The sequence below is a fragment of the Neoarius graeffei genome, chromosome 10 (assembly GCF_027579695.1).
Source record: "Neoarius graeffei isolate fNeoGra1 chromosome 10, fNeoGra1.pri, whole genome shotgun sequence".
Classification (NCBI taxonomy): Eukaryota; Metazoa; Chordata; class Actinopteri; order Siluriformes; family Ariidae; genus Neoarius; species Neoarius graeffei.
This window is the reverse complement of record NC_083578.1, coordinates 45,469,886-45,541,974: the sequence shown is the minus strand read 5'-3', so window position 1 is coordinate 45,541,974 and position 72,089 is coordinate 45,469,886. Positions and strand designations below refer to the sequence as shown.

General features: G+C 41.8%; 3 protein-coding genes across 3 annotated transcripts; 2 read left to right on the top strand and 1 right to left on the bottom strand.

The window, feature by feature from the left end:
- The first annotated feature begins 13,373 nt into the window (after nt 1-13,373).
- Nucleotides 13,374-64,000, top strand: gle1 (GLE1 RNA export mediator). Its single transcript, XM_060931813.1, has 16 exons — nt 13,374-13,593; nt 13,780-14,019; nt 14,150-14,296; nt 14,625-14,773; nt 14,893-14,953; nt 15,792-16,046; nt 32,588-32,810; nt 54,403-54,515; nt 57,088-57,157; nt 57,297-57,439; nt 57,573-57,763; nt 57,865-57,994; nt 58,087-58,191; nt 58,275-58,357; nt 60,878-60,941; nt 63,589-64,000. The coding sequence occupies exons 1-16, from the start codon at nt 13,495-13,497 to the stop codon at nt 63,655-63,657; spliced, it is 2,142 nt and encodes a 713-aa protein (XP_060787796.1). The 5' UTR covers nt 13,374-13,494; the 3' UTR covers nt 63,658-64,000.
- A 234-nt stretch (nt 64,001-64,234) lies between these two features.
- Nucleotides 64,235-65,574, top strand: si:ch211-51h9.7 (uncharacterized protein LOC558400 homolog). The gene is given in 4 exon segments (XM_060932714.1): nt 64,235-64,259; nt 64,452-64,695; nt 65,387-65,533; nt 65,535-65,574. Coding segments are annotated over 4 exon segments (456 nt in total).
- A 240-nt stretch (nt 65,575-65,814) lies between these two features.
- On the bottom strand, nt 65,815-69,082 carry seta (SET nuclear proto-oncogene a). The gene is made up of 8 exons (XM_060931814.1): nt 68,813-69,082; nt 67,744-67,801; nt 67,516-67,658; nt 67,285-67,388; nt 67,081-67,194; nt 66,815-66,985; nt 66,638-66,736; nt 65,815-66,516 (listed from the first exon to the last, which is right to left on the bottom strand). The coding sequence occupies exons 1-8, from the start codon at nt 68,883-68,885 to the stop codon at nt 66,496-66,498; spliced, it is 783 nt and encodes a 260-aa protein (XP_060787797.1). The 5' UTR covers nt 68,886-69,082; the 3' UTR covers nt 65,815-66,495.
- Between the last annotated feature and the right edge of the window lie 3,007 nt (nt 69,083-72,089).

Here is a 72,089-nt window from a genome sequence, read left to right as displayed (position 1 = left end):
ACGGTAGAACAAATCTGGTTGTTATGATTCTTACGTTGCAATCGTAGAATTCAACTGTATTAAGGTAGGATTATTTCAAAAAGCCTGAATTTAATATTAACCCTGTTTTAGACATATGTATCAATCCTAACTACTGGGGACTACTAGTTATTCTGGGTGTATGTGTGAAATGCTGACACAGCCACGCACACACAGACCTGTGATAAGGACAAAGGTCGTGCGGGCGGGGGTTTTACATGCACACTTACAAGTGCACTGTCTCTGCAATATCCTGCAATATGCAGTCAGTTTACGGGAGTAGTCTTTCCTACCGAATTAAACGAATTCAATCACAATATTGTGAATCCATTTTCTTTCTTTGTAGGCTAAGTTTATCTCCGTTTATGTTGGTGCATGTGTTCATATATGGTCCGCTTTGTGCGCAAATAGCGTAAGAATATGTGTCGTTGAATATGTGTCGGAGCTATTTGTATGAATTTTCACCCCCGCTGCATGGGGGGTGACGTCAACTTGACGTCACCCCCCATGCAGCGGGGGTGAAAATTCATCACTTCAGAGTGTTTTGTTCCCTACACGCCTAAACTGGGATCGCGGATTAAGTGGTTAGCGTTGACTCAGTGCGAGTCAGGAAGGCTATTACTGGTGCAGCCGCGGGGTCTGTTGATTTTTTTTTAAATTATGATTTTGGCCGCCGAGCCAAGTACCTTAGACTTGCATTGACATTTTGTTTTCATGCCGCGGAGCTATTTGTATGTATTTTAAATTTAAAGGACTTGCCTGTAGGTTTGTGTGTGTTGTTTTATGTTTGGCATCTTTCCGGTTGTAACGCGTGTCTGTGAGAAAATCGGAGGGGTGGGTTAACAGGTGGGCACGGGAGTTGATAAATCGCAACTGCCCTGGTAATATGCCACATGATTTTCCCGGACTAAAGCAACCTTCGGGGCCGTTTTGTGGTTGGCGCAGTTAATTGTTTGAAACACGTTGTCAGACCGCCATCACTACTACACGCTATATGAAAAAAATATTTGCCCCCTTGCGATTTCTAATTGCCCCCTTAGTAAACTGTTCCTGGCGCCGGGCCTGCTCCCCCATCACCCTGTTTGACTCCCCTGTAACCTCTGTGCAAGGGCATAGGTTTGATATGAACATTGGTGGCGACATAAACCCAATGCCAACCCCCAGTGGTGCCAACTTCAGGTCAGCATTAGAGGGTCACAATATTTTGCTCTGTTGTGTTCCACCAAAAGAGTATCCATCGTCTCTCCAAAGTCCAGACTTTTAAAATTTGAAGTTCAGAACTGTAGTAATTCATGAATAATAATAATAATAATAATAATAATATGCAATTAATTTGATTAATTGCAAATCTTGCATGTGATGAATAACTCATTCTACCAATTTGCAAATGTGTTTTACAAGCAAATAACGCATTGACTCGGGAGGGAGTTTGTTTCTTTCCCTCATAAATGGAAGTAAACCACATACAGAGCCTTAAACACTGCGTTACATTAGGCTGGCAGGGGGAGTAGGCTCTCTTCTGTGTGATCTTTAACTAGTTTTAGAATGCTAGTTTAAGCTGATATGTGATTGATCTAACGGTAAAACAGCATGAGGTCTCTAGAACTTTTTTGACACCTTGAAAGGTTACAATTTTACTTGGCAACAGAATGTATCTGAATTCTGATTGGTTGTTGTTATATTATTGACCTTTTGTTGTCTTCTTGAGCCCAGAGCGGAGAGGGGAGGGAGGAGAGGTAGTGACAGGGTTCTGCAGAAGTTCAGATAGTGTTCTGGTCGAGGAAAATTATATAAAATGTATTTCTTCAATTCAGAACACGCTTAATGACTTCTCTAATGTTAAATGAAACGAATGACAGACAAGGAGACTGGATAATAAAGACGCATGAATTTTACTTTAGTTATAGTGCATTATACTGCATTATACTTTCCTTTCCATTATACCTATACTTTTATACTACATTATTCATTCAAGCCTATATCTAAACTTCTGCTACATTCACAATATTCACACTTTCAACCCAAGCCCATCCAGACTTACACTTTGTTTTGAAAAATAGCTGTGAATGTCCAGCTTTCTTTTCTTTCCTGACATCTTGCTCGAAGATCTCTTCGCTGTTCACACCGTTCATTTTACAACATTCGCACGAGAAAAGTTTTTAGCCTACTGCTTTCAAATGAACCCCCTCGAAAACCAATCAGTTCAGCGTATGTATGTACTTGGTATGTGACGTTTTCAAAAGAGAGGCGGGAGTAACCAAAAATTTCTGATCAAGAAGGCGGAGGCTGTTATGCTTATTACGTGAAAATGTTTTATTTGATTAAAAGGTGTCTGGGCCATGAACAATGTCCACATCACCATCAGGTTGTTGTTTACATGTGTCATGTTACACGAACTTGGTCAGGGCACTCTGCAGGTCTTAATTGAAGCACTTCAAATTAAGGGTTAGCGGGCTGCTAAAGTTTGCAGGCACTTCACATGCAAGACTAGGTGCAATATTAGCCAACATTAGCACAATTTGATATGATTTAATAATGTCTTTGTGACCTTAATGAACACCAAGTGTTGTCAGTATCGAGTCGGATTGTTATTTACATGCCACACAAACTTAGAAAAGAGTCATATTCATATGCTGTCATTGTCATTTTTACACACTGAATATGAACTGTTGTTAACTGATTCATTTTACAAGCTAATCTAATGTTACATTCCTCAAGGACAGTTTGCTAGCTTGCTAGCTAGCAGCCGGTCACTGCACTGCAACCACACTTGCTAATTGACATGGTAGCCAAACTTGCTTGCTGTTTTCGTGACCATGCCCCCAGAGCAAATATTTATGAGCAAATTTTTCATGGTGTTTCGCCCAGTGGAAACCTACAGTAACCATTTGTGTACTGCGCATGGAGCGTGATTTTTTTTTCTTCAATCAGAAATATTGGTAGGGACATATCAGCTGTCATTTGATATTGGTAGGGACACGTCCATACCATCCATACCCAATTCTATGCCTATGCCTCTGTGGAGTATTTTCACTTCCTGGGCACTACAATCACCCAGGACCTTAAAGGAGATACGCAGAACCATGGCCTCACTTTCGTTTATAAATGCCTTGAGACCTCAAGAATGGCACAGGAATAGTTTTAAGCATTAACAATAAAGCTAATATAGTAATTTTTATAATTAAAGTGATTCATATAGGTTGCGGTCTGAGTGAATGACCTTGACATCCGTAATGTCACAGCAGGAAGTCTATCGGTCTCATCACCATTTCTGCTATACTAAAACACAGAGCTGACTGCAACTCCGATCCTCCATTTTGAGTTAATTTATTGTCATGCCACGTAGATGTGTTGCTGGCCGGCGTAGCAACAGGACAGAAGGTGGATTTACGTTGCATTCATGGCCCAAGAATGTTCAAACTGCAAAGATTTGGATGTGTTTTGCAAAGAGTTCACGGGCACATTGGGTGCCTACGAAGTGGTCTCTCCTCTGCTCTGCACATTTTACTGAAGACTTGTACGAAACCTCTGATCTGTTGAGGAGCGTTGGCTATAAGCCTGTATTGAAAGAGGGTGCAGTACCAACAATTAAATAAAACTACAAGAAAAGTTAAGTATTTATTTATTTATTTTTTTAAAAGGAAAGTAAGTTCAGTTGCACCAGTTCTCCCGGAGTGTGAGCCAAGGGTTTTTGGTAAAACCCAGGACAGAACGGGACATGAGATATCATTGCTCGGGCAGTGGCCTCCCCGTGGTTGTTGCTAAAACCGGTGACGTCCTGTCCCGGGATTTAGTAATTGCCTGAGCCGAGCAGTAATGATGGAGTACTCAGTATGGAGAAAATGGAGAATGAGTGGAACAGCCGTCTGATTTCTCTGCTGGATATGCTTGCCTGAGCAGCAATTGAGGTATTTCACCTGATGTCACAGGGTCACGTGACGCCCCGGTGTCCGCCATTTTGGATGGCAAGCTAGCTAATGTCAACAACAGTAGCTGGTATGTTACTGTAGCAATGTTTACGTTCAGTCATTTGGATGACTGTTAAATCTTTCAGTCTCAAGTTTTTCCTTTACTGGATTTACTAGTTTACTGAGCCAGCCAGCCCCGGAGCACTAGCTAGCCAGCCAGCCGGCCCCGGAGCGCTAGCCAGCCAGCCAGCCGGCCCCGGAGCGCTAGCCAGCCAGCCAGCCGGCCCCGGAGCGCTAGCCAGCCAGCCAGCCGGCCCCGGAGCGCTAGCCAGCCAGCCGGCCCCGGAGCGCTAGCCAGCCAGCCAGCCGGCCCCGGAGCGCTAGCCAGCCAGCCAGCCGGCCCCGGAGCGCTAGCCCCGGAGCGCTAGCCAGCCCCGGAGCGGTAGCTAGCCAGCCAGCCGGCCCCGGAGCGCTAGCCAGCCGGCCCCGGAGCGCTAGCCAGCCGGCCCCGGAGCGCTAGCCAGCCAGCCAGCCCCGGAGCACTAGCTAGCCAGCCCCGGAGCGCTAGCTAGCCAGCCAGCCCCGGAGCGCTAGCTAGCCAGCCAGCCAGCCCCGGAGCGCTAGCTAGCCAGCCAGCCAGCCCCGGAGCGCTAGCTAGCCAGCCAGCCAGCCCCGGAGCGCTAGCTAGCCAGCCAGCCAACCCCGGAGCGCTAGCTAGCCAGCCAGCCAGCCAGCCCTGGAGCGCTAGCTAGCCAGCCAGCCAGCCCGCCCTGGAGCGCTAGCTAGCCAGCCAGCCAGCCCGCCCCGGAGCGCTAGCTAGCCAGCCAGCCAGCCAGCCAGCCCCGGAGCACTAGCTAGCTAGCTAGCTAGCGCTAGCCAGCCGGCCCCGGAGCGCTAGCCAGCCGGCCAGCCCTGGAGCGCTAGCCAGCCGGCCAGCCCCGGAGCGCTAGCTAGCCAGCCAGCCAGCCAGCCCCGGAGCGCTAGCTAGCCAGCCAGCCAGCCAGCCAGCCCCAGAGCGCTAGCTAGCCAGCCAGCCAGCCAGCCCCGGAGCGCTAGCTAGCCAGCCAGCCAGCCAGCCCCGGAGCGCTAGCTAGCCAGCCAGCCAGCCAGCCAGCCCCGGAGCGCTAGCTAGCCAGCCAGCCAGCCAGCCCCGGAGCGCCAGCCAGCCAGCCAGCCAGCCAGCCCCGGAGCGCTAGCTAGCCAGCCAGCCAGCCAGCCCCGGAGCGCTAGCTAGCCAGCCAGCCAGCCCGCCCCGGAGCGCTAGCTAGCCAGCCAGCCAGCCAGCCCCGGAGCACTAGCTAGCTAGCTAGCGCCAGCCAGCCCGCCCCGGAGCACTAACTAGCTAGCTAGCGCCAGCCAGCCCGCCCCGGAGTGCTAGCTAACTAGCGCCAGCCAGCCCGCCCCGGAGCACGCTCAGTAAACTAGTAAATACAGTAAAGGAAAAACTTATAACGGGCCATGTCTCAACAGACTAAGAAGTTATTTCAATGACATTTAATAACATTTTGTTTATCCTGAGGACTGAAAGTAAATGAAAATGTGAACAAATCTTAGCTGTCAGTGAACAATCCTGGTGGAAGCAGGTAAACGTCGTTCTCTAAGCTTGCTAACCTCAATTTTTGCAAATACCTCTCCCTCTGCTCGCCCTGTAAATGCCCTACGTCGCTGGATAGTGAAGGTGTTTTCTGCATCTCGCTCCTTTTTCTTTTATGTTTTTCGTTTGTCGCCTTCCTCGCATTCAAACTGATTCGAGCCGTGCCGTCCAAAATGGCAGCGTCACATGACTTGGTCACGTGAGTGAAATACCTCAATATCTCGCCCTTACTTGGAAGAAGCAAATGAACGGATAACTGAACAAACAACTGAAAGTCAGATTGTTTCAAAACAATAAGCCACAAGAACCGAGAACACAGATGGGTAAGCTGTGACTCTCATTTGGACAGAAAACAACAAAATCAACATATTGTTTACCTGGATTTAGATTAATACAGTACATGTAACTTGTATTGTGTGTTTAAGTTACTGGTATAAGATTATTTAATTTGCTCCAGAATGTGATTGTCTCAGTTCATCTGATTATTTAATTAGCCTTTTACATTTTATCAGTGAAAATGCATGCATGTACATGTATGTTGCATCAGTTATAACACCTATCCTGTTTTAATGAGAGTCAAACCACAATCTCCTTTCATCTCATCATCTCTAGCCGCTTTATCCTGTTCTACAGGGTCGCAGGCAAGCTGGAGCCTATCCCAGCTGACTACGGGCGAAAGGCGGGGTACACCCTGGACAAGTCGCCAGGTCATCACAGGGCTGACACATAGACACAGACAACCATTCACACTCACATTCATACCTATGGTCAATTTAGAGTCACCAGTTAACCTAACCTGCATGTCTTTGGATTGTAGGGGAAACCGGAGCACCCGGAGGAAACCCACGCGGACACAGGGAGAACATGCAAACTCCGCACAGAAAGGCCCTCGCCGGCCACGGGGCTCGAACCCAGACCTTCTTGCTGTGAGGCGACAGCGCTAACCACTACACCACCATGCCGCCCCAACCCACAATCAGTGAAGTCAAATCAGTCTTAGTTGAGCAAGTCGGTAATGGTATTTCTTACTTTCACCATAAATTTTTATTTATATGACTTTGGTCTATAGCTGTCAGAGGCCTCAGCCTTAAAACCGGTTACCACTGTGACATCACACACTCAGGGCTGGCTGGCTCAGCGGGGCAGCTCGAATGCTAACTTTGCAGTCGATTTTAACTCTCAATAATATATTTTTTTATTCCTATTTATGTAGCATACAAGAATCAAGGATGGAGATACTATCCACTCAGAAATTTATTTAAAAATAAAGGTTCTGCATATATCCTTTAAGTGGGACCTGCTCTTTCACCAAGAAAGCAGAGCAAAAGATATACTTCCTGCGGCAGTTGAAGAAGTTTGATCTGCCAAAGACAATGATGGTGCACTTTTACACCCCCATCATTGAGTCCATCCTCACCTCCTGCATCACGTTCTGGTACACTGCTGCCACTGCCAGGGACAAGGGCAGACTGATTGCGCATCAATCGTTCAGCTGAGAGGACGATTGGCTACAACCTTCCGTCTCTTCAGGACCTGTATGTATCCAGGACCCTGAGGAGAGCAGAAAGGATTGTGGCTGACCCCTCTCACCCCAGACACAAACTTTTCGAAGCACTCCCCTCTAGTAGGAGGTTGTGGTCCATTAGAACCAAAACCTCACGCCATAAGGCCAGCTTTTTCTCCACTGCAGCTGGCCTGATCAATAAGGTCAGAGACCGCCACTGACTCTAACCTCACACTTCCATTCATAACATTAATGCACTTTGTCTCTGAACTGCAATTTTGCACATTTCAAGGTCATGTCATACATCTCCATTCTGTGAACCTTTATTGCACATTCCAACTCACACTGTACAGCTTGTTTATTGACTTAGCCCATTACACATTCTCTTCCTCTCATGCAGTTCTATCATGTCTCTGCTCCATCTTCATTATGTGACCTATTTTTGCCCATTCCGGACATACTGTACAGCTTGGACTTCAACAACTCATGCACATACCTCTTAAAGGGGAACTGAAGCCAATTTTTTTATTATCAAAATTCTATTTATCTCATTTTATTAAATATAAGAATAGATTTTTGATAGCTATTTTGTCACTGCTATATTTTGAAATATGCTACGTAATATATCAGTCCATATGTCAAAGCAATGGCCGTAAACGAGAATCGTTGAGACCTGTGCGAGACATCGTAGGATGGAAGTAAAACATACAGCGGAAATCAAAGTGACCAACATCTGCCAATGTTGTCAGAAGACGCACACGCCCTCTTCGAATGCTGATGTAATCAAGCCGGAAGTTTTATTTGTTTTGATAGCAATCAGGAAAGTTTGAAAAAAGTAGGCAGTAATCATCATTTAAACTCGTTTTTGTGCAATATTTTGTTTGGAAAACAGTTTTCAAAATGGCGGCACTGACACCTGGCTGACATTTCACGTTTTGAAGTCTCGCACAAGTCTCGTGAAGATCATGCGGATAAGCGATGCCTACCGTGGACCAAACAAATTAAATTCAACATGGCTAAAAACTGAATAGGCCAATAAGTATAATATTTAATTGCAATTAGTTGCCAATACGAGTCACGATATAAGGTTACTAAAACCGAAAGCATAACTGAATAACACACTAATTAAGAAATAAAGCAAGCTTAAAAATGACTTCAGTTCTCCTTTAAATATGACCACTTTTCAAATTTGTATATTTCAGATTCTTCTATTTTTTATTCTATGTATTTAGCTACTTTTTGTTTTTGCTAAATTCTTCCATTTCAGCTGTTCAAGCACCAATCACTAAAGCAAATTACTTGTATTTGAAAACATACTTGGCAATAAACTTGATTCTGATTCTGATTCTGATGTCAAGTCTTATCTGAAATTAAATGAATATTCAATGTAAAGTGACTTTTTTTTTACTTATTGGTAAAGGATTTATTAAACAACATTTTAAAATATACTTTTTTGGGGGGTATCTAAGTATTGATAGCATGGTTGCGCTAAGTATAGCGCACAACAAATAAAACATCCCATAAAAAATGTACCTTTGAAGCCTGAGCTGGAAGCATCATATTTTTTGATGGTTTATTATCTGTTTTTTTTAATACATAACAGAAAATGATTAAGTAAATGGTCAATTTTTCAGAAGTGTTGATGCCTAAATTGTCCTCAAATTCTGGAATGGCCCTTGTCACATATACTAGTGCATCTAAAAAAATTAGAATATTGTGAAAAAGTTCAATATTGGGCGGCACGGTGGTGTAGTGGTTAGCGCTGTCGCCTCACAGCAAGAAGGTCCTGGGTTCGAGCCCCGGGGCCGGCGAGGGCCTTTCTGTGTGGAGTTTGCATGTTCTCCCCGTGTCCGCGTGGGTTTCCTCCGGGTGCTCCGGTTTCCCCCACAGTCCAAAGACATGCAGGTTAGGTTAACTGGTGACTCTAAATTGACCGTAGGTGTGAGTGTGAATGGTTGTCTGTGTCTATGTGTCAGCCCTGTGATGACCTGGCGACTTGTCCAGGGTGTACCCCGCCTTTCGCCCGTAGTCAGCTGGGATAGGCTCCAGCTTGCCTGCGACCCTGTAGAAGGATAAAGCGGCTAGAGATAATGAGATGAGAAGTTCAATATTTTCCATCAGTTATTTAAGAAAGTGAAAATGTTATATATTATAGACTCATTACACATACACTAAAATGTTTCAAGCATTTTTCTATTTTAATCAGTATGGCATACAGTACAAAAACATAAAAAAACCCTATCTCAAAATATTAGAATATTTAATTTCGAGTTTGAGTAAAACAGTATGAACACAGTGCATCTCTCTGTCTAGTTCAGTATACACAACCACAATCATGGGGAAGACTGCTACCTTGACTGTTGTCCAGAAGATGGTCACTGATGCCCTCCACAAGGAGGGTAAGCCACAAAAGGTCATTGCTGAAAAGGGTGGCTGGAAAAGGTGCACAAGCAACAGGGATGGCTGCAGTCTTGAGAGGATTGTCAAGAAAAGTTGATTCAAGAACTTGGGAGAGCTTCACAAGGAGTGGACTGAGGCTGGTGTCAGTGTACACCCATCACGAACAGACATCTTCAAGAAAGGAGATACAACTTTCGCATTCCTAATATCAAGCTACTCCTGAGCCAGAGACAATGTCAGAAGTGTCTTATCTGGGCTAAGGAGAGAAAGAAATGGACTGTTGCTCAGTGGTCCAAAGTCCTCTTTTCAGATGAAAGTACATTTTGCATTTAATTTGGAAATCACGGTTCTGGAGTCTGGAGGAAGAGTGGAGAGGCACAGAATCCAAGGTGTTTGAAGCCCAGTGTGAAGTTTCCACAGTCTGTGATGATTTGGGGTGCCATGTCATCTGCTGGTGTTGGTCCACTGTATTTTATCAAGTCCAAAGTCAACACAGCCATCTACCAGGAGATTTTAGAACACTTCATGCTTCCATCTGCTAACAAGCTTTTTGGAGATGCTGATTTCCTTTTCCAGCAGGACTTAGCACCTACCCACAGTGCCAAAACTACTACCAAATGGTTTGCTGACCATGATATTACTGTGTTTGACTGGCCAGCCAACTTGCCTGACCTGAACCCCATAGAGAATCTATGGGGTATTGTCAAGAGGAAGATGAGAAACACCCGACCCAAAAATACAGATACGCTGAAGGCCACTATCAAAGCAACCTGGGCTTCAATAACACCTCAGCAGTGCCACAGACTGATCACCTCCATGCCACACCGCATTGATACAGTAATTCATGGTAAAGGAGCCCCAACTGATTTATATTGAGTGTATAAATCAGAGGCGATTTCTCAGAGACAACAAGGGAAGCCGAACTTCCCCTAAAATTCTCTCCCCAAACTGCGGCATCTACGACGTTGAATTCTCATTAAAACAATAACTTGCATAACATAATATATGCCCAAGATTGTATTTACGTTCATAACTATCCCTATGTCATCCTGTAACTTATTTGAGTGATGTCTGACGAACTTGCAGTTCGCTACGAGAATCACCTTTGCTGGCAGCCGGGTATCTGTTGCAGTCTACGAGACGGCTCTGAACAGCCAATTTCGGCTAGTTGTTATTGGTTAAAATCGACAAAATCGTCACTTCCAGGGAAGCTGGGTATCTCTGGGGGTAAACGGGACATGGGAGGGCCAAGAAGCCAGGCTGATAAAGGATTATTGGAGGTGGTGTTTGAAAGACATGAGGAGGGCGGTCGCTGTACTTCAGCGTTGGTGAGGAAGACGGTAAGCATGATCAGTCAGTCCCTAGAGGATGTTGAGAAAGTGTAGTCGTGTGCCAAAGTGCTGTCCGAATTTCTTTTCATATAATCATTTCTTCTCATTGATGTCTCTGTACATTACTCTGTAAATAAATGTAAATATTACTCGTTGTGCTCCGTTAACTTTCATCCATTCTATCAGTTTGATCATTCGTGAATTCACTCGTTTATTTCATTTGTAGTTCAATCAACGTGGTTGTAGGCTAGCTTGAGCCTTATTGGGATCTGCAGGGCTAGCTGCTAACAGCTGGTATCTATCTGCTATAATGGCAAACGTCGTGGACATGCTTTTGTCAAAACGTTTTGACACTCTGCCATATGAGGAGAAAGTGAGAATTAAAGAGCAAGGCAGACCAAAGCCCAAGCTTAATCTCATTCAAAAATCAGCAGGTCATAACAGGTCTTTTCAGGTGTCTTGGTATGAAAATGTGAACTGGTTGACTGGGTCTCCTGTGACTAATAAAATGTACTGTTGGCCATGTCTTTTGATGAAGCCCTCTCAGGGAAATTTAGTTTGGTCAAAAGATGGGTTTGGGGACCTGGTGAATTTCAAAAGGGCTTGCAAAAGGCATGAAACGAGCAATGAGCATGTCACTTCATGTGCAAGACTTAGCTGTCTGGGGAGGGTCAGGGTGGAACATGCCATCGATGAAGGTGCTCGTATACAGTGTGCACCAGCTGGTATGACAGGGTCACAGACCATTTTCTGGAAAAGGAGCGGAGGGCAGAATTTGTGTATAAATAGTGTGCATCATATAATGTTCATGAATCTGAAGTATGTGTATTGTTCAGTAATGTTAAGAGAATGGTGGGCTCTGTGTTATAGGTTATACCTGGGTATAATATTCAAGGTTCTGTGTGTTGCATAGCCTACCTGGTTATGAATTTCCAGACTGTGTTGCAGATGATGTTCAAGGATGTGTTGCACAGCTGGGTGTTGTGTTAAAGACTCTGTGTTGCATATCAGGGTATGATGTTCAAGAATCTTCATTGAATAGCCAGTGATTTTTGGATGTTTGATATTTTTGATTAAGGATATGAGGCACTAGCCTGGCAAGCCAGACTATAACATGAAATGTACAAGCAAAAATACTTTCTGCCACTAGGTGGGGTTGTCTAGTTCACTATGCTAATGGGTCACACCTTTCTATGCTTTGATATCCGGCCTACAGGTTTTATGATGAATGCGTAAAATGGGCTTCCCCTGTTTTAAAAACCAGCAGCCGCCACTGGTATAAATGAATATACTTTTCAGAAGTTGGACATTTCTGTATTGTAAATCCTTTTTTTGATTGATCTTAGGGAATATTCTAATAATTTGAGATACTGGATTTCTGATTTTCATGAGCTATGGACCCTTTTCACATGACATCACGACAAACGCGGCCGCCATTTTGGACATGTACTACCAGTAGTTTACCACAGCCAACATTGAGGAATGGCAGCAAAGAAAGTGTTTATTTTCAGCAAGACTTCCATCATGCCACTATATTGTTGTGCACCTGGATGTACAACAAACAAGGCAAGCGTTATCATTTTATCGGATCCCGGTAGATGCTGACCGACGGAGAAGATGGATAGCGGCATACCAACACTTGTGTAGTGACCACTTTGTTGGAGGTAAGACGAATAAAATTAGCCAGAAAAGGCATTACATTGCTGTTAACATTCCATTCTAGTTTACTGTAATTATGATCTGGCAGCTATTTACACCGGATCCAGTGTAAATAGCTGCCGGAGCCAACGTCCGAGGTTCCGGAGCGCGCTAGCTCGCGGCCGGCCGGAGAGCGCTCTGGCAAGCTCGGACGTTGGCTCCGGCAGCTATTTACACTGGATCGGTGTAAATAGCTGCCATATCATAATTACAGTAAACTAGTAAATACAGTTTTCTGCATCTCGCTCCTTTTTCTTTTATGTTTGTCGCCTTCCTCGCATTCAAACCGATTCGAGCCGAAGTCCACTACATGTCCAAAATGGCGGTCGCGTTTACGAAGGTCACGTGACTGAAAAGGCCATAATCATCAAAATTAAAACAAAAAAGGCTTTAAATATTTCACTTTACATGTAATGAATATAGAATATATGAAAGTTTACCTTTTTGAATTAAATTATGAAAAAAGGAACTTTTTCATGGTATTCTAATTTTTTGAGATGCACTAGTACATTAGAGCACAGTGAAATCTCTCTGTATTTAACCCAGCTGAAGCAGTGAACACACACAGAGCAAGCAGCGGCGCCCAGGTCTGTTTGTTAAGAAAGAATTAGAAGCCTACATTTGATTGCTCTGTGTTACTGTGGGTAACGTCACAGGCGTATATCCGATTTCACCGTAAATGGCTGCGCCCAAGTCAGCCTATTTTTAACAAAATCATCACTTTTAAAATGGACAGACTATTCTTATAAAATTTCATTTTTAATTTAAACGTGTGGTAGGGTCCGCCAGGACTCTTGTTGTGATCGGCAAACGAAGTTTATTTTATTTTTACTTTAAGAAAACGTTGAATCGCTGAAGTCATACTCCAATTCTATTGGTGGCGGTAATGCACCTTAAGCGGGTTTTCCACCCGAAGAAGAAGAAGAGCAGCTTTGGGGGAAGGCTGTGCGCTTCTGAGGTGTAAATTGGGTATTCCATTTCCTATACTGTAGTTCACCGGTGTTTTACCACTGTTTTTCCATCCCCTTCTCGCCAACCAAAATGCCGGCCGAAAGTTTGAGATGGGAGACGCTGGAAGCTTTGAAAAACTCACCGAAAGCAAAAATCAAATATAGCCCAGACTGGCTTGGAAAGGGGGAGGTAAACGAAAACTTGATTCAAAGCCTTTAAAAAAAATAATTATTAAATATACTTGGTTATGCTACTTATTTAAGTATTGTTGGTTAAATAAATCGGAAACTTAAATTCTTTCTGCTGTATTTTTTTAGATACATTATATCTCTACATATTGTTTTGTCTGTGTATTTTTTTCCCCCTGGCCTTCAGGACATTTTAGACCGCTGTAAAGAGGTAACTAGCCTGTCTCCTCTCTCTGAACAAGTTCTAAAGAGACTCAGCCCTCGGTCTGTGCTGAAAAGTGGTTTCTGCTTGGATTCCATGATCCCTGACGTGAGTACATTTGAAGATAGCCTCAATTCTGGTTCAGCTGCTGTTAAAATGTTCCATACAATCGCCACTACGTCATCCACATCACCACTGTTACTCACTATTGAAAATGAGATGAAGGTAAGTACTATCTACTGTTTTTAATTCTGGTTCCATTGTTGTCGGGTGTCTATTGTAATGGAAGACAAGCCTATATAATGATGAATATATTCATCATGTGTATTTTTTTTTTACTGCTATTATATGCTAGTTGACTGAAAAATCAGAGAGTTTAGGCTCCACTTGGGACATGTGCAGCCATTCACCACCACCACCCATCTCCCTCCTCTCACCTAAGGCCACTCAGATGGCTGGCTGCATCCGCATCTGTGAGAAGAAACATTGGGCTAAAGCCAAGGTGCTATGTGGTCCAATGAGTGTATTCAATTGTTTCACATGTGAATTGATATACATAAACTATTAGGTATTATGATATTCCAATGTTTTGAAAGCTTACAACTCTGATGAAAGTATTACATTGTACTCTTGGACAGTGCTGATATTTTCTGTTTCCTTAAGCTGGGTTACAAAGATTTATAAAATGTATCAATTATGAAGCCATAACAATAACTGCTTAATACACTTTACCTATTTGTTCATATTCAGCAACTGCTGCTGAGATTTTGTCTTAAAAATGGGACATCATTCTCATTATTATATACTGTTGCCTCTTTTTCCATTAATAGGCAGAGCTGAACCTGAGGCAGGAACTGCAAGAGTGTTTAGTGGCTAGTGTTGCCAGTCGGGAGTCAGAGCAGCTTAAACGCTTTGAGGAATTCATGGAGCTTAAGCAGAGACAAGAGTACCAGACCATGAGGGACATGATTGCAAAGGAGTATGTACCCACTGCACGATTTTCCATTTCAAATGGGAGTAATATAACCTGTGGTACTTTTTAGTATATGGACTTAGCCAATTAATATTTGTTGGTCATCATTTTCCAACTTTGAAAAGAACACAGGAAAGCCTTGGACGTCAGGAGAAGTTAAAGGAAGAACACAGACATAGAACGAAGGTAAGGGTGAAAGTGTCAAACTAACCTTTTACCATCAGAGAGAGACTGTGTGCCTGTGTATATTACACACGTGTACACCAATTAGCCATAAAATTAAAAACACTGACAGCTCAGGTGAATTACATTATGTTGTTACAGTGGCGCTTGTCAAGCGGTATATGAGGCAGCAAGAGAATGGTCAGTTCTCAAAATTGATTTGTTGGAAGCAGGAAAAATAGGCAAGCATAAAGATCTGAGTCACTTTGACAAGGACCAAATTTTGAGAGCTAGATAAGTGGGTCTATGCACCTCCAAAATAGCACTTGAAGATACAAGGAAATCTTAAATTTTTTTGGAGAGAGAAAAAAAAACACTGGAGTATTTATTTAACTCACTGGCTGTTATTGACAGGTCTACATAAATATGAAAAAATGATCTTAATTCTCGGCGGCACGGTGGTGTAGTGGTTAGCGCTGTCGCCTCACAGCAAGAAGGTCCTGGGTTCGAGCCCCGGGGCTGGCAAGGGCCTTTCTGTGTGGAGTTTGCATGTTCTCCCCGTGTCCGCGTGGGTTTTCTCCGGGTGCTCCGGTTTCCCCCACAGTCCAAAGACATGCAGGTTAGGTTAACTGGTGACTCTAAATTGGCCATAGGTGTGAATGTGAGTGTGAATGGTTGTCTGTGTCAGCCCTGTGATGACCTGGCGACTTGTCCAGGGTGTACCCCGCCTTTTGCCCATAGTCAGCTGGGATAGGCTCCAGCTTGCCTGCGACCCTGTAGAAGGATAAAGCGGCTAGAGATAATGAGATGAATGATCTTAATTCTCATGCTTAAGTTGTGACCCGCTTTATCTTTTTGTCAGATCCTAAACCTGCGGCTGCGAGAGGCAGAACAACAGAGGCTGAGGGAGGCAGAGCTTGAGCGGCAAAGGCAGCTGGAGGGCAGGGATAGGCTGAGAGCACTCAATGCGATTCAGGAAGAGGTGCTTCGGCTCAATCAGCTCCTAGAACCGACACCATACACACACACAAACCCCACCTTGGACTACACTTCTTACGTCACCCGTGGCAACCAGCTTTGCTCACAGGTTTCAGAGGTGGTACGCACTACGACTGAAGTGAGTTATTTTTTCAAAATTTTTAGTCTTTAGTAATTGTTTATGAAGAATGATTTGAACATTGAGCCTTAATGATGCATTCATAAGCATTCCATAAATCTTTGATAAGGCATATTGGATGATGTATATCAGACTTTTTTTTTTTAAAACACGTTTTTATGAAGAATGTTGCTTTGTCTTTAGTTGCAATAAGAGAGGACCCTCAGTTATCATTGACACCATTGCTTGAGCCTTTAGTACTTTATTTTCTTTAACTTATTTTTTTCTCTACTAAGTTATTTAGTTTCTACATAAAGCACATTTAATTATTATGAAATACTGAGATCGTTTGTTTACTTTGTAACTAATTATAAAGGTATGGAACTGAAATGATCTCCAGCTGTATTGCTGGTGGTCCATTTGAAACACCAGTCCATATGAATGAATATCAGTGCCTTAAAATAGTGGTAATCTGATTTGCATTAGTAGCCCTGTTTATGAATCATTGGTGTGATACCTTTTCAACAACTAAGGAGGATAATTATAGTAAATATAGCCGTTAGTGGCGATAAAGGGCCCTCGCACTTGAAGCCTATTATTTTCGGCATGTTTTTTCTTATTCTTATTTATCTTTTTTCTGTGTGGCAACTCATCTGCCATGTTGAGGACAATGTTCCCTCCAAAACTCATGAACATTTGGTTGCCACACAGCTCATTCAAACAATAAATGTTGAAATAGGGGGCACTATATAGCTCATGAGGCCAGCCTGTGCTAACTTACAATATCATCTCAAAAGATATCCCAGAACAAATGTCAGAGGAAGGTTCTATGCATTTGTAGCCATCATAAGCCCCTCAAAACAGTGCGGGAAAATTTCAATATCCACATTCCATCCAACATTAGCTGCCATTATGCATTTGTTTGAGCGATCCACTATTCCTTCGCACTTTACCATCCCATATGTCTGAAGTTTGTACCTACCAACTTTCAAGGAAAACCGATGAACTGCATAGAAGTCTGACCTGGAGTAGGCACTCCACCTGTTTCTGGCTGAGCGCCATGGACTTGGAGGTGCTGATCCTCATCCCAGCTGCTTCGTACATGGCTGCAAACCGTCCCAGCACATGCTGTAAGTCACAGACTGATGAAGCCAACAGGACCACATCATCCACAAAAAGCAGAGACATGATCCTGCTGCCACCAAACCGGACACCCTCCGCCCCTTGGCTGTGCCTAGAAATTCTATCCATTAAAGTTATGAACAGAACTGGTGACAAAGGGCAGCCCTGGCGGAGGCCCACTTGCACCGGGAACGAGTCCGACTTACTGCCGGCATGCGAAGCAAACTCCTGCTCCAGTCATACAGGGTCTGAATGGCCCGCGGTAGTGGGCCCTGAACCCCATACTCCCGAAGCACCCCCCCACAGGGCACCATGAGGGACACAGTCGTAAGCCTTCTCCAGGTCCACAAAACCCATGTTAGACCGGTTGGGCAAACTCCCACGCACCTTCCAATACCCTTGCAAGGGTAAAGAGCTGGTCCAGTGTTCTATGACCAGGATGAAAACTGCATTTTTCCTCCTGTATCCGAGGTTTGACTATCGACCGGACTCTCCTCTCCAGCACCCCAGCATAGGCTTTCCCAGGGAGGCTGAGAAGTGTGATTTCCCCCTATAGTTGGAAGGTCCCCCCTTTCCGGTCCCCCTTTTTAAAAAGGGGCACCACCACCCCAGTCTGCCAATCCAGAGGCACTGTCCCTGACCTCCACACAATGTTGAAGAGGCATGTTAGCCAAGACAGCCCAACAATATCCAGTGCTATCAGGAACTCCGGATGAATTTCATCCATCCCTGGAGCCCGGCCACCAAGGAGCTTTTTAACCACCTCGGCCCCCTCGGCCCCAGTGATGGGCGAGTCCTCCCAAGCACCCTCAGACTCTGGTGTCCTCGGACAAAATTAAGGTGGGATTGAGGGGATCCTCAAAGTATTCCTTCCATTGTCAGACGATGTCCCCAGTTGAGGTCAACAGCATGCCATCCTTGCTGTAAACAGTAGGGACAGGCCCCTGCTTCCTCTTCCTGAGCTGCTGGACGGTTTGCCAGAATCTCTTTGAGGTTGACCGAAAGTCACTTTCCATGGCTGCACCAAACTCCTCCCACACCAGAGTTTTTGCTTCAGTGACCGCCAGAGCCACATTCCGTTTGGCCCTTCGGTATCTGTTCGCTGCCTCTGGAGATCCACAGGTTAACCAAGCCTGATGGGACTCCTTCAGCTTTACGGCTCCCCTCACCACCAGGTTTGGGGATGACTGCCACGACAGGCACCAACAACCTTGCAGCTCTGCACGGCCACCTCAGCAATGGAGGTGTGGAACATGGTCTACTCGGACTCAATGTCCCCATCCTCCCCTGGTATGCAGTTGAAGATCCGACAGACGGGAGCCTCCGCCAGACATTCCAAACATACTCTCACTACACGTTTGGGCCAGCCAGGTCTGTCCGGCCTCTTCTCCTGCTACCTGATCCAGCTCGCCACCAGGTAGCGATCAGTTGACCACTCTGCTCCTCTTTTCACAGAGTGTCAAAGACATAGGGTCATAAATCAGATGAAATAACTACAAAGTCAATTATCGATCTATGGCCTAGGGTGTCCTTGTGTCACGTGCACTTAGACACCCTTATGCTTGAACATGGTATTCGTTATGGCACAGAAGTCCAACCATTGAACACCATTTGGGTTCAGATTGGGCAGGCCGTTCCTCCCAATCACACCCTTCCAGGTCTCTCTGTCATTGCCCACATGAGCGTTGAAGTCCCCCAGTAAAATAATGGAGTCCCCTCGTGGTGCACTGTCTAGCACCCCACTCAAGGACCCCAAGAAAGCCGGGTACTCTGAACTACCATTTGGCGCGTAAGCGCAAATGATAGAGACCGTTCTCCAACCCGAAGGTGCAGGGGAAACGACCCTTTCATTCACTGGGGAGAATGCCGACGTTAGCGTGCCGAACTGGGGGGGGGGCGCTACCAATAGCCCCTGCCTGGCGCCACTCACCCTTAGCAACTCCAGCATAGCAACCCCTCTCCAGGAAATTGGTCCCAGAGCCCAAGCTATGCGTTGAGGTAAGCCCAAGCTATATCTATCTAGTCTGTACCGCTCAACCTCATGCACAAGCTCTGGCTCCTTTCCCACCAGAGGGGTGACATTCCATGTCCCAAAAGCCAGTTTTGTCAGCCGGGGATCAGTATGCTAGGGCCTTTGGCTGCCACCCGATCCACAGTGCACCAGACTCTTACAGCACCTTCTGTAGGTGGTGCGTCATTTGGGCTGGGCCTGGCCGGGCCCCACAGGAAAAAAAAAAATAAGAAAAAAGTGCCGAAAATAATACGGCTCAATCCCTTCACAACTTTAAAATCCGTGGCATCTTGACACGACGTATACTAAACATGGCATGAATCCAACAAACCGCCTAGGAAGAGTACATCAAAATGTAACTGGTGTGTTTGACAATGGAATCATTACTGTCCATGTCCAAAAGGTGGTGCTATACCAGAGGGTGTCTTTTGGACATGTGGATATCATCAGAACCATCGTGTTCTACAACCCTGATTCCAAAAAAGTTGGGACAAAGTACAAATTGTAAATAAAAACGGAATGCAATTTACAAATCTCAAAAACTGATATTGTATTCACAATAGAACATAGACAACATATCAAATGTCAAAAGTGAGACATTTTGAAATTTCATGCCAAATATTGGCTCATTTGAAATTTCATGACTGCAACACATCTCAAAAAAGTTGGGACAGGGGAAATAAGAGGCTGGAAAAGTTAAAGGTACAAAAAAGGAACAGCTGGAGGACCAAATTGCAACTCATTAGGTCAATTGGCAATAGGTCATTAACATGACTGGGTATAAAAAGAGCATCTTGGAGTGGCAGCGGCTCTCAGAAGTAAAGATGGGAAGAGGATCACCAATCCCCCTAATTCTGCGCTGACAAATAGTGGAGCAATATCAGAAAGGAGTTCGACAGTGTAAAATTGCAGAGTTTGAACATATCATCTACAGTGCATAATATCATCAAAAGATTTAGAGAATCTGGAAGAATCTCTGTGCGTAAGGGTCAAGGCCGGAAAACCATACTGGGTACCCATGATCTTCAGGCCCTTAGACAGCACTGCATCACATACAGGAAATCACAAAATGGGCTCAGGAATATTTCCAGAGAACATTATCTGTGAACACAATTCACCGTGCCATCCGCCGTTGCCAGCTAAAACTCTATAGTTCAAAGAAGAAGCCGTATCTAAACATGATCCAGAAGCACAGACATCTTCTCTGGGCCAAGGCTCATTTAAAATGGACTGTGGCAAAGTGGAAAACTGTTCTGTGGTCAGACGAATCAAAATTTGAAGTTCTTTATGGAAATCAGGGACGCCGTGTCATTCGGACTAAAGAGGAGAAGGACGACCCAAGTTGTTATCAGCGCTCAGTTCAGAAGCCTGCATCTCTGATGGTATGGGGTTGCATTAGTGCGTGTGGCATGGGCAGCTTACACATCTGGAAAGACACAATCAATGCTGAAAGGTATATCCAGGTTTTAGAGCAACATATGCTCCCATCCAGACGACGTCTCTTTCAGGGAAGACCTTGCATTTTCCAACATGACAATGCCAAACCACATACTGCATCAATTACAGCATCATGGCTGCGTAGAAGAAGGGTCTGGGTACTGAACTGGCCAGCCTGCAGTCCAGATCTTTCACCCATAGAAAACATTTGGCACATCATAAAATGGAAGATACGACAAAAAAGACCTAAGACAGTTGAGCAACTAGAATCCTACGTTAGACAAGAATGGGTTAACATTCCTATCCCTTAACTTGAGCAACTTGTCTCCTCAGTCCCCAGACATTTACAGACTGTTGTAAAGAGAAAAGGGGATGTCTCACAGTGGTAAACATGGCCTTGTCCCAACTTTTTTGAGATGTATTGTTGTCATGAAATTTAAAATCACCTAATTTTTCTCTTTAAATGATACCTTTTCTCAGTTTAAACATTTGATATGTCATCTATGTTCTATTCTGAATAAAATATGGAATTTTGAAACTTCCACATCATTGCATTCCATTTTTATTTACAATTTGTACTTTGTCCCAACTTTTTTGGAATCGGGGTTGTATAACCTGTGAAGTTTGAGCTGTATCAGGCAATGCATGGTGAATTTATGACTCGTTTCCTGTTTGCGTGGCGCAGAGTATAAATTTTATTGGTTCGCCATTTCAGCATCTTGCGACATATCGCAAATGCCTTCGCCATTTAACATCAGCAACATGTCATGACAGATACCAAATATTGCATGGATCCAACAAACTGCCTAGGAGTTGTTCATTAAAATGTTGTCAAAACGCACAAAACCAAAAATATCTCAATTCCTGCTGAGTATGGCCGATGCAATGTATATTGTAATTTTGTTCGTCTAGGTGCTATGGAGTCACCCAGACACACCTGGGGTCAAGCAGCTATTGCCTCAAAAACGAGTTTTATCACAGAGAAAAATGGATAAATATAGCCTCTAACGGCAATAAAGGGCCCTCGCACTTGAGGGCTGGAGCTACACGAGAGGCTCACTTTGGGCATGGGGATATCATCAGAACTCTGTCTTATAACTTGTGAAGTTTTAGCTCTATCAGGCAATGCATGGTGAAATTAGTGACTGCCGCCTTGTTTGTGTGGCGTAGCATAACGTATAAATTTACCATGAACCATCTTGTGACAAATCCCTTTTGCAATTTAACATCAGCAACATCTTGAGACAACTTGCACCAAATATTGCATGGATTCAAAACTGCCTAGGAGGAGTTTGTTAAAACGTAATGCATGTCAAAACGCACAAAACTAAAAATATAACTTCCTGTTCAGTGTGGCTGATGCAATGTCTATTGCAATTTTGTTTGGCTCGGGGGACTCCGCACACCTACCATATTTTTCATGGATAGGTGAAACTACAGTGGTGCTTGAAAGTTTGTGAACCCTTTAGAATTTTCTATATTTCTGTATAAATAGGACCTAAAACATCATCAGATTTTCACACAAGTCCTAAAAGTAGATAAAGAGAACCCAATTAAATAAATGAGACAAAAATATTATACTTGGTCATTTATTTATTGAGGAAAATGAGCCAATATTACATATCTGTGAGGGGCAAAAGTATGTGAACCTTTGCTTTCAGTATCTGGTGTGACACCCATTCCTCTGTACAGAACAGCTTCAACTCTGGGATGTTGGTGGGTTTCCTCACATGAACTGCTCGCTTCAGGTCCTTCCACAACATTTCCATTGGATTAAGGTCAGGACTTTGACTTGGCCATTCCAAAACATTAACTTTATTCTTCTTTAACCATTCTTTGGTAGAACGACTTGTGTGCTTAAGGTCGTTGTCTTGCTGCATGACCACCTTCTCTTGAGATTCAGTTCATGGACAGATGTCCTGACATTTTCCTTTAGAATTCACTGGTATAATTCGGAATTCATTGTTCCATCAATGATGGCAAGCCGTCCTGGCTTAGCTGCAGCAAAACAGGCCCAAACCATGATACTACCACCACCATGTTTCACAGATGGGATAAGGTTCTTCTGCTGGAATGCAGTGTTTTCCTTTCTCCAAACATAACACTTCTCATTTAAACCAAAAAGTTCTGTTTTGGTCTCACCCATCTACAAAACATTTTTCCAATAGCCTTCTGGCTTGTCCACGTGATCTTTAGCAAACTGCAGACGAGCAGCAATGTTTTTTTGGGGGAGCAGTGGCTTTCTCCTTGCATCCCTGCCATGCACACCATTGTTGTTCAGTGTTCTCCTCATGGTGGACTCATGAACATTAACATTAGCCAATGTGAGAGAGGCCTTCAGTTGCTTAGAAGTTACCCTGGGGTCCTTTGTGACATCGCTGACTATTACACACCTTGCTATTGGAGTGATCTTTGTTGGTCGACCACTCCTGGGGAGGGTAACAATGGTCTTGAATTTCCTCCATTTGTACACAGTCTCTCTGACTATGGATTGGTGGAGTCCAAACTCTGTAGAGATGGTTTTATAACCTTTTTCAGCCTGATGAGCATCAACAATACTTTTTTCTGAGGTCCTCAGAAATCTCCTTTGTTCATGCCATGATACACTTCCACAAACATGTGTTGTGAAGATCAGACTTTGATAGATCCCTGTTCTTTAAATAAAACAGGGTGCCCACTCACACCTGATTGTCATCCCATTGATTGAAAACACCTGACTTTAATTTCACCTTCAAATTAACTGCTAATCCTAGAGGTTCACATACTTTTGCCACTCACAGATATGTAACACTGGATGATTTTCCTCAATAAATAAATGACCAAGTATTATATTTTTGTCTCGTTTGTTTAACTGGGTTCTCTTTATCTACTTTTAGGACTTGTGTGAAAATCTGATGATGTTTTAGGTCATATTTATGCAGAAATATAGAAAATTCTAAAGGGTTCACAAACTTTCAAGCACCACTGTACATACCAAGCAGGAGTCTGCATGTCATATGGGGGTTCTGTGGAGTCCCCCAGACACACCTGGGGTCAAGCCCCTCTCGTGGAATAGTGGTGTATGACTGACGTGTCTATCAAATTTCATGAATTTTCGAATATTTCCAAGGTGTCAAATCTTTTTTGACCTAGGTGGTACTATGGAGTTAATGAAGCCCACCTAGACTGATTTACAGTGGTGCTTGAAAGTTTGTGGACCCCTTAGAATTTTCTACACTTCTGCAGAAATATGAGTTAAAACATCAGATTTTCACATCTTAAAAGTAAAGAGAACCCAGTTAAACAAATGAGACAGAATTATTATACTTGGTCATTTTATTTATTGAGAGAAATGATCCAATATTACATGTCTGTGAGTGGCAAAAGTATGTGAACCTCTTGGATTAGCAGTTAATTTGAAGGTGAAATTAGTTAGGTGTTTTCAATCAACGGGATGACAATCAGGTGTGAGTGGGCACCCTGTTTTAAAGAACTATCAAAGTCTGATCTTCACAATACATGTTTGTGGAAGTGTATCATGGTACGAACGAAGGGGATTTCTGAGGACCTCGGAAAAAGCATTGTTGATGCTCATCAGGCTGGAAAAGGTTACAAAACCATCTCTAAAGAGTTTGGACTCCACCAGTCCACAGTCAGACAGATTGTGTACAAATGGAGGAAATTCAAGACCATTGTTATCCTTCCCAGGAGTGGTCGACCAACAAAGATCACTCCAAGAGCAAGGTGTGTAATAGTTGGCAAGGTCACAAAGGACCCCAGGGTAACTTCTAAGCAACTGAAGGCATCTCTCACATTGGCTAATGTTCATGAGTCCACCATCAGGAGAATACTGAACAATGGTGTGCATGGCAGGGTTGCAAGGAGAAAGCCACTGCTCTCCAAAAAGAACAATGCTGCTCGTCTGCAGTTTGCTAAAGATCATGTGGACAAGCCAGAAGGCTATTGGAAAAATGTTTTGTGGACGGATGAGACCAAAATAAAACTTTTTGGTTTAAATGAGAAGCATGATGTTTGGAGAAAGGAAACCACTGCATTCCAGCATAAGAACCTTATCCCATCTGTGAAACATGATGGTGGTGGTAGTATCATGGATTGGGCCTATTTTGCTGCATCTGGGCCAGCATGGCTTGCCATCATTGATGGAGCAATGAATTCTGAATTATCTCAGTGAATTCTAAAGGAAAATGTCAGGACATCTGTCCATGAACTCAATCTCAAGAGAAGGTGGGTCAAGCAGCAAGACAATGACCCTAAGCACACAAGTCATTCTACCAAAGAATGGTTAAAGAAGAATAAAGTTAATGTTTTGGAATGGCCAAGTCAAAGTCCTGACCTTAATCCAATCGAAATGTTGTGGAAGGACCTGAAGCGAGCAGTTCATGTGAGGAAACCCACCAACATCCCAGAGTTGAAGCTGTTCTGTACGGAGGAATGGGCTAAAATTCCTCCAAGCCAGTGTGCAGGACTGATTGACAGTTACCGGAAATGTTTAGTTGCAGTTATTGCTGCGGGGGGGGTCACACCGGATACTGAAAGCAAAGGTTCACATACTTTTGTCACCACTAATATGTAATATTGGATCATTTTCCACAATAAATAAATAAATAAATGATCAAGTATAATAGTTTTCTCATTTGTTTAACTGGGTTCTCTTTATCTACTTTTAGGACTTTGTGTAAAAATCTGTTTTAGGTCATTTATGCAGAAATATAGAAAATTCTAAGGGGTTTACAAACTTTCAAGCACCACTGTACCATATCAACTCAAATTACAGTTAGTTCCGTATATATTTGGGCACTGACAATTTTCTTTTTTTACCTGTTTACTGAAACATATTCAAGTTATAGTTCTATAATGGACATAAAGTCCAGACTTTCAGCTTTCATTTGAGGCTATCCACATTAAAATTGGATGAAGGGTTTAGGAGTTTCAGCTCCTTAACATGTGCCACCCTGTTTTTAAAGGGACCAAAAGTAATTGGACAATTGACTCCAAGGCTATTACATGGGCTGGTGTGGGCAATTCCTTCATTATGTCATTCTCAGTTAAGCAGATAAAAGGCCTGGAGTTGATTTGAGGTGTGGTGCTTGCATTTGGAAGATTTTTGTTGTGAAGAAAACATGTGGTCAAAGGAGCTCTCCATGCAGGTGAAACAAGCCATCCTTAAGCTGCAAAAACAGAAAAAACCCATCTGGGAAAACGTTACAATATTAGGAGTGGCAAAATCTACAGTTTGGTACATCCTGAGAAAGAAAGAAAAAGCACTGGTGAACTCCTCAATGCAAAAAGACCTGGATGCCCACAGAAGACAACAGTGGTGGATGATCGCAGAATAATTTCCATGGTGAAGAGAAACCCTTTCACAACAGCCAACCAAGTGAACAACACTCTCCAGGAAGTATGCGTATCAATATCCAAATCTACCATAAAGAGACGACTGCATGAAAGTAAATAGAGGGTTCACTGCACGGTGCAAGCTACTCATAAGCATCAAGAATAAAAAGGCTAGATTGGACTTTGCTAAAAAACATCTAAAAAAGCCAGCACAGTTCTGAAAGAACATTCTTTGGACAGATGAAACCAAGATCAACCTCTACCAGAATGATGGAAAGAAAAAAGTATGGGGAAGGCATGGTACAGCTCATGATCCAAAGCATACCACATCATCTGTAAAACACGGTGGAGGCAGTGTGATGGCTTGGGCATGCATGGCTGCCAGTGGCACTGGGTCACTAGTGCTTTATTGGTGATGTGACACAGGACAGAAGCAGCCGGATGAATTCTGAGGTATTCCGAGACATACTGTGTGCTCAAATCCAGCCAAATGCAGCCAAACTGATTGGCCAGCGTTTCATAATACAGATGGACAATGACCCAAAACATAAAGCCAAAGCAGCCCAGAAGTTTATTAAAGCAAAGAAGTGGAATATTCTTGAATGGCTAAGTCAGTCACCTGATCTCAACCCAATTGAGCATGCATTTCACTTGTTAAAGACTAAACTTCAGACAGAAAGGCCCACAAACAAACAGCAACTGAAAACTGCTGCAGTAAAGGCCTGGCAGAGCATTTAAAAGGAGGAACCACAGCGTCTGGTGATGTCCATGAGTTCAAGACTTCAGGCAGTCATTGCCAACAAAGGGTTTTCAACCAAGTATTAGAAATGAACATTTTATTTACAATTATTTAATTTGTCCAATTACTTTTGAGCCTCTGAAATGAAGGGAGTTTTAAAAAATGCTCTAGTTCCTCACATTTTTATGCAATCATTTTATTCAACCCACTGAATTAAAGCTGAAAGTCTGAACTTCAACTGCATCTGAATTGTTTTGTTCAAAATTCATTGTGGTAATGTACAGAACCAAAATTAGAAAAATGTTGTCTCTGTCCAAATATTTATGGACCTAATTGTATACCAGAAGACAAATAATTATGCAAAGTTTCATGAGTTTTTAGCCATCGTAAGCCCCTCAAAACCACGTGGGGAAAATTTCAGGATCTCATATTACATCCAGTATGGTTGAGGTCAATATGATGGGCGGAGTCAAATACAACCAAGTGAAATTTGTCCTATAGCAAGAGTATCGATCACACCAAATTTGGTGCCGATCTGAGCAACTTCATCTCAACCCTAGCCTGTTGTTGGGGGTGCTATACAGCTCCAGGACCACGCCCAGTCCCTTGTTCAATGGAACTTTGTTTTTTTTTTAAATGCACATTTGATCAGTGTGCCAAAATTCGTGAGCTTTTGAGCATCACAAGTGCCTCAAAAACGAGTTTTTGTGCGGAGAAAAAAAAATGAATTAATAAAAGAGAACAAGAAAGCAATAGGGCTTTGCACCTATGGTGCAAGCCATAGTCCTGCACCTTGGTGCTTGGGCCCTTAATCATATTTATTATTAATAATAATAATAATAATAATAATAGACTGCATTTCCGCAAAGAAAATGCAGTGTGCTTGTTGAGCTGTAGCAGAACAGAAGAAAAAAAACAAGGAAAAGGAAAAGACGAGTGCAGTTCAGACCCGATTTCATGAATGTGTCAGGGGAGTTGGTCTGAAGTATCACATGAAGTTTGGTGCATCTCCGATGGAGCGTGTCTGAGTAGGACTACTTGATTCGTGAGTCCTATTCATTTTCTATGGGAAAGAAGCAACAGGAAAACGACAAGGACGACAGAACGGGTGCATTGATCCAAAAGCTGTATACAAGCACACTACACCAGTGGATATTGTATGTGGTGAAATGTTACTGAACAAAACTCCATTCATTTGAATGGGGCTAAAAATCAATGGAAGCCTATGGAGGGGGAAAAAAAGGATGTGTGAAAACCAAGAAAAAGATGAGTGCAGGTCTCAGATGAGAGGATGGATATGTGTGGGGACTTGCCCTGAGGCATCGTTTGAAGTCTCTTGAAGTTTGGCCACTCAGTTAAAAAATTTGATGGAGAGTGAAAGCTTTTTTCCTGAAACGCCATTCATTTTCAATGGGGCTAAAAATGAATGGAAGTGAATGGATGAAAAAGTGGGGCATGAAAAGAAAGGGAAAAAATGAGTGCGGGTCAGAACCGAATGCATATATGTGTCTGGGGAGTTGGCCTGAGGTGTCACATGAGGTTTGGTGCGTCTGCGATGAAGTGTGTCTGAGCAGGATGATTTGATTCGTGAGCCCTATTCATTCTCTATGGGGGAAAAAAATGACAAGAATGAGAGAACAGGTGTGTCGAGCCAAAAGCTGAAAACAAGCACAATACACCACTTCAGGATGGACGTTTCTGAGTTGGAATGGTGTTGGTATCTCAAACTGTAGGAGGAGTAGCGGCTCCAAAAAAACGGGTGAAACAGAATAATAATAATTAGAATGCCTTTCTGGAGAAAATGCGAAAGTGTGCTTGCTCAGGTGCGCCGCCTGACACCAAATTTGATGAGGGTACATGAACTGGTGCCGAAAGGCATCTCAACAAATATGGACCTGATACGTCAAAATGTGTCTGAGATATGAGCCAAAATGTACGTTTTTGCTCATCGTGAAGACCCCTAGTGGCCAAATGACACCATATTTGATGAGGGTAGTTTGGATGGTGTCCAAAGTCATGCCACTAAATATGGTCTTGATGCGTCAAAGCGTTTCCGTGATATGAGCTCACTTCCTGTTTGGCGGCTCTGCCATCGATTTTTGATTGGCTGCCACGGGCAAACGCTTCGACGTATGAGAGCGAAACGAATATCATAAGGCATGGACTGGAGATCATGTGTGCCAAGTTTCGTGATGATCGGAAAAAACATGCGGTCAGGGTCACTTAACTCTCACTTTGGACAAAATTCAAAATGGCAGAAAATTTAATAAGGCGAAAATGACGTCATGGGGTGCGTTGGAATCGTCTCGCTCCAAGGATTCCAACGGCACCAGACTTATGAAAATCGGACAGACGGATCAAAAGTTGCATGCATGAAGGCTTGTAAGAATGTGATCAGTTGGTGGTGCTAGAGTGTGAAACGTACCAGCATGAAACTTGATGAAATCAATCAGGGTCCACTCCTCTATCAGTGTAACAGGTTTCATGACTTTACACCTTATGGTTTGGCCTCCTAAAGGAAAAATCTGTTTTTTGCATCGAGCACCCATTCCTTTCAATGGGGAAAATGTTTTCGTAAAACGCGAATTATGGGAGAACGACAAGGCGTATCAAAAAACTGTATATAAGCACACATCTGCACTACAGGCCGGACAAGTGAGAAGTGGAATGGCGTCTCTAATGGCCCGGGAGGAGTAGCGGCTCAAAAAAGTGGGTGAAAAATAATAATAACAAACGGATGGAGAACAATAGTGTGCTCGCTTTGCAAGCACACTAATAACTAGAATGCATGGCCGGAGGAAATGCGAAAGTGTGCTTCCTCAGGTGCGCCGCCATGGCGACCCGGCAAGAGAGGCGACTGCTGTAATTCTAAATCCGTAAAAAGAGAGAACCCAAAACACAGTTTTGCTCATTGTGGTGCCCCCTAGTGGCCAAATGACACCAAGTTTGAGGGTACATGAACTGGCGCCAAAAGTCATCTCAACAAATATGGTCTTGATGTGTCAAAGCGTTTGAGATATGAGCCAAAAAACGTTCTTGCTAATTGTGACGCCCCCTAGTGGCCAAATGACACCATATTTGATGAGGGTAGTTTGGATGGTCTCAAGTCATGCCACTAAATATGGTCTTGATACATTTAAGCGTTTCCGTGATATGAGCTCATGTCCTGTTTGGCAGCTCTGCCATCAATTTTGATTGGCTGCCATGGGCGAACGCTTCGACGTATGAGAGTGAAACAAATCATTTATAAGGCATGGACTGGAGATCATGTGTGCCAAGTTTCGTGATGATCGGACAAAACATGGCCAGGGTCACTTAACTCTCACTTTGGACAATATGGCGGAAAATCTAATGAGGCGGAAAATGACGTCATGGGGTGCGTTGGAATCGTCTAGCTCCAAGGATTCCAACGGTACCAGACTTGTCAAAATCGGACAGACAGATCAAAAGTTACGTGCATGAACGCATGTAAGACTTTGATCAGTTGGTGGTGCTAGAGCGTGAGACGTACCAGCATGAAACTTGATGAAATCAATCAGGGTCCACTCTTCTATCAGTGTACCACGTTTCATGACTACACACCTTACGGTCTGGCCTCCCGAAGGGAAAATCTGTGTTTTGCATCGAGTGCCCATTCATTTCAATGGGGAAAATTTTTTTCGAAAAACGTGAATAACGGGAGAACGACAAGGCATATCGAAAAGCTGTGTAGAAGCACACATCTGCGCTACAGGCCAGACAAGTGAGAAGTGGAACGGCGTCTCTAACTCGAATGGCCCGGGAGGAGTAGCGGCTCAAAAAGTGAGTGGAAAAGAATAAAAAGTAGTATAATAATAATAATAAAAGCGTTGGAGAACAATAGTGTGCTCGCACATTACTACTACTACTACTACTACTACTACTACTAATAATAATAATAACTAGAATGCATTTCCGGAGAAAATGAAAAAGTGTGCTTGCTCAGGTGCGCCGCCATGGCGACCCGGCAAGAGAGGCGACCGCACGCCCAGACGACAAGTTTTGTGTCAACACGCGAAAGTCTGGCAAAAACACAACGCGGATTCTCATATGGAGATGACAGGCTGGCAAGCTTCTTTACAGGGACATCCCAGAGCATCACTCACATGAAGATTTAGATGTAATTCTAAATCCGTAAAGAGACATGACCTGAAACACGTTTTTGCTCATTGTGGCGCCCCCTAGTGGCCAAATAACACCAACTCTGATGAGGGTACATGAACTGGTGCTGAAAGTCATGTCAACAAACATGGTCTTGATACGTCAAAGCGTTTGAGATGTAAGCCAAAATACGCTTTTGCTAATTTTGACGCCCCTTAGTGGCCAAATGACACCATATTTGATGAGGGTAGTTTGGATGGTGTCCAAAGTCATGCCACCAAATATGGTCCGGACACGTCAGAGCGTTTCCGAGATATGAGCTCACTTCCTGTCTGGTGGCTCTGCCATCGATTTTGATTGGCTGCCACGGTCGAACGCCGCGACATATGAGAGCCAAACGAATATCATTCATCAGGCATGGACTGGAGATCATGTGTGCCAAGTTTCGTGATGATCGGACGAAACATGTGGCCAGGGTCGCTCTACCTTCACTTTGGATAAATTTCAAAATGGCGGAAAATCTAATGAGGCAGAAAATGACGTCATGGGGTGCGTTGGAATCGTCTGGCTCCAAGGATTCCAACGGTACCAGACTTATGAAAATCGGAAATACAGATCAAAAGTTACATGCATAAACGCATGTAAGACTTGGATCAGTTGGTGGTGCTAGAGCGTTAGATGCACCAACACGAAACTTGATGAAATCAATCAGGGTTCACTCCTCTATCAGTGTACCACGTTTCATGACTTTACACCTTACGGTTTGGCCTCCCGAAGGAAAAATCTGTTTTTTGTGTCGAGCGCCCATTCATTTCAATGGGGAAAATTTTTCGTAAAACGCGAATAACGGAGAACGACAAAGCGTTTCGAAAAGCTGTATACAAGCACACATCTGCACTACAGGCCGGACAAGTGCGAAGTGGAACGGCGTCTCTACCTTGAATGCTCCGGGAGGAGTAGCGGCTCAAAAAAGTGGGTGGAAAAGAATAAAAAAAAAAAAAAAGATTATTATTATTATTATTATTATTATTATTATTATAAGTGATTGGTGAACAATAGTGTGCTCGCTTTGCCAGCAAACTAATAATAAACGCATCGGAGAACAGTAGTGTGCTCACTTTGCTAGCACACTAAAAACTAGACTGCATTTCCGCAGAGAAAATGCAAAGTGTGCTTGCTGAGCTGTAGCAGAACAGCTAACATGTTAACAGCTAGCGTGCCAGCTGCTAGCAGCTAGCGTGACCGCTAACAGCTAGCATGCTAACGTGCTGTCTCTAATGATCTTAAACATGCCGAAAACAAAGGCTTTGTTAGGCGAGTTAGGTGCTCGGACCCTAATAACTTTGATCACACCCATAATAATAAGTCAGGGTTATCCTTGCTTGTTTTTCATGTAAAAAGTTACCTGAAACAGTGTCACCATAGAGTTCTGATCTATATCTTGAATAAATTACCCAACATTGCATGATCAAGTATGTGCAGAGTTATGAATGTGTTAATGTTCTCAGTAGATGCTCTTCAGAAAAGTGTTACATAAGTGTTTTTCCAAATTAGTCAATAATTTATTTTTTAATATGGGGTTTGTGTTTTGGATATCATGACATTCCATATATGAATGTCATTTTAAAATATTGCCCACCATTTTGAAGTGTATTTTATAGTCAAAATTTACAAGAGTTTCACATATGCCAAAATATTTGAAAATGCCCCAACAGTTCAATTAACCTGCTTGAAAGAGCCATGAAATTGTAAATCCGTGCTTATGTGGAGTATGCATGACTTTAACTCTGTGCTGTGCAGGGACAGTTTCCAACTGTTGAAGACATGACTGTGGTAGAACGGGCCCTACAGGAAATGAGAACACTGGTTCGAGCCATCCAGGAGGAGGTTGCTCAGGCACAAGACAAAAAAAATAAGCAAGAGGAAGAAGAGTGTGGGAAAAAACAGGCTGAAATGAAAATCCAGCAAGAAGAACAGAAAAAAAGTGCAGAATTATCTTTTAAAGAGAGAGCCAAAAAACAAGGTAAAAATATAGCCACCAGTGACGATAAAGGGCTCTCGCACAAGAGAACATGCTGAAAACAATAGGGCATTGCACCCGGGGCCAAGCCTCTATCCCTGAGTAGTAGTGGCCAGGACTGGTGTGTGTGTGTGTACCAAATTTCATGAGTCAAAGTTTTTAGGCAATGGAATTATTACTGTCCAGGTTCAAATGGTGGCGCTATACCAGAGGGTCAAATTGGGCATGTGGATATAATCAGAACCATCGTATCCTATATGCTGTGAATTTTTAGCCATATCAGGCAATGCATGGTAAAGCTTTGACATGCTTCCTGTTTGGGTGGCATAACACACATTTATTGGTTCGCCATTTCAACATCTTGCAAGATATCGCAAATCCCTTCGCAACTTAATCAGCAACATCTTGACATGATGTATACCAAATATGGCATGAATCCAGCAAACCGCCTAGGAAGAGTACATCAAAATATAACACGTTTTGGCAATGGAGTGATTACTGTCCATGTCCAAATGGTGGTGCTATATCAGAGGGTGTCTTGGGACATGTGGATATCTTCAGAACCATGATATCCTATAACCTGTGAAGTTTGAGCCATATCAGGCAATGCACGGTGAAATTTATGACTCACTTCCTGTTTGCATGGTGTAACATAAATTTATTGGTTCACCATTTCAACATCTTGCGACATGTAAATCCTTTCGCAATTTAACATCAGCAACATCTTGGCATGACATATACCAAATATGGCATAGATCCAACAAACCACCCAGGAGGAGTTTGTTAAAACGCACCATGTGCCAAAATTCACAAAACCAAAAATATCTCACTTCCTGTTCAGTATGGCTGATGCAATGTATGAGTAGTTTTGCTCATCTTCAGGCACTCCACACACCTACCAAATTTGATACGGATACCGGGCAGGAATCTCAGTGACACATGGGGGCAGGGCCTTTGATACTACGGGAAAATACAGACTAGTTTATCATATCACCTCATATATACATAGGAGCTTGACCCCAGACACACCTGGGGTCAAGCTACTATGTATATATGAGGTGATATGGTAAACTAGTCTGTATTTTCCCGTAGTATCAAAGGCCCTGGTTCCAAGTACAGCTACAGTGGTGCTTGAAAATTTGTGAACCCTTTAGAATTTTCTATATTTTTGCATAAATATGACCTAAAACATCAGATGTCCACACAAGTCCTAAAAGTAGATAAAGTCAAGTTTATTTGTATAGCACTTTTAACAATAAGCATTGTCGCAAAGCAGCTTTACAGAATTTGAACGACTGAAAACATGAGCTAATTTTATCCCTAATCTATCCCCAATGAGCAAGCCTGTGGTGATGGTGGCAAGGAAAAACTCCCTTAGACGACATGAAGAAACCTCAAGAGGAACCAGACTCAAAAGGGAACCCATCCTCATTTGGGCAACAACAGACAACATGACTAACATTAACAGTTTTAACATCAAGTCAGTCTCGATGTTATAATTCTTCATTGATGGAAACTTGAGTGCAAAGCTGTTCATGATAACTGCAGTCCTAAAGTTAGCAAGTCAGCTCAGCCATAAAAGCATTCCTGTAAGAGTCCAGAGTGTCCTCCAGGTATAACTTTCAACTGTCCACATGGGGCCGTCCTCCACAGGAGTGACGCGATGAGACTCCAACCAGACACCGGGCACCAGGATGGATCGGGCAGGTCCGAGGAGCAGAAGAGGTCAGCATCTCAATCCCAGGACTGACGTAACTCAGAGGGACAGATTTTTTGGGGGGGAGAGAGAGAGAGAGAGAGAGAGAGAAAATACAGGTTATTGGGTATGCCTAATGTCACCTCAGTAAGTAGGAACAATATACATATTGCACTGAGTACAAGCAGGGACTCCTGCAACTAACTCTGACAACATAACTAAAAGGGGAGAGCCAGAAGGTAACACAGGCATGAGGCAGCCCCAGGACATAAAACAGCTAGCCACTACACCATCAGCAAATTCGAGTGAGCAAGCAAGTGGGGACTGACAGCATCCATACATCCCAGTTTACCAAAAACACTGTCTGAGGACCCTCCAGATCTACGCCTTTCCCTCATAAACACCATTAACAAAAGGCTTGACTAAACAGATGTTTTCAGCCTAGACTTAAACACTGAGACTGTGTCCGATTCCCGAACATGACTTGGAAGGCTGTTCCATAACTGTGGGGCTTTGTAAGAAAAGGCTCTGCCCCCTGATGTAGACTTCACTATACGAGGTACCAGCAAATAGTCTGCACCTTTTGACCTAAGTAGGCGTGGCGGGCCATAGAGGACCAGAAGTTCGCTCCAGTACTGTGGTGCGAGACCATTCAGTGCTTTAAAGGTCAGTAGTAGAATTTTATAATCAATACGAAATTTGATTGGGAGCCAATGCAGTGTGGATAAGGCAGGTGTGATGTGGTCATATTTTCTAGTTCTAGTAAGGACTCTTGCTGCTGCATTTTGAACTAACTGGAGCTTGTTTATGCACTTATTGGAACATCCAGACAGTAAGGCATTATAATAATCCAACCTGGAGGTAAAAAAAAAAGCACGAACTAGTTTTTCCGCGTCATGTAGTGACATTAACTTTCTTATCTTAGCAATATTTCTGACATGAAAGAAAGCTGTCTGGATAATGTTATTAATGTGAGTTTCGAATGAAAGACTGGGGTCAGTAATCACTCCGAGGTCTTTTACTGCTGCACGTGAAGAAACAGAACGGCCATCCAGAGTTACTGTGTAATCAGAAAACTTACTTCTAGCTGCATGTGGTCCTAGTACAAGTACTTCAGTCTTGTCAGAGTTAAGCAGAAGGAAGTTAATCAGAAGGAAGTTAATAAGCATCCAGTATCTAATGTCCTTCACACATTCCTCAATTCTATTAAGCTGGTGTCTAATTTGAGCTAATTTTATCCCTAATCTATCCCCAATGAGCAAGCCTGTGGTGATGGTGGCAAGGAAAAACTCCCTTAGACGACATGAAGAAACCTCGAGAGGAACCAGACTCAAAAGGGAACCCATCCCCATTTGGGGAGCTGGTGTAGGTTTTGCAGAAACCTACAACTGTGTGTCATCAGCATAACAGTGGTTTCCACTGTTAATACAATGTTTACTAATAATATCACCCAGAGGTAATGTGTATATAATGAAAAAAGCAGTGGACCCAAGACAGAACCTTGTGGAATACCAATCTTTACCTCAGTATGTCTAGAAAAATCACAATTTACATCAACATACTGATAGCGATCAGTTAAATAAGACCTGAGCCAAGAGAGAGCCATTCCCTTAACTCCCACAACATTTTCTAGTCTATCTAGAAGAATGGAATGATCACTGGTATCGAATGCTGCACTAAGGCCAAGCAGCGAGACACAGCCCTGATCAGAAGCCAACAGTAGGTCGTTCACTACTTTTAACCAGTGCTGTCTCTGTTCTGTGATGAGGTCTAAATCCTGACTGATACATTTCATGGATGTTATTCCTATGTAAACATATATGTGTAACTGCTGTGTCACAGCTTTTTCAAGGATCTTGGAGATAAAGGGGAGGTTTGATATTTGCTGATAATTGGACAGCTGACAGGGATCAAGGTCAGGTTTTTTAATCAGGGGTTTGATAACTGCTCGTTTAAAGGATTTGGGTATATAGCCAATCCTAAGAGAAGAATTTATTATTTTTAGAAGCGGTTCAATTACTTTAGGTATTATCTGTTTGAATAGACGTGTAGGTAAGGGATCTAGTACACAAGTTGAGGGTTTTGATGCCGAGATTAATGAAAGTAATTCAGTTTCTCTAAGGGGAATAAAACATTCTAATTGCTGATCTGATAGTTATATTGTTAACTACAGGGTCACTTACATTGTCTGACCTTAAATTAGTAGTTTGAATTTTTTGTCGGATATTCTCAATTTTGTCATTAAAAAAAAATCATGAAGTCGTTGCTACTACATACTGCAGGTGTCTATAGTGGACTTATTCCTGGTTAATTCTGCTGCAGTATTAAATAGGAATCTAGGATTATTTTTATCTTCTATTAGGGAGGAGAGATATGTTGATCAAGCAGCAGTAAGAGCTTTTCTATACTTCAGGAAGCTCTCCTTCCATGCTAATTTGAATGCTACCATTTTTGTTTGACACCATTTACATCCCAATTTTCGAGTGGTCTGTTTTAAAGTGCGAGTGTCATCATTATACCAGGGTGCTAATTTTTTGTCTCTTAACTTTTTTCCATTTAAGAGGAGCTACATTATCTAAAGTATGGCGGAACGTTGACTCTAAGCCAGTGGTTTTCAAAGTGGGGGCCGCGGCCCCCTGGGGGGCCACCAGGGGGCGCTAGGGGGGCCTCAAAGTTGGAGGGACGATAACAAAAAAATTGCGGAGAAAATATACTTTTTTAAAAATAATTATTAAATATATTGTAATTAGCTTTTTAATCATTATTATAAAATATAATTATTAATAATACATCCTATCGAAACGTTGTTTGCCATGCTCATCTCTCCGATTGCCTGTGACGTTGCGGTTTGCGCCATTTATCAAGCTGCTTTGCTCCTCAAGCTAGCGTATTGCTAGCACAAAATGGACAGGTTTTTGAAGAAGAGACTGAAGGAACAAACCAACAGCCCTGCTGTGGAAGACACTGCTGCGAAAAAAAACTAAGAAGTCCTGGCCAACTAAAATCCGAAAATATGAGGCAGCATACATTAAGTATGGCTTTACAGCCATACAGAAAAATGGCCATGATTGCCCGAAATGTGTCCTCTGTCTGGAGACCCTGTCAAACGAGTGCTTAAAACCTTCGAAACTTCAGCGTCACTTGGTACAAAAACATCCGACAGATGCCAAAAAAACAGTAGATTTCTTCAGACGCAAAGAAGAGCATTTGGTCAGGCAATCTGCTGCATTCACCCAGCAAGCTACTGTCCCCGAGTGGGCCCTGAAGGCATCATTTTTAGCCTCATACCACATTGCTCATGCTAAAAAAAAAAACTCACTCAATTGGAGAAGATTTGATTTTACCAGCAACCAAAGACATTGTCTGAGAATTGCTTGGTGAGGATGCTGCCAAAAAAATCGATGCTGTCCCACTCTCTGATAACACCGTGAGCCGACGGATTGGTGACATGGCTCAAGACGTATCTGCTCAGCTGTTGGAGTAGGTGAGAGCCAGCGAATACTTCGCACTTCAGCTGGATGAGAGCACAGATTTATCCAATGAGGCCCAACTGCTTGTGTACATCAGATTTTATTTCACAGGAAAGATTTGTGGAGGAAATACTATTTTGTAAGGCACTTGAAAGAAGAACTTGAAAGACATTTTTCAAGTTTTGGACGATTACATCGAGTCTAACGGATTGGACTGGACCCGTTGTGTGTGGGTGTGTTCGGATGGAGCCGTGGCAATGACCGGGAAGATCAGTGGAGTGACCGCTCTCATTAAGCAGAAGGCCCCGCATGTAGTGGCCACACACTGCATGCTCCATCGCGAGGCACTGGTTGCAAAAAGGATGGATAACGAGTTGAATCAGGTACTACAGGAGGTTATGCAGTTTATTGTTCAGTGTGAAAATATTTGTGTTGAAAACATGTTAGTTAATATTCTTATGTTAAACAAATGTAACAATTATTGACTATTGAATAAAAGTAAAAGAAAACATTCTAAAAGTTGATGTTTCTTTACATATTTTGTAGCATTGTCTGTGGGTTTGCAAAGGGGGTCCCCGGCCAGAAGCTAATGCTGTTTGGGGGGCCTTGGCATGGAAAAGTTTGGGAACTCCTGCTCTAAGCATTCAGTTGCCTGATCAAGTTCTGCAGGGGCTGACAGTGACCCAATCAAAGTTGATGACTCTGGGAGATAATTTATAAAGCTCTGTGCAGTAGTTGACATGAATGTACGTTTAATACAGTAGCGTGGTGAGGTGCATTTATTATTACTCAAACATATTTTGAATGAGATGAGATAATGATTTGAAAACTTCAGACTGTGGAAGTATGACTGTATTTTCTACGTTTAACCTGAATGTTAGTATTATGGCCCTTTTCCACTACCCTTTTTCAGCTCACTTCAGCTCACTTCAGCCCGACACGGCTCGCGTTTCGACTACCAAAAAACAGCACGACTCAGCTCGCTTCAGCCCTGCTTAGCCCCTAAAACTCGCACCGTTTTGGAGTAGGGCTGAAGCGAGCCGAGTGAGGCTGGGGGCGTGAGCAGACACTCCCCTGTGCGTTGATTGGTGAGGAGGAGTGTCCTCACATGCCCACACACGCCCCGCGAGCACGCTGGGATCTGTAAACACCGTAAACCCGGAAGAAGAATAATTACGAATTACAAGAATTTCTGAAGCCTTATGCGCCTCGCCTCATCTATACGCTCTTGCCAGTATCTGTTGGCGTTGTCGGTGACAACAAGCCACAGCACCAAGACCAGCAACGCTAACGACTCCATGTCCTCCATGTTTATTGTTTACTATTCGGGTTGTGAGACGACCACTTAAAAGGTCACTGATGTCACTGTTTGCGCTGCTTAACGACATCACGTGACGTCCACCCACTTTCGCTAACTCCACCCAATGTGTCCACCCACTTCCAGCCAGCACGGTTCAGCGCGGTTGTAGTCGAAATGCAACTCCAATAGCCTCACTCAGCACGGCTCAGCCCAACTCAGCCGCGTTTGTAGTGGAAAAGCGGCATTAGATCCACAGTCAGACAGATTGTGTACAAATGGAGGAAATTCAAGACCATTGTTGCCCTCCCCAGGAGTGGTCGACCAACAAAGATCACTCCAAGAGCAAGGCGTGTAATAGTCAGCAAGATCACAAAGGACCTCAGGGTAACTTCTAAGCAACTGAAGGCCTCCCTCACATTGGCTAATGTTTGAGTCCACCATCAGGAGAACACTGAACAATAATAGTGTGCATGGCAGGGTTGCAAGGAGAAAGCCACTGCCAAAATAGAACTTTTTGGTTTAAATGAGAAGCGTTATGTTTGGAGAAAGGAAAACACTGCATTCCAGCATAAGAACCTTGTCCCATCTGTGAAACCTGGTGGTAGTATCATGGTTTGGGCCTGTTTTGCTGCATCTGGGCCAGGACGGCTTGCCATCATTGATGGAACAATGAATTCTGAATTATACCAGTGAATTCTAAAGGAAAATGTCAGGACATCTGTCCATGAACTGAATCTCAAGAGAAGGTGGGTCATGTAGCAAGACAACGACCCTATGCACACAAGTTGTTCTACCAAAGAATGGTTAAAGAAGAATAAAGTTAATGTTTTGGAATGGCCAAGTCAAAGTCCTGACCTTAATCCAATTGAAATGTTGTGGAAGGACCTGACGTGAGCAGTTCATGTGAGGAAACCCACCAACATCCCAGAGTTGAAGCTGTTCTGTACAGAGGAATGGGCTAAAATTCCTCCAAGTCAGTGTGCAGGACTGTTCAACAGTTACCAGAAACGTTTAGTTGCAGTTATTGCTGCACAAGGGGGTCACACCAGATACTGAAAGCAAAGGTTCACATACTTTTGCCACTCACAGATATGTAATATTGAATAATTTCTCTCAATAAGTAAATGATCAAGTATAATTTTGTCTCATTTGTTTAACTGGGTTCTCTCTATCTACTTTTAGGACTTGTGTGGAAATCTGATGTTTTAGGTCACATTTATGCAGAAATATAGAAAATTCTAAAGGGTTCACAAACTTTCAAGCTCCACTGTATGAGTTCATTTCCAATTAAGTCCTAATTATGACAATTGGCAAATCAAAAGTCACTACATTAGTTTCTGGTATCTTGCCTGTAAATTCAAGTAAATTACTCCCATGAATTGAGAGGATACCTTTTAAAGTGCATTGCCTGTTAAATGCGTCAAACAAAAGATGCCATTAAAAGTTACCTACCCCTTTTCCACAAGTTGGCACAGTTCCCTGAGGTCTTAATGAAATGTCTTTGACATGCTTTGGTCAAAATACCACAAGGACAAAAGCACCATGGCCCCCATCTCCTACTGTCTCAACAGCCATGTTCAAAATGGCCAATTTGAAAGCTTGTTCCTTTCAAGTCAAACAAAAACCAAAAAATAAACTCCGTTTGCAGATCATGACAAGTGCCCTGATATGCCCTCCCCCACATAGTTTTTTTTTTTTTTTTTTTTTTAATTTAAAATAAAACTATCAATTTATCTGTTTTAAAATTGATATTGCTTAGAAAAGGCTTTCCTGGGTGTGGCCATTTGCACTGAAACTGGATATCCACTTGTGACGTAGCTGACAAACGCTAGTATACGTTTACCTAAGTAACACAGCCAAGAAATAAAGGCTTCTGATTCTTCAAAAAAAAAAAGAAAAAAATCCCTGGGTGCTATAGAGCAGGGGTCCCCAACCTTTTCAGCACTAGGGACCGGTTTGGTTCAGCATTGTTTTGCTGCGGCCCGGTGTGGGGGGGGGCGTGGTCTCACACACGCGAGCTGGGGGGCGGGGTGTCTACGTTTAGCAGACACTGGGAGAATGCATTTAGCTGACGCTTTTACAAATTAGAATAATTGATTATTTGAATTGGAGGACAATTTTGGTGATCATTTTGGTTCCATATCTGGTGTTGTGCATGCGTTAAAAGTAGCGAACTTCAGCTATGAACAGTAAGTAAAACTGAATCAGGAACATAAACTTGAACGACAAAATTGAACTAGGAACATGAAAACAACATGCACAACACAATAGGAATAGGTGCTGAAACAAATTAAAGGCCTAATTTTATTATGGCATAAGCCGATTAAATTTTAATGTGAGCCCTGTGCTTGTTTCCCTGCAGCTAGAATGTCCCATCTGGGGGTGATGTTGGACAGTGACACTCTTAATGTATTTGAAATATCCAATCAGTTTCTCAGTTTTGTTTTGGTCACTGTCATTGCGGAAAACCCGGCCTCGCAAAGATAAGTAGTTGGGAAGGGCAGCAACGTTTTGAGCGCTTTTACGGCTATTTCCGGATATTCCCGTTTGGCGTTTACCCAGAACGCAGGCAGAGAGTTTGTTTGGTCAAATTTAGTCTTAAGACCACCGTCATTTGCCAGCTCGATCAGCTGCGCTTCCTCCTGAACGGACAGGTGGTCAGGAATTCTTGCAAATGGATTGCGGATCCATTCATTCTTATCACGCGGATCTCGGGAGGCTGGGAAGTAGCGGTCGAATTCTTTCGACAGCCCAACGAGATGGTCACGAACCAACTGTGATAGAGCTGGCGCTGGCTCCGTTTCCCCCAATAGCCCCACTAATAAATGAAACATGTCAAATACACCCTTGTCTACGCGACGCCCCCACTGATCCAGCTTTGCTTTAAATGCAGCGACTTTGTCTGCTACTTTAAAGACAGTCGTCATTCTCCCCTGAAGTGTCAGGTTGAGCTCATTAAGCAAAGCAAAAATGTCACAGAGGTAGGCGAGTTTTGACACCCAGTGTTCATCACTGAAATGCGCAGCCAGATCAGACTGTTTTCCTGCCAGAAATGCCTGCAGAGGCTCTCTCAACTCGAACACTCTGGCCAGTGACTTCGCCCTCGACAGCCACCTGACCTCTGCGCGCAAGAGAAGGCGTTTGTGCTCTGCATTCATTTCTTCGCAGAGCTGCTCAAACAACCGGGTGTTGAGTGCGTGTGCTTTGATGAAGTTGACCATTTTAACGACATCGTTCAATACAGCATTCAACTCCGGTGACAATTTACGGCTGGCCAGCATTTCTCTGTGAATGACAGTGTGTTTGCAGTCAGGTGCAACCTCGCTCAGCCTCGCAGTGAAACCAGACAGCCGCCCAGTCATCGCCGCAGCCCCATCAGTACATACACCGATGCAGAAGGACCAGTCTAATTTCCCTGACACGTAACCATCCAACGCCCGAAACAACTCTGCACCTGTGGTGTTTGTTGGAAGGGAGAGCACACACAACAGATCCTCCTCAACATCCTCCTCAAAAATGTACCGCACGAAAACGAGAAGTATTGCCCTGTTTTCCACATCAGTGGACTCATCTACCTGAATTGCAAACCACGGCGACCCTTTTAGCCTCTGCAACAACTGCGCCTCAATATCCTCCGCTATATCATTAATGCGCCTCTGCACAGTACTGGCAGAAAGAGGTACCGAGCCTATCTTTTTGGCTGCTGCCTCCCCAAGCACTTCGTCGCACATGTCTTGGGCAGAAGGCAGAATTAGCTCTTCTCCAATAGTGAATGGTTTCTTTGACTTAGCTATTTGACACGCCACTCTGTACGAGGCTCTTAGCAAAGCCACGTTCACAGAAGTAGTTGTCTTTAGCATGAGTTTTTGTGAATCTTGCTCTTGCTTTTTGCGCTCAAAGAATTCAAGAGGTTTATTTTTAAGTGTGGGGTGTTTAGTTTCAAGGTGTCGAATGAGCTTTGATGGCTTCATAGACTCCTTCGACAGCTTGTCCCCGCACACAACGGATTAGGAGCATGCGAGTCACCGGTCTGTGTAAAGCTGAATTTTAGGTAGGAATCATCATATCTCCTATTGAAAGATCCCTTCTTTTTCTTTGGGTTGCTTCCGGGATCATTATTGTCATCGATGCTGGACCTCTTTTCACCCTTACCCAAACCAAAGAAACTTTCTAAGGACGTTTGCTGCTTCTTGCTCATTGTAGCTAATATACACTGTCGCTGACCGTGAGAACTGAGCTGATCTGAGGCAGCGCTGTGGGAAAATAGCCTACGTGTTGAGGGCGGGTCAGACAGTCATCATGATTGAAAAAAATAAAATGTGCTATCGGCCTCCGAATGCAATAGGCTATGCAGCGTCCACGCATACTTATCTAATGTGAAATGAACCCATGTTTTATTTACACCTCTCTCTCTCTCTTTTATATATAAAAAATCCCCCCCTTTTTTTGGCATTTCCCCCCAGTGTCACGACCCGGTTCGGAATGTCTTGCGGACCGGTACCGGTCCGCGGACCGGTGGTTGCGGACCGCTGCTATAGAGCAGCTGCTCTGTGTGTGTTTTTTCACTGCTTCAGATGGGTTAAACAGCACTTTGTGACTGTTTTGTCTGGGAAAAGAGCTATATAAATAAATTTTATTTACTTAAATGCAGAGAGAGAATTTCACTGCGCTATAATGTATATGTGACAAAGGATTCTAAAAATCTAATCAGAAATTTTCTTGAATCGTGTGGGGTTTTTTGTTTGTTTTTTTCTTTTTAAACTGGCAACAAAACACAAATCAACAGACTTTTTTAGATTTACACTACATTAAGTTACTTGGCTTGATAACACATGCACAATACTAACACTGATACTAGTAAATAATGGTCCTTGCAGTGTTGTAGTCGAGTCACTAAACCTCGAGTCCCCAGTGTTCAAGTCGAAGTCATTTAAAGAAAATTTCAAGTGGAGTCCGAGTCAAGCTCACTATTGCTCGGCGTCGAGTCCGAGAACAAGACTCCAACTGCACTTGATGGTGGCTGTTGCTGCCTTTATGTAGGCATATCGGGTGAAAAAATTCAGTCCAAATTGCTTTAAACTGGCCTCACTGAATTCAGAAATTATTGCAGCACAACATACATTTTGCAGAATTAAAATGTTTATCTGTTCTTGAGAGATTACAATTCAAAGATTGAAAAAAAGGCTAAATTTTTAGAAAACTGTTGTAAAATTGTGTATTAGGATTAAATGGTCCTAATTAACCATTTAATCCTAAAATTGTCAAGTGTTATTTTCTTAACGTTTTTTACTTTTCAATATATTTACATGGAAATTGGCAGGCACAGAGATGGTTGTATACTGCAGCCCTCTCAATATATTTCTGAGAAAGGGGCAAGTAAGAAAGAGTAGTAGGCAGAGGTTAAGCCAGGGATCCCAGCAGTAATTGAAAAAAATAGAGGAATGTAAGAAACTATCAGCATGGGTCAAGGGGGCTGCAAGCCCTTTGCAGGGTGCAGGGGCAGTGCCCCTGCTGGGGGTACAGGGGGCAAAGCCCCCTGAAGCTGTTGAGATTTTAACATTTAAAGATGCTATAGAACAAATTTTTTTTTTACATAGATTTAACATAGAAAAGCAACAGAATTTAACAAGAACGTGTATCTATTTGATGCCATATTTTGTAACTTATGACATAAGTGGCAAAAAAAAAAAATTATAAAAATTAGACGAAAATGTAGCTTTGAAGAATATACTTGGCTAAATATTACACTGATTTTATTATAACAATAGTATCCATAGTTCATCTCGTTTGTTTTTGTTTCGAGTTAGTCAATACTAGTCTAATATAAGCCACATTCATTTTTCAAAAATCATGACTATGAGCAGAAATCAATGATTCAGTAATACAACCCCGATTCCAAAAAAGTTTGGACAAAGTACAAATTGTAAATAAAAATGGAATGCAATGATGTGGAAGTTTCAAAATTCCATATTTTATTCAGAATAGAACATAGATGACATATCAAATGTTTAAACTAAGAAAGTGTATCATTTAAAGAGAAAAATTAGGTGATTTTTTTTAAATTTCATGACAAGAACACATCTCAAAAAAGTTGGGACAAGGCCATGTTTACCACTGTGAGACATCCCCTTTTCTCTTTACAACAGTCTGTAAACATCTGGGGACTGAGGAGACAAGTTGCTCAAGTTTAGGGATAGGAATGTTAACCCATTCTTGTCTAATGTAGGATTCTAGTTGCTCAACTGTCTTAGGTCTTTTTTTGTCGTATCTTCTGTTTTATGATGCGCCAAATGTTTTCTATGGGTGAAAGATCTGGACCGCAGGCTGGCCAGTTTAGTACCCGGACCCTTCTTCTACGCAGCCATGATGCTGTAAATGATGCAGTATGTGGTTTGGCATTGTCATGTTGGAAAATGCAAGGTCTTCCCTGAAAGAGACGTCGTCTGGATGGGAGCATATGTTGCTCTAGAACCTGGATATACCTTTCAGCATTGATGGTGTCTTTCCAGATGTGTAAGCTGCCCATGCCACACGCAGTAATGCAACCCCATACCATCAGAGATGCAGGCTTCTGAACTGAGCGCTGATGACAACTTGGGTCGTCCTTCTCCTCTTTAGTCCGAATGACACGGCGTCCCTGATTTCCATAAAGAACTTCAAATTTTGATTCGTCTGACCACAGAATCAAATCAAAATCAAATCAAGTTTATTTGTACAGCGCTTTTAACAATAAACATTGTCGCAAAGCAGCTTTACAGAATTTGAACGACTTAAAACATGAGCTAATTTTATCCCTAATCTATCCCCAATGAGCAAGCCTGTGGCGACGGTGGCAAGGAAAAACTCCCTCAGACGACATGAGGAAGAAACCTCGAGAGGAACCAGACTCAAAAGGGAACCCATCCTCATTTGGGCAACAACAGACAGCCTGACTATAATATTAACAGTTTTAACAGGTATAACCCTCAACTGTCCTCATGGGGCCGTCCTTCACAGGAGTGGGGCGATAAAACTCCGACCAGACACAGGGCACCAGGATGGATCAAGCAGGTCCGAGGGGCAGAAGAGGCCAGCATCCCAACCCCAGGATCAACATGCAACCCAGAGGGACAGATGGGGGGGGGGGGGAGAGAGAAAGAAAACACGTTGTTAGGTATGCCCTAAAAATGACAAGTATTAAATCTGTGTGGTAGGCTCGCAGAGATGAGAGTCTTTACATCAGGCATGACGCACAATGGCATGTTAATATGGTAAAAAATATATCATGACCTGCTCTGGCTGGATGCTTGATTGGGGGATGGGAGCACACTCCTCAGCAATGATGAGATGCAGATGGGACCCTTAGGCCTGGCCAAGACAATTCAGTTACATTTCACCGGGTCTGGGACATGCGACAGAATGTCTGACGGCCGATTCCCTGCAGGCTACAATAGCCAGTCGAGGTCCCCACCGTCTCCACCAAAAGATTTCCTGTTGACTCCATGTAACTCAGAGGGACAGATTTGGGATGGGGGGGGAAGAGAAAGAAAACACAGGTGGTTAGGTATGCCCAATGTCACCTGAATAAGTAGGAACAGTATACATATTGCACCGAGTACAAGCAGGGACTCCGGCAACTAACTATGACAGCATAACTAAAAGGAGAGAGCCAGAAGGTAACACAGGCATGAGGGAGCCCCGGGACATAAAGCAGCCAGCCACTGCACCGTCAACAAACTCGAGTGAGCAAGCGAGTGGGGACTGACAGCATCCATACATCCCAGTTTACCAAAACACACTATGTCTGAGGACCCTCCAGATCTACTCCTTTACCTCATAAACACCATTAACAAAAGGCTTGACTAAACAGATATGTTTTCAGCCTAGACTTAAATGCTGAGACTGTGTCTGATTCCCGAACATTACTTGGAAGGCTGTTCCATAACAGTGGGGCTTTGTAAGAAAAGGCTCTGCCCCCTGATGTAGCCTTCACTATACGAGGTACCAGCAGATAGCCTGCACCTTTTGATCTAAGTAGGCGTGGCGGGTCATAGAGGAGCAGAAGTTCACTCAGGTACTGTGGTGCGAGACCATTTAGTGCTTTAAAGGTCAATAGTAGTATTTTATAATCAGTACGAAATTTGATTGGGAGCCAATGCAGTGTGGATAAGACAGGCGTGATGTGGTCATATTTTCTAGTTCTAGTAAGGACTCTTGCTGCGGCATTTTGAACTAACTGGAGCTTGTTTATGCACTTATTGGAACATCCAGACAGTAAGGCATTACAATAATCCAACCTGGAGGTAACGAAAGCATGGACTAGTTTTTCTGCATCATGCAATGACATTAAATTTCTTATCTTTGCAATATTTCTGAGATGAAAGAAAGCTATCCGGGTGATGTTATCAATGTGAGTTTCGAATGAAAGACTGGGGTCAATAATCACTCCGAGGTCTTTTACTGCTGCACGTGAAGAACCAGAAAGGCCATCCAGAGTTACTGTGTAATCAGAAAACTTACTTCTAGCTGTATGTGGTCCTAGCACAAGTACTTCAGTCTTGTCAGAGTTAAGCAGAAGGAAATTTATAAGCATCCAGTGTCTAATGTCCTTAACACATTCCTCAATTTTATTAAGCTGGTGTCTCTCATCAGGTTTTGCAGAGACATACAACTGTGTGTCATCAGCATAACAGTGGAAACTAATACAATTTTTACGAATAATATCGCCCAGAGGTAACATATATAGAGAAAAAAGCAGTGGACCCAAGACAGAACCTTGTGGAACACCAAACTTTACCTCGGTACGTCTAGAAATATCACCATTTATATCGACATACTGATAACGATCAGTTAGATAAGACCTGAGCCAGGAGAGGGCCATTCCCTTAACTCCCACAACATTTTCTAGTCTATCCAGAAGAATGGAATGATCAATGGTATCAAATGCTGCACTAAGGTCAAGCAACACAAGTAGCGAGACACAGCCCTGATCAGACGCCAACAGTAGGTCGTTTACTACTTTAACCAGTGCTGTCTCTGTGCTATGATGAGGTCTAAATCCTGACTGATACATTTCATGGATGTTATTCCTATGTAAATATGAGCATAACTGCTGTGCCACAGCTTTTTCAAGGATCTTGGCGATGAAGGGGAGGTTTGATATTGGCCGATAATTGGACAGCTGACAGGGATCAAGGTCAGGTTTTTTAATCAGGGGTTTGATAACTGCTAGTTTAAAGGATTTGGGTACATAGCCAATCATAAGAGAAGAATTTATTATTTTTAGATGCGGTTCAATTACTCCAGGCATTATCTGTTTGAATAGATGTGTCGGTAAGGGATCTAGTACGCAAGTTGAGGCTTTTGATGTAGAGATTAATGAGAGTAATTCAGTTTCTTTTAGGGGAGTAAAACATTCTAACTGATGATCTGATACAGTTATATTGTTAACTACAAGGTCACTTTCATTGTCTAACCTTAAATTAGTAGTTTGAATTTTTTGTCGGATATTCTCAATTTTGTCATTAAAAAAATTCATGAAGTCGTTGCTACTACATACTGCAGGTGTGCATGTGTTGATAGTGGACTTATTCCTGGTTAATTTTGCTACAGTATTAAATAGGAATCTAGGATTATTTTTGTTATCTTCTATTAGGGAGGAGAGATATGTTGATCTCGCAGCACTAAGAGCTTTTTTATACTTCAGGAAGCTCTCCTTCCACGCCAATTTGAACACTACCAATTTTGTTTGACGCCATTTACGTTCCAATTTTCGAGTGGTCTGTTTTAATGTGCGAGTGTCATCATTATACCAGGGTGCTAATTTTTTGTCTCTGACCATTTTCCTTTTTAGAGGAGCTACATTATCTAAAGTATGGCGGAATGTTGACTCTAAGCAGAACAGTTTTCCACTTTGCCAAAGTCAATTTTAAATGAGCCTTGGCCCAGAGAAGACGTCTGCGCTTCTGGATCATGTTTAGATACGGCTTCTTCTTTGAACTACAGAGTTTTAGCTGGCAACGGCGGATGGCACGGTGAATTGTGTTCACAGATAGTGTTCTCTGGAAATATTCCTGAGCCCATTTTGTGATTTCCAATACAGAAGCATGCCTGTATGTGATGCAGTGCTGTCTAAGGGCCCGAAGATCACGGGCACCCAGTATGGTTTTCCGGCCTTGACCCTTGCGCACAGAGATTCTTCCAGATTCTCTGAATCTTTTGATGATATTATGCACTGTAGATGATGATATGTTCACACTCTTTGCAATTTTACACCATCGAACTCCTTTCTGATATTGCGCCACTATTTGTCGGCGCAGAATTAGGGGGATTGGTGATCCTCTTCCCATCTTTACTTCTGAGAGCCGCTGCCACTCCAAGATGCTCTTTTTATACCCAGTCATGTTAATGACCTATTGCCAATTGACCTAATGAGTTGCAATTTGGTCCTCCAGCTGTTCCTTTTTCGTACCTTTAACTTTTCCAGCCTCTTATTGCCCCGTCCCAACTTTTTTGAGATGTGTTGCAGTCATGAAATTTCAAATGAGCCAATATTTGGCATGAAATTTCAAAATGTCTCACTTTCGACATTTGATATGTTGTCTATGTTCTATTGTGAATACAATATCAGTTTTTGAGATTTGTAAATTATTGCATTCCGTTTTTATTTACAATTTGTACTTTGTCCCAACTTTTTTGGAATCGGGGTTGTATTAGATATATACATATGTACAGCAAATATTGGAGATATTTGATTTAAACCTCTCTCTTTTTGAAAGGTTTCACTGCAGAGGAATTTAATGCTCTTTCTGGGGTGCATTCTGTCATCTTTCTTCCAGTTTCTGCTGCTTTTGTTTCCCTGATCTTTCCTTCTGCTTTTTCTGATGTTCCTGCAGTGCTCTTTTGGATAGTTTCTTGGCTACTCTGTTCTCATGAGCTTTTGTTTCAAGTTCTGTGTTCACCACATTCAATCTCTTCTTGGATTCAACTTCCTCTCTGGCTAAGCGCACCTACGCTTTCCACGACATATTGAATTAAGTTCAACGCATTAGAAACAAAAGCACGAACGGAGTTAACACACGTTTTCTAGCAAATGGGCGCAGCCATATTGTTTTCTCGTTCTATCGCATACAGTCTCGCAGTATTTACATCAATTTAACTTCCGAGTGTTCCTGAATGTCAACGAGAACAAACGACGCCGACAAAAACATCGCTAAACAAGTAAACCAAATCAGAACGTATTCTGTTGATCATTTTACTTAAACATATTTTTAACGGATATACAAGAGATTTTAAAACACCAACACTTTGGCTAGAAAAATAGCGGAATTCCGCTAAATAGCGGACGACTGGGATCCATGTTAAGCGTAAGCTGAGCGGAGGCTGCGTTAGCCGCCACTGCGATGTATAAAAAAGAGGGGGTTCCGGGGGTCCTCCCCCGGAAAATTTTGAAAATGTAGATGTTAAATGGTGAATTCTGAGTGATCCTGAATGCAAAGCTTTATTTTTATGAAGTATAAATTATGAAGTAAAAACTTATGAATTTCAATTCTTTGAAAAACCACTGTGAGTAGCTGGCAATGGAGCGTTTATAGGCGGCAAAATCGCCGGTTGCCGGCAGTTATTGAAAGGACTGATACTGAATACAAACTTTAAAAAATTAATAAAAACAAATTCTGCAAATTTAGTATTAATTATACTGATTAGGTAAAAATGTTAAATCAGTACGCTTCAAAGTTTCACCAAATGGCTTTATTTGTGCAATATAAAGCTGATCTTAACTCTTATTTATGCATCACAAAGAAGGAGAAATCAGTTAATTAGTAATTAAATAGTTAATTAGTTTACAGTTAGTACAATTGTAAAATATGCATGCATAGGAATTGAATGTAATTCACATCTGCCATTCTCTATCAAAATAAAGTAATAAAAATATTTCTAATACCCTCTTTGTGCTCTGTAGTTTGCATTTCTAAGTAGGGCCTACTAGTGTTTATATAAAATAATATAAATTATTATTTCGATTAATATTCACAGCTTTCAAGGCTAACCTCGAAAAAAGTGAGCCACATCCAGTAAACAATTCCAATTAATTGAACTGAAATTGACACTTGTATTTCTGACTTCCAGTTTTTAAAATCATTCCGACCACTAAGATCTCAATATTTTTCATCAAAACAAGTGTTCTATTCTAAAATGGTTATTTACATGAATCAGTTTGATTTGAAAAAAGAAAAAGTAATTCATGAAAAAAATGAAAGTAATTCAGTTTCTCTAAGGGGAGTAAAACATTCTAATTGCTGATCTGATAGTTATATTGTTAACTACAGGGTCACTTAAATTAGTAGTTTTAATTTTTTGTCGGATATTTTCAATTTTGTCATTAAAAAAAATTGTCGTTGCTACTACATACTGCAGGTGTGCATGTATCTATAGTAAACTTATTCCTGATTAATTCTGCTCCAGTATTAAATAGGAATCTAGGATTATTTTTATCATCTTCTCTTAGGGAGGAGAGAGATGTTGATCTAGCAGCACTAAGAGCTTTTCTATACTTCAGGAAGCTGTCCTTCCACGCTAATTTGAACGCTACCAATTTTGTTTGACGCCATTTACGTTCCAATTTTCAAGTGGTCTTTGTTATCGTTATACCAGGGTGCCAATTTTTTCTTTGATCATTTTCCTTTTAAGAGGAGCTACATTGTCTAAAGTATTGCGGAACGTTGACTGATCATTCAGTTGCCTGATCAAGTTCTGCAGGGGCCGACAGTGACCCAGTCAAAGTTGATAACTCTGGGAGATCATTTATAAAGCTCTGTGCAGTAGCAGATGTGAATGTACGTTTAATACAGTAGCATGGTGAGGTGCATATATTATTACTCGGACATATTTTGAATGAGATGAGGGAATGATCGGAGAACTTCAGATTGTGGAAGTGTGACTATATTTTCTACGTTTAACTCGAATGTTAGTATTCGATTGAGGCTGTGACCACCATTATGGGTCGGTCCAGTGACATTCTGATTAACCCCTACTCAATCTAAAATGGACACAAATGCTGTTTTCAAAGGGTCTTCTGGGTTATCGAAGCGAATATTAAAATCTCCGACAACTAAAGCTTTGTCTCAGGAAATAACCAGGTCTGAGATGAAATCTGCAAATTCAGAAAGAAACTCCAGAATATGGCCCCGGGGGCCTGTAAATAATAAGTAACGGAATTAACTGGGTAGACTTATTTTTCGAGGCTACATACATTATATTAGTATGAAGAACTTCAAATGTATTAAATTTATAACCAGGTTTGTGTGTTAAACCTAGATAATCATTATAAATAACCGCGACGCCTTCTCTTCTGCCAGTGAGACGAGGCTGGTGTATATAACTGTATCCAGGAGGACTAGCTTCATTTAATGCTATGAATTCATTTGGCTTAATACATGTTTTAGTTAAACACAGTGCGTTAAACTCCTGATCAGTAGTAAGTTCATTAACCATTAGCGCTTTAGATGTAAGAGATCTAATATTTAATAGCCCCACCTTTAGATCAAAGGTGCTGGCAGTGGCTGTACAGTTAGTATGATCTAATTTTATATTGATTAGGTTACTGGAACAAACTCTCTGTTGTATGTAAGATGTATTAACTTCTCATTCCAAGCTCAGATAAAGAAAACATCAGTTGACAAGGGCTTCAGTTGTCATTCACTCTTCTTTTCTCTTGCTTTGAATCCCCTTTTAAAGGGTACAACAGCCTTTCTTTCTGTTTCTGTAAGATTTTCCCACATGAAGCATTCCACTGTGAACTGGTCTTCATAAACCACCTTGTGCCTGCTGAAACAAAATTTGTCCACAGTGTGATTTAGTGCAAATGAAATGTAATTTCGCTGCTTGTAAAAGCAGTATCCTTTGGAGGATTGGAGATGGCAAAAAACAATTTCCCTTTGCAATGATCAGGCTTATTTTTATATCCAAACACTTGACATTCAGGCATCTTTAGGGTTGTTTACAACAATTTAGAACTGATGCATCCACAAGAATCTAGACCTTGGTAAGTCATTTGGTGTGTAAGCTATGTCTCAATCTCAGAGGATCTCCTGTAATTTGTACTCCATGTGATATTTGAACCTCAGAGAGACATGATGGCAGCACCCAGGGAAGTTTTATTTTAAAAGAAAAATAATCTGTACGCAGTACACGGGTATAAATATGAACAATGAATCCTCGAACATGTCTTGTATGGAAATTGTCCGTATAAAGGAGTTTATTTTGGGGGTTTTGTTTGGCTTTGAATGATAATGACCCACTCTTCTGCCGGGCCAGTCAGGTAGCACTTTCCTCATGAAGATTCATTTGTGAAGGAGGTTCTCAAGCCATGAGTGGAGATATTCAGATGAGGCGACTGCATAATTCTAACAAGCTCCCCTTGTGACATAGAAAGGGGAGCCAAGTTCAAGCTACTTTATTTGTACCTGAAGGTAAACTTGTTTTGCAGTGAAGGAAGCTTTCTCTTCCACACATGCCAAACAACACTTAAAACATCTAACATAAAACACAGTATAATAAACATATAACATTTAAAAAAAAAACACAACATTAAAACATAACATGAACACACAAAACCCCACATGAAGCCAAGACTTATTAAAAAGGCTTATGGCAGCAGGAACAAAACTGTTTTTATAACGCTTGGTTTTACATTGTGGTACTTTACAGTATCTACGTCCTGACGGGAGAGGCTGGAACTCACAATGTAGTGGGTGAGAAGTCTCCTCTCATCTCATTTTCTCTAGCCGCTTTATCCTGTTCTACAGGGTCGCAGGCAAGCTGGAGCCTATCCCAGCTGACTATGGGCGAAAGGCGGGGTACACCCTGGACAAGTCGCCAGGTCATCACAGGGCTTGGGTGAGAAGTGTCCTTTTAAAATCCAAGTCTGAATGGTTTGTTGAAGCAGCCCAAAAGAAACTTACTGGTTTATCTTATTTTGGAGTTTGTGGGTTGGAAGGCACTCCAGATAGCCAAATGTCTGGGCACAAGCACTTAAAAAGTGAGCTGTTTATAATATGTTCCCTTTAAAGCTCATTATCATTATATACATCACACAGTAACTTGATTGCATTGTTTGTTGGAGAAATATAATGTTTGTAATTGCTCCAGGCCTGCAGACTATTGCTGATGACAGCACCTTGAAATGGTACAAAGGACTACAAAGTTTGACCAGCTGCTGCATCCAGTCCTTTGAAGATTTGAACAACACGAAGGATATGCAGGTCAAAAAGTCTTTTTGGAATAATAAATGCTGTAAGGCACTGTGTGCACGTGTCACAACCCCAATTCCAAAAAAGTTGGAACACTGTAAAACTCCCCCCCCCCCCCCCCCCCCCCCCCCAAGTGAAGATTTGCAAATCATGGAAACCCTATATTTCATTGAAAATGGTAAAGACAACATGTATTGAAATTGAGGGTTTTATTTGAGAAATACTAGTGCATCTCAAAAAATTAGAATACCATGAAAAAGTTCCTTTTTTTCACAATTTAATTCAAAAAGGTAAACTTTCATATATTCTATATTCATTACATGTAAAGTGAAATATTTAAAGCCTTTTTTGTTTTAATTTTGATGATTTATGGCTTATAGCTCATGAAAATCAGAAATCCAGTATCTCAAATTATTAGAATATTCCCTAAGATCAATAAAAAAAAGGATTTACAATACAGAAATGTCCAACTTCTGAAAAGTATATTCATTTATACACTCAATACTTTGGTTGGGGCTCCTTTACCATGAATTACTGTATCAATGTGGTGTGGCATGGAGGTGATCAGCCTGTGGCACTGCTGAGGTGTTATTGAAGCCCAGGTTGCTTTGATAGTGGCCTTCAGCGTATCTGTATTTTTGGGTCGGGTGTTTCTCATCTTCCTCTTGACAATACCCCATAGATTCTCTATGGGGTTCAGGTCAGGCAAGTTGGCTGGCCAGTCAAACACAGTAATATCATGGTCAGCAAACCATTTGGTAGTAGTTTTGGCACTGTGGGTAGGTGCTAAGTCCTGCTGGAAAAGGAAATCAGCATCTCCAAAAAGCTCGTCAGCAGATGGAAGCATGAAGTGTTCTAAAATCTCCTGGTAGATGGCTGTGTTGACTTTGGACTTGATAAAATACAGCGGACCAACACCAGCAGATGACATGGCACCCCAAATCATCACAGACTGTGGAAACTTCACACTGGGCTTCAAACACCTTGGATTCTGTGCCTCTCCACTCTTCCTCCAGACTCTAGAACCATGATTTCCAAGTTAAATGCAAAATGTACTTTTCATCTGAAAAGAGGGCTTTGGACCACTGAGCAACAGTCCATTTCTTTCTCTCCTTAGCCCAGATAAGACACTTCTGACATTCTCTGGCTCAGGAGTAGCTTGATATTAGGAATGCGAAAGTTGTATCTCCTTTCTTGTCTGTTCGTGATGGGTCTTGATACACTGACACCAGCCTCAGTCCACTCTTTGTGAAGCTCTCCCAAGTTCTTGAATCAACTTTTCTTGACAATCCTCTCAAGACTGCAGCCATCCCTGTTGCTTGTGCACCTTTTCCAGCCACCCTTTTCAGCAATGACCTTTTGTGGCTTACCCTCCTTGTGGAGGGCATCAGTGATCATCTTCTGGACAACAGTCAAGCCAGCGGTCTTCCCCATGATTGTGGTTGTGTGTACTGAACTGGACCGAGAGATGCACTGTGTTCATACTGTTTTACTCAAACTTGAAATGAAATATTCTAATATTTTGAGATGGGTTTTTTTATGTTTTTGTACTGTATGCCATACTGATTAAAATAGAAAAATGCTTGAAACATTTTAGTTTGTGTAATGAGTCTGTAATATATAACATTTTCACTTTCTTAAATAACTGATGGAAAATATTGAACTTTTTCACAATATTCTAATTTTTTGAGATGCACTAGTGTGTGCTCTTTGAATTTGTCAGCAACACATTTCAGAAAAGTTGGAATGGGGCAACAAAAGACTGAAAAAGTTGAAGTTTAAAAAAAAAAACTTTCTTTTTTTTTATGGCATGCCGTTCAGGAAATTAATCTTTGAATATATTGAATGAAACGCTGAATATCACTAATTTACATGTAGTCACTCTAGAATATATTAAATTTTCACTTTCTGATGGAAAATATTGAACTTTTTCATGATATTCTAATTGAGATGCACTAGTACACTGATGGCAGCATTCATGCAGAAAAGTACACTGAGATTTTGGGGGAACACATCGTCTTGAAGGCAGCATATCTTTTCCAGGGATATTTCAACAAGGTATGTTCTGCACACATTACAAAGGCATGGCTGCAGAAGAAGAGCGTGCCTATCCCCTCTGACCTCAATAGAGAATGTGTGGTGAATTTTGAAATGACAACTCCATACTGTTGCACACCTTCAGACCTGTTTACGGGAAGAATGGGACAAAATAACACCTGATACGCATCATCACTTGGTTTCATCAGTCCCCAATCATCTTTTTTTAATGTTGTGAGAAGGAATAGCAACATAAAGTGATAAATGCTTTATTGTCCCAATCTTTTTTGAAATGTGTTACAAGAATCAAAATTGAAATGTTTATGTTGAAAAAAAATTCATGACGTAAAGCATTAATGTGCTGTTTTATTTTGAGAGCAGTTCAGGTCAAGGATTATTTACAAATCATTTTTGGTTTTAGTTTAAATTTCAATATACTGTCCTGACTTTTTTTTTTTTTAATTTGGGGTTATAGAGGGTGTGTTCAAACTTTTGACTGGTACTGGATGTGCATGTGAAATATGTATGTTTTAATGTGGGTTTGCAGACAAAAAAATTGAGAATGGAGCTTCAGAAAGCTGCAACAATTCCTGTAAGCCAGATCTCCAGTATTTCAGGTCAGCTTGTCATTTGTTTTCTGATGAACTCTGTATTATTGTATAGATTTGTGAAAGTGGTTCTTTGTCACCCTTCAAAACCTCAATCTTGAATTGGTTTGTGGTTTACTTTTTTCCTTGATAAACAAATGACCTCTAGGTTCTCAGCTGAAGGAGATTTTTGACAAGATTGACAAACTGTTATCAGGACGACCAGTTGTGTCTGGTGGAAAGTCAATTTCAACATCCCAGCATCCTCATGGGCTGGAATTTGTGAGCTATAAATTAGCAGAAAAGTTTGTGGTAAGTTAAAAGTATTTATTTGCAAGTAGTTTGGGTTTTGTTTTTTTATTACTGACATCGTTTATTAAGCTTTAAGGAAATAAATCTGGTTATTGTCTATACATTTTAATATCCTGACTAAAAATGTTTACAGAAACAAGGAGAAGAGGAGGTGGCATCTCACCATGAAGCTGCATTCCCCATTGCAGTTGTGGCTTCAGGTGTGTGGGAGTTGCACCCTAAAGTAGGAGACCTCATCTTGGCCCATCTTCACAAGAAGTGCCCATATACTGTTCCTCACTACCCACCAATGAAGGATGGCACCTCCATTGAAGAATATCAGCAGTAAGGATCTATCACAAATGAATGGTTTAGTTTTTCACCCTTGTTTCTTGTGACAAAACCAATTGTATTGGTACACAGCTGAATCTTTTCTTGCTCTGTAGGATTCTAGGATATCGTGTGGCTGAGTCAGGGGTAGAAGGTCAGGACAGTTTCTTAAAAAGGATGTCTGGAATGATTCGACTTTATGCAGCCATAATACACCTAAGATGGCCTTACACTAACAAACAAGGGGTATACTGTGCCTTAACATGTGTATTATGTTATGGTGTACATGCATTTTCTTTTTATATGATTAGATGCCTCCCTCATATTTCTCACTACAGGCTGCTCCTCATGGACTAAATCATGGTTGGCGTTGGTTGGCTCAGATGCTGAACATGGAACCTCTTGCTGACATTACAGCAACTCTTCTGTTTGACTTTCTCGAGGTAAAAATAATCACCTTTTGGTTTACAAGCCTGAACTCACATTTATAAGTAAACCCCACATATCTTTTTCTCAATATGTTCAGGTTTGTGGAAATGCACTTATGAAACAATACCAAGGGCAGTTTTGGAAACTACTTCTCCTCATCAAAGAGGAATACTTTCCCAGGTACAAGATCAGTTCTTACAACCCCGATTCCAAAAAAGTTGGGACAAATTGTAAATAAAAACAGAATGCAATGATGTGGAAGTTTCAAAATTCCATATTTTATTCAGAATAGAACATAGATAACATATCAAATGTTTAAACTGAGAAAATGTATCATTTAAAGAGAAAAATTAGGTGATTTTTAAATTTCATGACAACACATCTCAAAGTTGGGACAAGGCCATGTTTACCACTGTGAGACATCCCCTTTTCTCTTTACAACAGTCTGTAAACGTCTGGGGACTGAGGAGACAAGTTGCTCAAGTTTAGGGATAGGAATGTTAACCGATTCTTGTCTAATGTAGGATTCTAGTTGTTCAACTGTCTTAGGTCTTTTTTGTTGTATCTTCCGTTTTATGATGTGCCAAATGTTTTCTATGGGTGAAAGATCTGGACCGCAGGCTGGCCAGTTCAGTACCCGGACCCTTCTTCTGTGCCGCCATGATGCTGTAATTGATGCAGTATGTGGTTTGGCATTGTCATGTTGGAAAATGCAAGGTCTTCCCTGAAAGAGACGTCATCTGGATGGGAGCATATGTTGCTCTAGAACCTGGATATACCTTTCAGCATTGATGGTGTCTTTCCAGATGTATAAGCTGCCCATGCCACATGCACTAATGCAACCCCATACCATCAGAGATGCAGGCTTCTGAACTGAGCGCTGATAACAACTTGGGTCGTCCTTCTCCTCTTTAGTCCGAATGACACGGCATCCCTGATTTCCATAAAGAACTTCAAATTTTGATTCATCTGACCACAGAACAGTTTTCCACTTTGCCAAAGTCAATTTTAAATGAGCCTTGGCCCAGAGAAGACGTCTGCGCTTCTGGATCATGTTTAGATACGGCTTCTTCTTTGAACTACAGAGTTTTAGCTGGCAACGGCGGATGGCACGGTGAATTGTGTTCACAGATAATGTTCTCTGGAAATATTCCTGAGCCCATTTTGTGATTTCCAATACAGAAGCATGCCTGTATGTGATGCAGTGCCGTCTAAGGGCCCGAAGATCATGGGCACCCAGTATGGTTTTCCGGCCTTGACCCTTACGCACAGAGATTCTTCCAGATTCTCTGAATCTTTTGATGATATTATGCACTGTAGATGATGATATGTTCAAACTCTTTGCAATTTTACACTGTCAAACTCCTTTCTGATATTGCTCCACTATTTGTCGGCGCAGAATTAGGGGGATTGGTGATCCTCTTCCCATCTTTACTTCTGAGAGCCGCTGCCACTCCAAGACGCTCTTTTTATACCCAGTCATGTTAATGACCTATTGCCAATTGACCTAATGAGTTGCAATTTGGTCCTCCAGCTGTTCCTTTTTTGTACCTTTAACTTTTCCAGCCTCTTAGCCCATGTTTACATTAGACCGTATCAGCGGATCATCAGATTAACGTTTTTAAAACGATTAGTGTGCACACAGCAACACCAATACACGATTTGCGTGCACACAGCAACACCAGTACACGGATATGCTCGGCTCCGCAGGCATCCTGCGCTCCAAATCACTCCGCCCTGAACAGCAAGTGCCGTCTGGAGGGTGCGCACTCCGGCCTTGCGCAGCTCACAGATCGCGCGAGTGAAGTGCACAACCAGTGATTCGGGATTGAGCCGCTGTGTGTGTGATCCCAGCGCATATCACTTACCACTTGCAAGTGGAAGGATGGCAAGCCTAAAGACAATCATAAGTACACAATGGGCAGTATTTGCATCAGTATTTGCAGTATTTTCATACTTTTATACTCTTTAATGAAAGGTGATACAAGGCGGAAGTCCGCGCCGTTTTTCAGCAGTCGCGTCACATGACCAACGCCAGCGAATCAGGAAGGTGGATGTCACAGTGACGTTGTCCAATGACGACGCCAGCTAGAGCTCAGCACAGCGTATCCGCGTATCTCAATGTTTACACAGCACCGGAGCTGACACGATCTGGATTGAATACGTGGACCCTGGCGGATTCCCGTTTTCAGGCAGTTTAATGTAAACGGACAGTGCATCCGCGAAGAAAACGAGACAGATACGGTCTAATGTAAACTTGGCCTTATTGCCCCTGTCCCAACTTTTTTGAGATGTGTTGCTGTCATGAAATTTCAAATGAGCCAATATTTGGCATGAAATTTCAAAATGTCTCACTTTCGACATTTGATATGTTGTCTATGTTCTATTGTGAATACAATATCAGTTTTTGAGATTTTGTAAATTATTGCATTCCGTTTTTATTTACAATTTGTACTTTGTCCCAACTTTTTTGGAATCGGGGTTGTACAAGACAGCTAATTCCAGCACATCATTTTGTGCTCAGAACTCCAATTCACAGAAGTGACTCTGAAAGTGCAACAGTTTGACAAAGTGTCATTTTAAATAGTTATTTGAGCATTGCTTAGACATATAACTTTTTTCCCCCCCTTTGAACATTGACTCTCCTTATTTATGTATGACAGCCTCATCAGATTACATCACAGTCTGTTCTGATTTCAGGATTGAAGCAGTCACCAACAGTGGTCAGATGGGCTCTGTAACAAGACTTAAGCAGTTTCTGGAGGTGAGCTGAAAAGGCCCTGCCACAAACCTTTAAAATATTCAAAGATATAAGGGTGTCCCACAAATCTGGTTCCATGGGTAATTATTTATTTGCTTTTATTGCTTATCTGATGTACAACCCCAATTCCAAAAAAGTTGGGATGCTGTGTAAAACATAAAAAAATAATATGAAGATTTGCAAATCATGGAAACCCTATATTTCATTGAAAATGAACATATCAAATGTTGAAACTGAGATGTTATTTTTTGAAAAATATATGCTGATTTTGATGTCAGGAACATATTTCAAAAAAGTTGGGATGGGGCAACAAAAGACTGGAAAAGTTGCATAATGCTAAAAAAAAAAAATCTGGTTAATTGTCAACAGGTCAGTAACATGATTGGGTATAAAAAGAGCATCCCATACCCCTTTTCCACCAAATCAGTTCCAGGGCTGGTTCGGGGCCAGTGCTGGTTCACAACTCGTTCAACTTGCAAGCCAGCTGAGAACCAGTTTGCTTTTCCATAGCTCGCGGTGCTAAGCGGAACCACGTCATTACGTCGCTGTATACGTCAGTTACGTCGCTATGTTTGCATAAACCTTGGCGCGAATATCGAAGCAAAAACAACACGGAAGAAGCAGCAGCAACAACAACAATAATAATAATGGATGACTTCGCGTTTGTACAGCTGCTGCTTCTCGTCGCTTAAAAATGGCGATCTTTCGTGGTCTTGTTATTGTTGTTGGTCTTAACAACTCCGCCCCCCGCTGACGTAAGCGGTTCTTTCCTCTGGCCCAGCAGAGTTGGTGCTAGCCTGGAACTGGTTTTTCTGGCCCCAGAGCCAGTTCTTTGTCAGTGGAAACAGAAAACCCGGTTCCAAACTAAGCACTGGCCCTGAACCAGCCCTGGAACTGCTTTGGTGGAAAAGGGGCACCAGAGAGGCAGAGTCTCTCAGGAGTAAAGATGGGGAGGGGTTCACTGCTTTGTGAAAGACTGCATGGGCAAACAGTGCAGCAATTTAAGAATAGCATTCCTCAATGTAAAACGGCAAAGAATTTGGGGATCTCATCTATGGTACATATCATTAAAACGGTTCAGAGAATCTGGAGAAGTCTCTGTATGCAAGAGACAAGGCTGAAAACTGACATTGGATTCCTGTGATCTTCAGGCCCTCAGGCGACACTGCATTAAAAGCAGACACGTGTCTGTAGTGGAAATCACTGTATAGGCTCAGGAACACTTCAGAAAACTATCATGTATGAAAACAGTTCATTACTGCATCCACAAATGCAAGTTAAAACCAGATATATAAACAATATCCAGAAACACTGCCACCTTCTCTGGGCCTGAGCTCTTTTACGATGGACTGGACTAAAGTGGAAAATTGTCCCAACGTCTGACGAATCAAAATTAAAAATTATTTTTAGAAGTCATGGACACCACGTCCTCCAGGCTAAAGAGGAGCGGGACCATCCAGTTTGTTGTCAGTGCACAGTTCAAAAGCCAGCATCTGTGATGGTATGAGGATGCATTAGTGCACATGACATGGGTAGCTTGTAAATCTGGGAAGGCATCATTAATGCTGAATGATGTATACATGTTTTAGATCAATATGCTGCCATCCAAACAAAATCTTTTTCAGGGAAGGCCTTCCTTCTTTCAGCAAGACAATGCCAAACCGCTTTCTGCACATATTAAAACTGCATGGCTCTGTAGTAAAAAAAGAGTCCATGTGCTAAACTGGTCGGCCTGCAGTCCAGACCTGTCTCCCATTTAAAACATTTGGTGCATTATGAAGCGCAAAATACGACAGGACAAGGAGACCCTGAACTGTTGAGCAACTGAAATTGTATATCAGGCAAGAATGGGACAACATTTCTCTTTCAAAACTACAGCAATTGGTCTCATCAGTTCCCAAACATTTACAGAATGTTGTTAAAAGTAGAGGTGATGCAACATAGTGGTAAACCTGCCCCTGTCCCAACTTTTTTGAAATGTGTTGTTGACATCAAATTTATAATGAGCATATATTTTTCAACAAACAAATTTCTCAGTTTCAACATTTGGTATGTTGTGTTTGTACTATTTTCAATGAAATATGGGGTTTCCATGATTTGCAAATTATCGCATTCTGTTTTTATTTACAGTTTCCACAGCGTCCCAACCTTTTTGGAATTGGGGTTGTAACATCAGTTCTGATCCATTAAGAACAGTATTCAGCGTATACACAAGTGCTGCAAAATCCATGGCTGTCAGTTTGAGAATTTGTTGTATTATATCTGTATTTAAATAAATAACTGCCTATAGAGCCAGACTTTTGGGACGTCCTTTATATGTTGCGGCTATAGAGTGGCACAACAGAAAAGCATTCACCTTATCACTGGGAGATCATGACTATGAATCCTGGGGGTTGTTACTGCTACAGTGGTGCATAAAGCATGGCCATCTCAAAGCTTAAAGAAACAAAATAAAAATGCACATACTTCACAACAGGTTGATTGGATTTGGGGTTATTTCCGTAGATAGTTAATTGGGAAAAGTGTGTTTCATTTGCGCAGCTAAAACTGCATCACTGTTGTCCTTTTCTCCTATTATAATTGTTTTATATAAAAGTTTGGCTTGCTGGCTCCATTACAGTTCTAATGCTTTGACTTTATTCTTACATAGAATTCCTTAAGAAACAAGCAGATTGAGCCACCCAAAGGGCAACTTGGCTCAGCCTTCTGGAGATCCTGAGGGTTTTGACTGTTCATCTGTCAATCTACCACAGTACACCATGTTATACACAATCCGTTTTCTCACTATTCTGTGTGAACTATAGTCTGGTGTGTGTGTGAGAGAGAGAGAAAATACTTGGGCATCAGCAGTTTCTGAAATATGCAAATTAGAGCATTTGCCATGGTCAGAGAGATCACTTGTATAATTAAAAAAAAAAAAAAAAACCACACACACCCCACTCTGTTGTGAACATTTCCCTTCAACCCTAGACCTGTATCTGCATGATATGTTGTTGCCGTCATGAATGTGAAGAGGTGCAGGTGTTTCTATTAAAGTAGCCTGTGTTTCATGATGCATTTTATATAGCCTGTGGTGTATCTTCTCTTTATCTGAGGTTTGGGTCTTGGGCGAAAATGTACATTCATTAAGGTCATAGGATAACTTTTTGGAATGTTATTGATTGTACAGTAAATGCTGTTTGTAGTTTTATGATTACAGATGTACAGACTCATTACTAGACTATGTAGATGTTCTAAAGGAGAGGGCTGAAAAAATAATTGATGGTTAAAGTCTTTTTATACAACCATGTGGTCCCATGGTGGCTGTCCTCCCACCTCCAGGTGTGGCATATTTTCTCTTTTGTTAAACATGCTCAACTATTAACAAGTTTGGCAAATGACATGTCTGAGTAGTTTGTCATGAATCAATTAGGTTAATAAATTGTACACATGGTGCTTCAGATCTGCTCCGTGTTTAGTTTTATGGTAGGGAGTATTCCTGTGCTCCAGTTCCTCAGACCTGTGCATTCTGAGGTTATGAAGGGGCTTGGCGAAAGATATTTTACCCCAGTTAACTAGCGTTGTCTTATTGGAATAACACAATGACTGGAGAACGGAGAATTATTGTTCAGCTTTTTGAAAACCAGCAAAGAATTCAGTTCAGAGTGATCACAAAGAAAGTTGACTGGAAGGCCATTGCTTCAGCATAAGAGCAGTTCACCTGGTTTCCAGGTTTCTTGTGGACTACATGCCCAAGGTTTAGAACACACCCAGATAGGTGATTAGCACTGGTGGATTGTGTTTAAAAAAAAAAAAAAACAGATCAATTGTTACCACAATTGAACTATGGGCATAAAAACAATTTAAGTTTGTGCAAAAGTTGAATGTACTGCAAAAATCAGTTATTGTTACCTCCGCCAAGGAGGTTGTTTTTGGTAGCGTTGGTTTGTCTGTTAGCAACATTACAGCAAAAGTTATGAACAGATTGCTCTGAAATTTTTTCCAGAGGTGTGACTGGGCACAAGTAACAATCCATTAAATTTTGGCGGTGATCCGGATCACCTTCTGGATCCCGGATTTTTTTAAATGATTCTTGGTGGAGGTCTGCACTGAGTGCTTTTCTAGTTCACACTTAAATCTGGTTTTTAAATCCATTGACTGGCATACCTGGATATGCAGTCTATATTGTGCTTGCACAGTTCATAAACAGGGACCCCTTTAACTGTTAATTATTTTACTGTTTACAATATTTTCTCTATAGTTATAACTTTTCCTAAAACTTCCACATCAGATCAAGGTGAAAACTTATTGGCTGACTGTTTTGAGCATGATAAATGGGTTTAATCTGAGTAACATCATAGGACTGCTACAGGAAATTAGACACCTATGGTTTCACTAACTTGTGGGGTGTCCCAATAGCTAATTTTGAGCACTACCCATGTATTTGAATGGGTCCTAGCCTGATACAGTAACTGTCATGTTCCTATTTGTTACATCATTAGAGCAGTGTTGTTCCTAGACTGGGCAAACGATAGTAAGATTGAGGTCATGGATCAGATTTTTGTGGCCTTGATTATAGAAACCAACTGCTTGCAGGAGTACTTTGCCTCAATAACAGACACCAAAGTATTTTAAAAGCTGGCCCCCACTGCTCTAAAAATAAATGTTTTAGCACTTCTCATCTAAAGGGCTTCTTCCAAGTAAATGTTTGGAGTTGAGAGAACAGGTGTTCAATTTTTTTCCCTACTTTTTTGCCACTTTAAGTGTGTCATAGGATCACATTGTGCTATTTTAAATAGAGCAAACAATTAGTTTATCCCATGTATAAAACCCTAGTATAAAGTTAGAATGTGCTATAACTTGACCCAGACAGCTGGGCCAAAACATGCAGGCAAGGTTTTTTTTTTTGGAAAGATTTTATTTTATCAAAATGTCATTTCAAATTCAATGAATGTCTGAAACCAAACTTAAAAAAAAAATCCAACTACCCTTGTTTCCTCCCTCACTTAGGGTCACAGCCCTCATAAAATTACAAGCTCACAGAGGGGACAGGTGTAAGGTTGTGATTTGTCCTTGAAACCACAAGCTAAGGGAAAAATTCAAGATCACTAAGCAGTTGCAACACCACGAGCAACAAAGCTGTTAAAAAGGATGCTGGAAATACACATCACGCACTATGGCCTTTGTTCATTTAACTGCACTAACAGGACGAGATGTGCATATACATTTAGATTCATATAAAAAAAAAAAAATTTACCCTATTCGCAAGTCTACTCCAGACAGTGTGCCGCTTATATTACAGTGTGTTTCACTTTGTTTTAATCCTCAAAAATATACTTGGGAATTGAGATTAATTGCCATAGCGGCAGTATTTTGCAGTCAGTTTATTAAGTCTCTTCCTGGGTGGATTTCAACATGGCACTGTCAGGACAGGAGATGGAGGGGGACCCACAAGACAAGAAGAAAGGAGGGTAAAAAGGATGCATTTTTGCTCCCAAGAATCACCAAAAAAAAGCAGAAGTGTTGTGGCAGACATAACCAAGCAGTGATGACTATGGTCAGCTCCCCCCCTCCTCCTTCAGTCCTCCTCCCCATCATCCTGAAATAAGAGGAAAGGACATTTTCAAAGCACCAGCAGAATACTAAAATAATTTCTAATTGTATTATTTATCTATCAATGATTTCATACAAAAATGATAGTCAATTTTGTTGTAAATTACCTCCCCATCATCCTCTTCTCCATCTTCTCCCTCTTCATCTATGTCTTCTAGACCTTCTTCATCTTCATCCTCTCCTTCCTCATCCTCCATATCTGGGACCTACAGGCAGATAACTTTTGTTCAGCTAGCCAGTGATGAGAATGCTCGTACTGAGGGTGGAAAATAATTGAGACTCACCAGGTAATACTGCAGAGGATTTGGCCAGATGTCATCCTTTATGACCTCCCCCAACTCATCTGCTCCTGAATCAGAGTGATCAGTGAACCAGGTGAAAAAGCTCTCAGGCTCTTCATGTTGCCTCTTCTTTCCCACTTTACTCTGAGTTTGACTGGAACGATTTGTGAGGTCCTTCAAAAGGGCCACAGATTAGACTTATTCAGTAACCCAATGTTCAGCATTTAAACAAAAATGTCAACGCATATGAAGCTTTCAAACATTCACACCTTTCCTGGTTTCCATTTGATCTCTGTTGACTTTGGAGTTGGGTCTCCACTTTCATTCAGGTGAATTTCTTTGGATAGGACTTTGTTTTCAAAATACATGTTTTCATCAAAGTACTACAAAAACACAGGCACAAAAAACAAACGTGAATAATGAACAAAAAAAAAAATAACTTCTCCAAACATTCAGATGTGCTCAAAACTTACAAAATCTATTCTGTAGCCTGACTTGATGTCTTCAAATTCTGTTACTTCCACCCTGGTCAGATAATGAAGTGCTTCTTCATCTTCCTCACCAAGGAGGGCAGAAACTAAGTGGACACAAGAAAGGCATGATATTGAAGAATCCCTCCTTTTTGGTCCATTTGCTTAAACAAATGGTCAAGCCATTTAAGGTTACTTTGGACTTCAATAACAAGTTGTTTTCTGCTTACTTACCTTGTGGGTGATTCACAAATGTAGTGACCCAAAAGTTGGGAATTTTGGCAATGAGTTCTGATCTCTTCTGAAAGAATGGCTGGCGAAGCTTGTTGTATTTTTGCTCGACTTTGAGGATTTCCTCACTGGCCTGTTCATTCAGTCTGTGATGGACAAACATGCAGTTTATTTCTGTCCAAGGCCTTCACAAATATAAACCTTATTTTGATTGGACACAAATGAACTGACCTGTCAATTTCATTCTGTACTTCATCAATATGCTCAATAGCTTCCTGTTGCTCTTTTTCTGAAGATGCAGAAAAGTGCAATGATCAGGACAAAAAATAAGAACGTTTCTGGAATCCGAGAAGTACAGCCAATTTAAAAAGGTCTAGGGGAATCGTGAGTTTCACGATATCAACACAGCAAATAAAAACAGTCCAGTGGCAAAAGTTGCTGAGTCTAACATGAAATTCATGTAGGGAGAAAGCGTACTTTGTCGTTAAATAAGTCTCGCTGCGGAGAAATGCAAGGTATCGTTGCACCAGCTAGGTTTGATTCACTATGCAGCTCCTCAACTAGAAGTACGTTGTAGTCTCTAGTTTTCTTGTCTATGAGAGGATAGACGCCGCTTCCTGCTGCTCGGGCCGCGTGGTTTAAATGTGCATTAACAGGTCTTTACCGGCCTGCTTCCCCTCTCTCATACATCATCGGATGGACAAACATACAAAACTAGCTTCAGACAGACTAAAACTTACAAGTCAGTTTTATAAAGCTAGAAACTCTTGGAGGTGGAATTATTTGCACCATTACTCTAAGCCTATATGAGAGTATACAAGTGTACATGTCATGCTAGCTAACTGATATGTACATCATGGCGGAGGTCGCTACCCTACAACAATAAAAGTAGCGTATTGTATCAACAATTTATCCAGCACAGATTCCTAATTATGGAAAAATAATTTACCCAGTGCAGGCAACATGTTATTTTAAAACATATGCAGCGCGTACCCATAATAAATAAATAAACAAAAACTTAACATAATGACAATTCGTCGTTGTAGCAATGGCGTTAGCCTTTAGCGGCTATCTAACATGGCCTTCACTGCCGGCGCCTTCCATTGCTCATGAAGGCTCAACATCCAACCCGGGCGATGACCACAGTCCGTCAGTCATAACCTCATAAAACTCGCAGAGAGACACGCAAAATTAGATAGACTTTGTTGTCACCCTTTTGATAAACAGTTGGTCAAAGAGACACACAAACGTAAAAAGAGAAAGTGAAAATGGCGATGCTCACGAGGCCCTCACTTCTTACCAGAGGTCTCGTCTGCTCCGTCGTGGTTCGAGTTCTGCTCCTTTTTACTCACTTTAGCTGCTGGGGCAGACATGATTTCACCACTTACAGAAAACTAGTGACTCTTTTTCTAAACTTACTAAAGAAAAGCAACCTTCCTTTGCACTGAAATGTGTCGCGCTCCTCAACTTACTGCGAGGAAACGCAAATACACGCGCACGCGCGCTCCCAGTTGTACTAGTAGCACATCGACTACACTCACGCATTTCTCTTTCGGAGAAAGCGCGCCCGCGCGCACACACGATGAAAAAAGAAGTCAGTCCTCGCGCTTTTCTTTCTCCGGTCTCATTGGGTGCGTCGCGACGCCCACAAAAGAACATGCACAGCAATCACGTTTCAACGTCTACCTTTGCGTTTATTCATTGTTCTATTTTTAAACTGAAATTAAAACCAAAAATGAAGTGATTTATGATTTTTAGAACGTGTTGAATAATAAGTATTTGTTTTTATTATTAATTATTTGGAAATGTAATTTAAATATGGTCTATTTTATCTTTATTATTTATTATGTTAATGTGCCGAAATCATAAAATACAAAAATGAAAATGTAATAATGGCAATGCAACTTTCATAAATATTACCATATATCAGTTGTAATTATGTTGCATATACCTGCAACTCTGACAATATCATTTTCAGTGACTAATAAAATGGTTTTGAAAGTTCCTACTTTTAAAACATGTTTTTGATATGGTAATTTTCTTTCAGAGATTTTATTTACAACATGTCTCTGACAGCTCAAAATGCATCTCTGGGCATTTAAAAAAAAAACTGCAGAACTTCCGGGGGCCTCTGGTGGCCCCCAGACCCCCAGCCTTACTGGATTAATGTGCCCCCTTTCCCATTTTCCTGGCTCCGCCCCTGCCCACAGAGTAGCTGGCTATGTAAAGCTATAGGTTTATAGTAATGTTATCAAAGTGTCAGTAATTTGTATAATTTTTTGTGATGTGTAGTGGACTACAAATTTTGATTAAGGCATTACCATTTAAAGCTAAGTCATCAATTCAGCTATGGCTACAATTTAGGCTATGGGAGATCAGGAATCATTTGTATAATAATAGTTACCATACCTTAAAATCGCTTGGATTGAAGTAAACTGTTTATTTAAATTGTTGTGTGTTTTGTATATTTTTAAATACACTGTCCATTAGATTAGATAAAACTTTATTGATCCCTTTGGGAGGGTTCCCTCAGGGAAATTAAGATTCCAGCAGCATCATTACAGATAAACAGAGAAAAGAAATAGAGAAAAACTTCTAGATAAATTAAAATAAATTAAGTATTTACATATACAAATATAAAAAGAATAAGATATGGGGAAGAGAGGAAGAGGGGGGGAAGGAGGGGGAGCCGCAGGAGAGATATTGCACTTTATATTGCACATTGTCCGGTATTGCTTATTGTTAGGCTAGGCTACTGCTCCTTCCTCTGTCCTCCTGTTACCCCTCCTCAGAGAGGAGTTGTACAGTCTGATGGCATGAGGGACAAAGGAGTTTGTTCGTCCTGCACTTGGGAAGGAGCATTCTGTCACTGAACAGGCTCCTCTGGTTGCTGATGACGGTGTGCAGAGGGTGACTGGCATCGTCCATGATGTTCAATAGTTTGTCCATAGACCTCTTCTCTGCCACCGTCACCAGAGAGTCCAGCTTCATGCCGACCATAGAACCGGCCCGCCTGATCAGTTTGTCCAGCCTGATCAAACTAGTGGCACAGATGATAATTATTAATTTAATATTTATGGGTCTAAAACATCTATTTCAGCTAGCCTACACACTGTAAAAAAGAATAGTTGAGAATACTTGAAATTTCAAGGCAACAGTCTGCATTAATAATTTTATGTTTTGCCAACGATGTGCCCATGATGATCCAAACTATGATAACACTGTTATCTTTATTAAGAATTCTTAATTAAGTCAATTTTCAATTCCTCATTCTGCCAACATAGATTTCTCTTTTTGCTGAACAGTGGCATTCACAGTAGTACAAAAAGGCAATTGAGGTTATCACAATTTTTGGGGGGGGGCTTTTTTCACCTTTATTTGGATAGGACAGTGTAGAGACAGGAAATGAGCAGGAGAGAGAGAGATCAGGAAATGACCTCAGGTCGGAATCAAACCCAGGCCCCCGGATTTATGGTATGGCGCCTTATCCACCTGAGCCACGACAACATGAACTTCACCTGGAGAGAGAACCACATAGCCCAGCCCTTGCATTTGGGAGAGGAAACCACGTGTCTTGGTCATTCAGAGCATGCGCTGAATAAACACCTGTGACAATTATGTATTTTCAATTCAGATTATTCACTATTGTATATTTACACATCATTGAGGTGCACCCTATCAGTTTGATGTGGATTTTTCTTGATGTGGATAATTCTAAAAAATAGAATTACGCTTTGTTCAAGTAATTCCATATTCACAACTGAATGGACAAGAAAATATGAATAATTATTAACGAACAGAAAAATCCACATCAAACTGATAGGGTGCACCTCAATGATGTGTAAATATGCAATAGTGAATAATCTGAATTGAAAATACATAATTGCCACAGGTGTTTATTCAGCGCATGCTCTTAATGACCAAGACACGGGGGTTTCCTCTCCCAAATGCAAGGGCTGGGCAATGTGGTTCTCTCTTCAGTTGAAGATCATGTTGTCGTGGCTCAGGTGGATAAGGCTCCATACCATAAATCTAGGGACCCGGGTTCGATTCCGACCTGAGGTCATTTCCCGCTCATTTCCTGTCTCTACACTGTCCTATCCAGTCATGGGAATAACGGCGTTACTTTTTTTTAGTAACGAGTAATCTAACTAATTACTTTTTACATCGTTATAACGCCGTTCCCGTTACTTACAATAAAATACTATGCGTTACTTTATTAAAGCTGTTCTCATCTGGCACGCTGCTCGTTCAGCCTTTCTTTACTCTGCTTTCGTGTGGGGCGGGGAGACACGAGACAACGGCACAGTAAGCCAATCAGAGTAGATTTGGACAACATACGTAGGTAGGCCACGCCTACTGCACTACTGCGCACGCTTTCAATCGGAAGACCCAGCGATGGCGAGCGGTCAGCCCAGCACTGCGCTTTCACATTGGAAATACAGCCATTACTTTTCATTACTTGAAATAAAAGGCAAGAGTGTTTACGTGCAATGCACATTATGTCGAGGAACAAAGCGTTTGTCCTCGTCAGTGGCCAGTAATTAGTAACATAATTTTAATAACTGCAAAAATAT

Coding starts and splice junctions, on each gene's coding strand:
- seta (XM_060931814.1), bottom strand. CDS start 68,885: ATGTCTGCCCCAGCAGCTAAAGTGAGTAAAAAGGAGCAGAACTCGAAC. Junction 67,195..67,284: donor CAGGCTACAGAATAGATTTT/GTAAGTTTTGAG, acceptor GTGTTTTTGTAG/TACTTTGATGAAAACATGTA. Junction 66,986..67,080: donor TCAAATGGAAACCAGGAAAG/GTGTGAATGTTT, acceptor GCCCTTTTGAAG/GACCTCACAAATCGTTCCAG.
- gle1 (XM_060931813.1), top strand. CDS start 13,495: ATGCCGGCCGAAAGTTTGAGATGGGAGACGCTGGAAGCTTTGAAAAAC. Junction 14,954..15,791: donor AACACAGACATAGAACGAAG/GTAAGGGTGAAA, acceptor TCTTTTTGTCAG/ATCCTAAACCTGCGGCTGCG. Junction 32,811..54,402: donor AGAGAGAGCCAAAAAACAAG/GTAAAAATATAG, acceptor TAATTGCTCCAG/GCCTGCAGACTATTGCTGAT.